At 36.2% G+C, this 72,089-nt stretch overlaps 1 protein-coding gene across 3 annotated transcripts; it reads right to left on the reverse strand.

The window, feature by feature from the left end:
- Positions 1 to 6,365: 6,365 nt before the first annotated feature.
- LOC121042851 (uncharacterized) lies at positions 6,366 to 58,055 on the reverse strand. Of its 3 annotated transcripts, none has more exons than XR_005796488.1 (3): positions 57,188 to 57,385; positions 52,850 to 52,982; positions 6,366 to 6,531 (listed from the first exon to the last, which is right to left on the reverse strand). XR_005796488.1 is itself a non-coding variant. In XM_040494255.1 (3 exons), the coding sequence occupies exons 1-2, from the start codon at positions 57,800 to 57,802 to the stop codon at positions 52,978 to 52,980; spliced, it is 405 nt and encodes a 134-aa protein (XP_040350189.1). In that variant the 5' UTR covers positions 57,803 to 57,829; the 3' UTR covers positions 6,366 to 6,531; positions 52,850 to 52,977. The 3 variants fall into 3 exon arrangements, 2 of the variants coding, with proteins under 2 accessions (XP_040350189.1, XP_040350188.1); XM_040494255.1 differs by lacking the exon at positions 57,188 to 57,385 and adding an exon at positions 57,403 to 57,829; XM_040494254.1 differs by lacking the exons at positions 6,366 to 6,531; positions 57,188 to 57,385 and adding exons at positions 30,194 to 30,301; positions 57,403 to 58,055.
- Positions 58,056 to 72,089: the final 14,034 nt, after the last annotated feature.

Here is a 72,089-nt window from a genome sequence, read left to right on the forward strand (position 1 = left end):
GAAAACTCTTAAAACGATGCATGAATGACAAGAATGATCTTGGATGTACTGTAGATTTCTCTTAGCAGTATTTTGATTTAAGTATAAATTAATCATAAACATGAAGATTATATTTCTCCAAAAATAAAAATGCCTAAAATCTCAGATGATATTTTCTTGGCAAAATGCATTTAGGATTTCATTACCTAAGACTTCTGAAATGTCAGATGACATGCTTAGAACAGGATATTCACACAAGACCTACACCTATGAAATGAAATAAATGGAGGCAATTTGTTGGGTATTACAGGCTAAGGAGTTCTGTTGCTTTTATACCCTTGATATTACAGTAAAAGTAAATTTGATACTTACGAGTCTATTTCAAGGCCCAAACCACAAAAATCTTACTACTCCCCTCATTCATTGTATAGGCTTCTTTGCTCAATAATTAAACAAACTCCCCTTCACCTCTTGCCTCTCTATTGATCATTCCTTTCAGATGGGCTTAGCTGGACATGGCTTTTCCATAGGTTCTCTCTGTCCTTTGAAGTGCAGAAGCTTTTTCTCTACATATCACCTATTTCAGAGTTTCCAAGAGACTCTTAGCTCATGACTACTCCAACTTCATATAAACAAATAAATAAATCTGTTCCCTTGAAGTTCTTGCTAATTGACTATACATTATTTACATTTATTTTTTTTATTTTAGAGAGAGAGCAAGAGAGTGCAAGCAGGAAAGAGGGGCAGAGGGAGAGAGAGAATCTTAAGCAGGCTCCATGCTCAGTATGGAGCCCCAAGCAGAGCTTGATCCCAAGACCCTGGGATCATGACCTGAGCTGAAATCAAGAGTCAAATGCTCAACTGACTGAGCCACCCAGGCACCCCTACATTCTTTATATGTTTTGACCTTATCTTTTATTATCCTCCTGGTTACTTTCCTTCAATGTAATCTTTGCCACCTACTCAAATAATTTATTTCCTGTTATTCTGAGTAATGTCATCATCTACCACACAATTCACTCAAACCTGAATGAAAATAATCTTTGAACCTATCTTCTCCTTTACTCCACTCATTATCCTTCTCATGGACCCACACAGAAATGCTCAGAAATGTCTCCCTCTACTGTGAGACAACAGTTTTCTATCTTTCCTACAAATCTCTTCAATTGCATAAATCCCAATTCACAGGTCTTTCTACTCTCCCCCCCCCACCGATTAGCCACTACTTCCTTCTTTCTCCTCTACATCTATGATCCATCACTTCAAAACTCCTTTCATGATACTATTCTTTCAAACATCTCAGTTTTGAATAAAATCAACTAGGGTCGATATTGCTGTTTAGTAAATCACCCAAATGGACATTAAACCAATAGTTGAGTTCTCCCTTTCCTTCCCTAAGTGCTAATGAGAAGCAATTGAATCATATGGCAATATTAACCACTCGTTCTTCAAGCCATGCCTCCCTTACAACCACAACCCCTAATCTATTTTCTCAACAAACAAAAAACAATTCATCAGCAAGGCTGTCCCTCAATTTTTAGAGAAGGGACAGAGAAAAAGACCAGATGATCTTTTTTTTATACTTTCCATCCTTAGATTTGAAATCCCTTCTCCTCCACAGAGAAGTGAGGAATGACATTTTTTATTACCCACCAACTTCCTCAGAAGCCTGTAAGCCCTAAAAGATGGACAAGACTCTCTTGTTCTTTGTAAATTTAGAGCCCAGCACGATTAACACATAGTAGGAGTTCAAAGAATACTCACTGAATGCATGTCAAAATGATTGGGTAATGATCAGGGAATTTCTGACAAACATATTTGTAACTTCAAACCTGCAGCTAATTGCTTCAGTTTCACGCTTGTCATACGTGGAGACCAGGCTTTTGTTTCAGCAAACTATCCCAAGCCATTTTCATGTGTCTTTGGTTTTACTATAACTCAAAATACACTCTGCCAAGTATACTGCTCCATAGATTTTAAATACAAGATTCTTTAGGGGAAATGTAATCCTAATGTTTATGATTCATTTACACTTAAATCATCAAAACATCACTTAAGAATCCCACTTGGATATCTAATTTTGTGCTTCCCTAACTGGATAACTGTTTATATGTTTAAGACAAAATTACTATTTGCCCTTAATTTTTAGATAATTGTCTCAATTATACACTTTGTATCTTGTATGTAGGCAAGCCATAATCAAACGCAAATCAAATACACTCTGAATTCAGGATACTTCAGTCTTTATACTTGGGGATAAAGTTTTGTCTAAGAGAATTAAAACAAGAAATGAGAAGTTAAAAAGTGTTCTTTTAAATAAATCATCTGGTTAATACATAATCCATATAAGTCATCCTTAATACAGAAAAATCTTTTGATCTCTTCAGTCGTATTCACTATCCCTAATCATTTTAAAATAAATCAACTGTCAGTCTCAAGAAAAAACAGAGTCTAGTATCAAAAATAGAAATTTAAGTTGAGATGCTAAAAGTTAAGACCTTGATGGTGAACGAGAGGAAGAAATTAACTTTTCTGAGAATTTAGTTTTTCTTGTCTTTAAGTACTTTCCATGACACTCTGACCTCGTGTCTTTCCTTTCTCCTTTTCACTGACTCTGCTCTAACTTACTGGCCTTGACAGTTCAAATTCATTTTTCTCAGGAATTACACCTATATTCTATTTTGTCTCCTTGAAGCTCTTCCCCCATATTAAGTCACATGGCTCATCTCAATTTTCTATTCCAAAATTGCAAACGTTACTGATGAAAAAAGAAAAGATAATACTATGTATAGCATTTACTCTGATTAAAAGGTAGAGCTATCAATTCTGCTTCAATGTATGGTTTCAAATATTCAAAGGCTTGGGATTAGAGAAAGCAAATGTAATTATTTTTGTTGTTTTGACAGAGAAACAAAAAAGGTAGATATTTGGACTCCTGGCTATGTAGATAAAGGAATGTTCTGATATGGATACACTAAATGTAAATAAAAACTGACTTCTTGCTAATTATATTCAATAATACAAACTGTGGTTTTACCAAAATAGTATTTTCACATTTTAGAGTATAAGCAAAAACTATTATTCACTTCTGAAATCACTATCTTTTTCTTCTTTTTAATGTTTATCTATTTTTGAGAGACAGAGACAGAGGTAGAGCATGAGTGGGGGAGGAGCAGAGAGAGAGGGAGACGCAGAATCTGAAGCAGACTCCAGGCTCTGAGCACACAGCCCAACATGGGGATTGAACCGTGAGATCATGACCTTAGCTGAAGTTGAGCTTAACCAACTGACCCACCCAGGTGCCCCAATCTCATCTTTTTCTAAATCCCATTAAGATGATGCTAGAAACTGATTCGGGATGGGGTAGGGAGGATATACAGGCTATTTTAAGCTTTTTTTCTTAAAAACTTACCCAATCCTTATTATCCAACTTTCAGTAGCATCGAAATAAACATACAAAATAACAATACCCATCACTCTTGAACATTTACTAGGTTCCATGGACTTTGTGTGCTAAGTGCTTTATGTATACTTACTATTTAATCCTCACATCAAACAAGAAAACTAAGACTCAGAGAGTTTAACTAACTTGCTCAAGGTTATCCTGATGTGTTCTGAGGGAGACTAATTCCCTTACCATTCTACAGTAATGAAGAATTCAGCCATCATGAGTACTCCCTTGGGTGTCAGCGCTGCATCTCCATACACAAAGCATGGTGCTAATGTGGCCCAATCTTTACACACTAATCTGAGTATGAATATTTTTTGAAAAGAATTAAGAAAATATTGATAAAAGATATTTCTGTTGGTGTTAGTTCAAGAAATAAAGGAATAAAATGACATTTGGATTTTTAGCATAAATTTGCAGAACTTTTCCTAAGCAACAGGTATTGAATACAATAAAGACATATGACATAAAGACAAGTGCTATGAAATGTTCTCAACTAGGGGCAGAGAAGATTCATCAGTTCATTTGAGACTCTTATTGAGTACTTATGTCATCTTTGACTGTAGGTGAGACTGTGACTGGCACAGAGACAAACTCACTGTTGAATGCGTAAATAAGAGAAACACACTTCTCAGAGTCTGTGGTCTAACACATACAAACACATGATTAAGAGGCAATACGCAAAGACCTATGGGGGACATGAGAGGGAGCTGCTAAATCTGAGACGTCCCCTAACTTCAGTAAAATGTAAGATAAAGTTGGTTGTCTGTAAATGGAGTTTATAACTCTAAAATATTCTAATTGGATCCTACTAGGCACTTATGGAAATGCCTGTTATGTGTTCTTTCTCTTTCTACTCACTCCTTCCTTACTATTTAAAGAGAAAATAAGATTTAAATATGTCACAGGTTTACAAGTCAAAATTTAGGATTAATGAAGATTATTTACACCAAACTTACCTAAAAACAAATATACCACATTTTTTGGGTGTGTGAAACTTGTAGTGGATAAAGAACAATAAATCTGTTTTCCTGTTTAAAGATCCTAATTAAAAGAGCACTGGGCTATGCTGATTTGTGTATGTGTGTGATTCTGGTTTGTTTAAACATTGGTTTCTCTGGCTTTGTAAGAAAGCATTCTCTTTATGTACTTTCATACTCATTTACTCAACTGTCAACAAATATTTACTTATCACCTATCGTGTGCCAGGAAAAAACATGATGGAATCTATAGTTTTATATACAAAGTAAAATAAAGATACTCTTTGGCCAGTTTAACATACAAGGACATGGTTTGAAATAAGTCTTGGAGGATTTACTGCCTGTACAAGAAAGATTAACCCAGGAAGACGATATTTAGGAAAAAAAGTGAATACACAATTGAATACGGCCTTTTTCTAATTAAATGATGATTCTTAAAAATTTATATCCTTAATACACTGCATTGAGCTACACAAGATACTATAGATACCAACATGGGAGGTAGTTCTGGGCTTATGATATATGCAGGGCAGAAGATATTAGAAGTTAAAAGTGCCCTGTTGTAAGTTTTGTTTGGGCAAATACATAGAATTTGAAACATTTCACACAAACAGAAAAGACAGCCAAATAAATGATTTTGACTGAGATAACCTCAGAAGATATAAAATAAAAAAATACATCCAGCATAAAGTATTACGGGAGAAAAAGAAATAAAATTAAGTATAGAAATAGAAAACAGAAAGTATTATACAAAAATAAGTCCTATGTAACTCAAGTAGTAATAAGAAATGGGAAAAGTTCATTATCAATACATAGATATGCTGACTAAATTAAAAACAATCCAGTAACGTTACAAAAGGATAAAAAATTTTGGAAAGATGTGTCTGTCCTCAAACTCCACCCCCCACAATAAGACTGTAATAAAATCAAAGACCCCATATTTTTGGTGTTTGATCACCACAGACAGCTTTCAAGGGTCCAGCTTTTCCTTTACTCCTTTGCCACACATTTGTGCAACAAAACCCCAAACTCCCATCCCAGCTCCATTCACTAACCATAATAAAAACCCAAAGCTACTAGTATCCCTCTTTGTTTCACTCCCAGCTGAATTGGAATTCTCTTTTGGGAATTCTTTTGCTGCTTACTACATGAGTAATAACCTTTGCTTTCTATGTTTTTGGTACCTATATGTCATTCCTCCCATTATGCATAAAGGTCTGAGTGGAGGGAGTGGACAGCAGCTGCCCAGCATCCAGCAGGGGATTCTGGGTACTCAAGTCAAACAGAGGCCTTCCCGACACTATCTAAAATTTCAACTTACTCCACACAATCCTGTTTCTCCTCCAATTGAGCATCCTTATCATTGGACATACAATAGACTTTTACTTGTGGTTTTTTCTTAATCTCTTATATGTCTTTCCTAATAATGTAGAAGCTTCTGACAAGCAAGATTATCACTTAATCTAGGGCCTAAATCTGTCACTAAATCTAGGGCCTAAACAGTGCCTCACAGCAGAAATTCAGTATTTGTTGAATGCAATAATGAAAAATATATACCAGATCAATATAAACCAAAAGAAAGCCTTGGAAGCAATGTAATGCAATTTTATGATGTAATTAAACATCACAAAATATATGATCTTTATGACAATTTTAAAATATAGGTTAAATAAATACATTTTTGGAAAATACTAGCACAATAAAAAATAGAAAACCTGAGTAGACCAATAATAAAGAATTCAAAACAGAAAACAAAAATCTGTCCTTTTTCCCCACTTCAAGCACCTTCAACTTGAAATGGTTTTATAGGTGAATTCCTCCAAATTCTAAAGGAATAATTTTTATATCATACAAGATATTTCAAAAAAATAACAATAAAGAGGGAAGGTTTCCAGGCTTATGTTATTAGAATATTTTAATCTCATAATGAAATCAGTTGAAGGCAATAGAAAAGGAAATCATATTCCAATAACATTTATTCACATAAATGCAAATTTTCTAAATAAATACTATATCAGGTAATTGAATCCTTCTATAATGTGCTCAGGTAGAATTTAAACCAGAAATGCCAGAGTTCTTCAATAGCAGCATATTTGCAATGAGGTCATTCACTTTATTCATGAACTATAAGAAAAAAGTAACAGATTCAAGGAGAAAAAAAGGAAAATTGAATATTCAATTATGTTAATACTCTAGAAAAATATCTAAAAGGCAATTTCCTTAAAATAATAAAATAAAGTTGCCAATTTTATAGCAAACATTGTATTTAATAGGGAAATTTCAGAAGCACTCTTTTTAACTCTGGAAGTAAGTCAAGGATGATTATTATACCCATGACTGAGCAATATAACCCTAGGAGTCATGGCAAAGTAATCAAACAAGAAAAAAACATCAGGAAAGGATAATATTGATATTTGCATATGCTATAATTTACATAGAAGATCCTAAAGAATCAATAAACAAACTATTGGAAATATATTGGAATTATAAGATATATATAACATATATATATAACATATATATTACCAGCCATACATATATATATTTGTACATCAATATGCTATATATATCACCAATATTGGAAATATAAGATATATATAACATATATATTAACAGCCATATATATATGATATATATATCACTAATATTTCTCTACTTCACAATAAGTCGAAAATGTTAATAGAAAATACAGATGAAGTTTATAACAGCAAAAAAATAGACTCTCATAAATAGCCAATTCTATTAACGGACAAAAAGGATGCCTTTTTAAATGGAAGGATATACCATGCTCATGCAAAGTTCACCCTATTATTACAGAGTTGTCAGTTCTCTCCAAATAAATCTATATTACTTATAAATGCAATTTCAACTGAAATCCAAGAAGAATTTTTGGAGGAGACTTACTAACTGATTCTAAAATTTTATGACAGAATAAATGTATGGTAATATCTAGGACAATTTATGAAAGAGTAAGACCTTACACTGCTCTATCATTTCCATTAGTTCCATCTATTATGGTGCTGGTTTACACTTTTGGACCTATCTTTTACTTATTTATCTTATCTTATCTTATCTTATCTTATCTTATCTTATCTTATATCTTATTTTAGAGAAAGAAAGCACAAGTGAGGGAGAGGGGCAGAGGAAGAAAGAGAATCCTAAGCAGACTCCACACTCAGCACAGAGTCTGACATGGGGCTTGATCCCCTGGGATCATGACCTGTGCCAAAATCACAAGAGCCACCCATGTGCCCCCGCCCCTGGACCTAGGTTTTATTTCCATTACTACACTACTCAAAATTCAACCATCTACTTAAATTCTCTTTTTACATTCCCAGGATTAGGTGTAGAAGAGGCAAGAGACAGTCTATGCTTAGCTGTCTCTCTGATCCTCCCTGTTACAAAACTGTTATAAATATTAATCCATTCATGTATCTATATAGCTTTCATTCTGTAATGTGGTTTGTCACTCTCAAGCCTTTTCTTCTTTAATAAAGTATAAAATTTGTAAATATTCTCAGATATTTTTAAAGATAGATAATATAAACTAAGTGGATCCAACTGGATAAGATCCTTGATTCCACCTATGAATCAGATAAACGAATGCTAAATTTATAATAAACATTCAGAGAAATAAGTAAAATCTTCTCTGAACATGATTTTCTCCTGAGATTCTGAAAGCACAGCACAGTGTCTCACTCTTGTAGCCTGAGTTTCCTGTGTGCCATCTGAAGTGCCTGCCATACGGCAAAGAGAAAGATCCTTTAAGCAAACAAAACTCCCTATCACAAAATGTCTGCCTAGTTCTTTCCTTATCTTTTCACTTCCCATATTTCACTTTATCTCACAGACATAAATACAATGCTGCGGATAGTTCCTGAATCTAATCTGTAAAATGAAAGAGTTTTATTATGTTATTTCAAGCTTCTATAATTCCATATAACTGCATTTAGACAGCACATGAAAATCATGATACTCAGATTGATACTCGATCTTTGTAGCATGGTTTGTTTTTTGTTTTGTTTTGTTTTTTAATTTATTTTTTCAACATTTATTTATTTTTGGGACAGAGAGAGACAGAGCATGAACGGGGGAGGGGCAGAGAGAGAGGGGGACACAGAATCGGAAACAGGCTCCAGGCTCCGAGCCATCAGCCCAGGGCCTGACGCGGGGCTCGAACTCACGGACCGCGAGATGGTGACCTGGCCGAAGTCGGTCGCTTAACCGACAGTGCCACCCAGGCGCCCCTGTAGCATGGTTTTTAGCTTTATATTTAATCATAAAAATCATAAAAATAATTTTGTTACTATAAATTTATATCTGCTAACTCTTCTTGTCTTCATATTTTGTCTCCATCCAAATAAATTTCAAAAGCGTTTTGCAATATCTTTGTTACAGGACCAGAATATCAAGATGCACACACTATTTAGTGATTGGCAAAGTATTTTAGCTCAGCATTAATCTGTAAATGTGCCTGCCATGTATTACATAATGTAGCAGCTTCAATATAGCTTTTAAACATTTAATTCAGGTATATAAGAAAGACTTCCATTCTCCATTATTTCTTCCATTCTCTTAATAGTCTACCACTCAGACTACCTTTATTCAAATTGTTATCACTTCTTTCTGTTCTTTCTGGTTCTTAAAGCTGTTTAAAGCAGCTTCCCATTTAAACACATAGTCCCTGGGGCGCCTGGGTGGCGCAGTCGGTTAAGCGTCCGACTTCAGCCAGGTCACGATCTCGCGGTCCATGAGTTCGAGCCCCGCGTCAGGCTCTGGGCTGATGGCTCAGAGCCTGGAGCCTGTTTCCGATTCTGTGTCTCCCTCTCTCTCTGCCCCTCCCCCATTCATGCTCTGTCTCTCTCTGTCCCAAAAATAAATAAAAACGTTGAAAAAAAAAATTTTTAAATAAATAAATAAATAAATAAATAAATATAAAAAGCAATTGTTAATGAAAGAAAATTAAATACAAAGGAATGACAAAGAACTAAAAATTATCTGATTTCTCTATCTACTGTGTTAAATTTGTATGTACCTTCTTTAATGTATCAAAATAGCACCAGAGCTTTTTCTTTCCACTTTGTCCCAAAACATTTCTAAAGAGACAAATATAAATGTAAAATCAACAGTCATAATATTACTCTTATACCCTTAATTATAAGAAAGTGAAAGCTCTATGTCTATTTAATAATATTTTATTACTTCTTTTCCCTCTTAAGCCTTGACCTACTTTTACCATTTATTTTTAGCTAGCCATTTTTGTGGTTCTGATATATTTATATACTTTCCTACTTTTTCATTCTGGTACATATTTACAAACAGTAATAAATTATAATGATACGAAAGGATAACTAACAAATTAATGATACCCACACTTTGAGGAAATTTATACAAAATTATTTTTCTGTAATACAAATGTTAGTATACAAAAAATATAATTAAATTTTGGTTTCACTATGAAGTATATGAAAATCTTAAATATCGTTTTTGAAATAAAAATATGTCATGAGTTGAAAAGGAAGAAAAATTTCTACTCAGTGAAAAAAGCCAATTAGTGAAGTTCAAATAAATAAATCATAGTTTTTAAAGAATAGGGCTCACAGTAACAATGTAAATAGAATTCTACATGTTAATTGTACTTTCTTGTTCATACATTTGAACTCATTAATTTTAGATATCTTGACATGTTATAATTCTTGATGATGTGAATCTTCTAAGCTAGACCAAACAGTAAAGATGTTGAGTGGGGGAAAGGGGGTTCTGTATTTCTTGGAGAAATCCATTTTAAGGTGATTTAAAGTATGGTTTTCCAACTGTCTTGTCCTTATGGCATTTATAATAAATGAAACATCTCCTTAAGTTAGAATAAGAATCTAGTATTGTAATCCACTCTACCTGCTTGAGGGAACCTTGTAAGTCTACATTCTCTAAACAGCAATCAAAAAAAGATGCCATTTATTCAATTGGTAAGTGTCTACATAATATTTAACATCAGAATGTTTGCAATGTGTGTATATTTTAAAACCTGGGGTAATGAAGATATATATATATGAAAATAACCAAAGTCAAAATTTTGTTTCATTTAATCTTTTCTATCATAACTGTACACATAAGATATTCATTATAAGCAGATAAATGAAAACTACTATATATTTTTCCAAAAAGTTAGAAAACAAATGGAAGAAGAAAAATATATATAAAGATAGAAACAAGAATGTAACTAGGAATAAACAGGAACTACACAGCGGATATATATTTTTTAAAAATCTCAATGTTTATTTATTTGCGGGGGGGGGGGGGGGAAACAAAGCACAAACAGGGGAGGGGCAGAGAGAGAGGGACACACAGAATCTGAAGCAGGCTCCAGGCTCTGTGCTGACAGCACAGAGTTCAATGCGGGACTTGAACTCATGAACCATGAGATTATGACCTGAGTCGAAGTTGGATGCTTAACCAACTGAGCCATCCAGGTGCCCCTAAAAACCTTTCTTAAATATTGAGAAAATATTCAATATTATAATCAGAATATGTTTTTCTGAATTAATCTATAAATTTAATACTAATAAAATCTCAAAGTGTATTTTTTCTAAATCTGACAAGCTTATGTTAAAATGTATATTAAAAATAATTGTAATTATTTCTAAAAATAGGTGGGGAATGCTGAAAAAATAACATAGGATGGGGGACCCATTCTGCTCAATAATAACATTCATTATAAATCTATAGTATTTTTCATGCCTTGGTACCGGACATAGTTTAATTAGAACAGATCCATTAATACACCCATTTGTATGGTTGAAAATACTAGAAGCTAAAGGTGCTGCTTCAAACATGTGACAGTTGAAAGATGAATTTAATATCCTTTCTTTGTTTTCTGAATTGCTTAACTGAGTGTGCACAATTTTAAAAATAGTGTATGTGTGTAATTTTATACATTTATATATTCATATATCATATGTATATATGTATCTATATGTTATATGTATAAACACATTTTCTAATAAATGTATAAAAACTAAGAATATGTATGTCTGCCTCCATACTAATACGGTATATACATATAAATACGCATATATATGTGTGTACCCATATGTATGTGCACATATGCATATATGCACATACATACAACTACACGTGTGTGTCTAAGAAGAATAAATAAAAATGCATTAACATATATTAAATATGTTGTTTTGTGGTAATATTTCTAGTTTGGGATTTTTGTCCTTGGTTTTGGTTTTGCCTCAAGAAAATTGCACATAAGAATAATAATATAATCTTAAATTCAGGATTTGAATAGGAAAAACTTCCAGGAGGAATAGTACTTTATCCTTTTTCATTTCACTGAAATTACAGCAAAAATGGTGTGAGAAAAGTTTATCAAAAAATTATCAATGAGAAAACTCTATATAAACTTTAGAAATACATAGTAGTATTTAGACACTATAATTAATTTAATCAATAGATTGAATAGTTTTAAAGCATAATTTAAAATTTTAAGTAGATTTAAGATACAATTATTGCAATGATGAGGTATTTTAGAATTATGAAGCAAATAACAATTAAAGAATTTTGATGATGATTTATCTAACTAGCACATCTAACAAAAGGATTCTGATGGGACAATAATGTAATGATAATCCTTTTTAGATGGAGACACTCCACCACAAAATGAGATATTAATAAAATTGAGATGAAAATATAAGCAAATAGATTGACAGCGCTGATATAAAAATACAAATAGGCAAAGAACCTACCCTAATTTCATGCAGTTTAACTTTCAAACAGGATTTAGACCATTGGTCTCCAAGATCATTTACTCTTGGAAAAGCAAAGCTTTCTGTTTTAAGAGAAGGAAGCTTATTTTAAAGACAGGGAGAGAGTCCTCTTACACTACACGTTAATGACTTCAGTATAAACGAATCCATAATATATGGATTGAGTTTCCTTCCCAAAGCATATGGCTTATAAGTTAAAGGAAAAGTCCTTCAGGCCACATGTTTTATCAAACCTAGAACAAACTAAAATAGTTTTAAGATGTAAAAAAATACTCAGACTGTAGCCAAGACTACCCATCCCTGAATTAAACAAAACACCATAACCATAAAATTCTATTTATATTATTCAGAAGAAAATAGCATGAGAAAATCCAACAATTACTAGAAGGCAAAATACACTTCTTCATGAAATTTTGATGTTACCTACTCTCTCTTCCAAAAACTGAAGAAAAAATTTCATCGTCTCACAGAATTTAGGCACACTAAAAGGAATCACTCTGCAACATGATATTCCAATATGAAATATAGTGATAATTTGGCCCTCTGCTTCATTAAGATGCCTTTTTTTTATTAATACTTATTCCTTTTTCTCCCTATCCTATACTTATACCACCACTTACACACACACACACACACACACACACACACACACACACACACACATTTTTTGCTTCTTCAGGATATGTTCAAGTATTTCAATGATTTAGATGCTGTGGCGATTTTGTAATGGGTTAACTAGCTGAGCTTATCTACATACCTCAGACTTCCTATATCTATATGTTTCTTTAGAGGGTTCACAAAAGAGGTTCTTGTGGGAGGGTCTGAAGAAGGTTGGAAGTAAAGCAGAATTCGTTTTGTTGATTATCTTCTGGCTCATCTATCTCACGGACATTTGTGAGGGATGAGGTCTGCAACTCTCCCACCCTCCTCTGTATTGTCCTTCAGCATTTCCAACTCCTGGGACAGGACTCTGTGTTCAGCTCTATGCTAAAGAGCCCTGGTTTTTATAGGAGACCCACACCATCCAAGTCAGAGGCAATAAAAACTGGGTTTCAGTCCAAACTCATGGGCTTTTTCTTGTTCTCCCCCACTGTGTGTTTGTGTTTCCATCTTGTTCTTGCTCTCCTATACTTTATACCCACCTTTCCTTCCTTAGGACTCCAAGATACATCATCATATGTGAAAATAAAAGCTGTACAGAAGCTGTTTAACTAGCTGCCACAATTATGTGAGGTCAAACCCACAAAGCAAAATGGTTAACATACACACACATACACACACACACACACACACACACACACACACACACACACCCCACATGCGCATATACCCCCTCCTAGTTCTTCTACTTCTCTAATACAATCTTGACTGCTACAGACACTGAGAACTTAAGTTTCACTAAAGGCAGACAAGCAGTTATTTGGGAACCAGAAAGACCTGCAAAGTGTGCTACCATTTACACAGCTATATATACTGATTTTCAAGTTTAGCTCTGAAAATGTGTAAGCAACAAGTATTTCTTCAGATGCAGATGTCTATTAGAAGTTCTTGATGGGGCGCCTGGGTGGCTCAGTTGGTTGGGCATCCGACTTTGGCTCAGGTCATGATCTCACCGTTCGAGGGTTCAGGCCTTGCGTCAGGCTCTGTGCTCACAGCTCAGGGCCTGGAGCCTGCTAGGGATTCTGTGTCTCCCTTTCTCTCTGGTCCTCCCCGCTCATGCTCTGTCTCTCTCTGTCTCAAAAATAAAACATTTTTAAAAATTTACAAAAAAGAAGTTCTTGAAAATTCTAGTCAGTATTCTTTTAAAGTGACAGACACCTACCTTAAGCTAGGTTAGGTCAAGAGGGAATCTACTGAGTGGTGGAGGCAAATAATAGGAAAGCTAAGAAAACTGGAAACAGGACTTGAGATACTATCTGAACTTTCACTGATCTCTAAATTGACCCTCTCTCTGTTCTAGCTTATGTCTCTCAAACTAACCTTTTTAAACGTTTTAGAAGATTTTCAGGCTTTATATGCATACATGTAACCCCAGAAAAGAGAAGGGCTCTTTCAGATTCTCTTTAAAAATCTTGGTGGAAGCGGTGGGCTGGGGGCAGACATCAGGTCTGACGGCTGCCCCATCCACCAACACAAGTTATTCAAGACAGCACAGGGGAAGTGCCCCACAGTCCCGCACCACTCCAGGGACTATCCAAAATGACCAAACGGAAGAATTCCCCTCAAAAAAACCTCCAGGAAATAACGACAGCTAACAAACTGATCAAAAATGATTTAAACAATATAACAGAAAGTGAATTTAGAATAATAGTCATAAAATTAATTGTTGGGCTTGAAAACAGTATAAAGGACAGCAGAGAATCTATTGCTACAGAGATCAAGGGACTAAGGAACAGTCAGGAGGAGCTAAAACATGCTATTAATGAGCTACAAAATAGAATGGAGACGACCACAGCTCAGATTGAAGAGGCAGAGGAAAGAATAGGTGAACTAGAAGATAAAATTATGGAAAAAGAAGAAGCTGAGAAAAAGAGAGATTAAAAAATCCAGGAGTATGAGGGGAAAATTAGAGAACTAAGTGATGCACTAGAGAGAAATCTATGCATGATTGGTATTCCAGAGGAGGAAGAGAGAGGGAAAGGTGCTGAAGGTATACTTGAAGAAATAATAGCTGGGAACTTCCCTGATCTGGGGAAGGAAAAAGGCATTGAAATCCAAGAGGCACAGAGAACTCCCTTCAAACGTAACTTGAATCGATCTTCTGCACGACATCTCATAGTGAGACTGGCAAAATACAAGGATAAAGAGAAAATTATGAAAGCAGCTAGGGATAAATGTGCTCTAACATATAAAGGGAGACCGATAAGACTCGTGACGGATCTCTCTACTGAAACTTGGCAGCCCAGAAAGGAATGGCAGGAAATCTTCAATGTGGTGAACAGAAAAAATATGCAGCCAGGAATCCTCTATCCAGCAAATCTGTCATGTAGAACAGAAGGAGAGATAAAGGTCTTCCCAAACAAAAATTGAAGGAATTCATTACCACTAACCCAGCCCTACAAGAGATCCTAAGGGGGATCCTGTGAGACAAAGTACCAGAGACATCGCTACAAGCATGAAACCTATGGACATCACAATGACTCTAAACCCATATCTTTCTAAAATAACACTGAATGTAAATGAACTAAACGCACCAACCAAAAGACACAGAGTATCAGAATGGATAAAAAAAAACAAGACCCATCTATTTGCTGTCTACAAGAGACTCATTTTAAACCTGAGGACACTTTCAGATTGAAAGTGATGGGATGGAGAACTATTTATCATGCTACTGGAAGTCAAAAGAGAGCTGGAGTAGCCATACTTATATCAGACAAACTAAACTTTAAATTAAAGGCTGTAACAAGAGATAAAGAAGGGCATTATATAATAATTACAGGGTCTATCCATCAAGAAGAACTAACAATTATAAATGTTTATGAGCCGAATACCGGAGCGCCCAAATATATAAAACAATTACTCACAAACATAAGCAACCTTATTGACAAGAATGTGGTAATTGCAGGGGACTTTAATACCCCACTTACAATAATGGATAGATCATCTAGACACATGATCAATAAAGAAACAAGGGCCCTTAATGATACATTGGATCAGATGGACTTGACAGATATATTTAGAACTCTGCATCCCAAAGCAACAGAATATACTTTCTTCTCAAGTGCACATGGAGCATTCTCCAAGATAGATCACATACTGGGTCACAAAACAGCCCTTCATAAGTATTCAAGAATTGAGATCATACCATGCATACTTTTGGACCACAATGCGATGAAGCTTGGTATCAACCACAGGAAAAAGTCTGGAAAACCTCCAAAAGCATGGAGGTTAAAGAACACCCCACTAAAGAATGAATGGGTCAACCAGGCAATTAGAGAAGAAATTAAAAATATATGGAAACAAATGAAAATGAAAATGCAACAATCCAAACGCTATGGGATGCAGCAAAGGCAGTCCTGAGAGGAAAATACATTGCAATCCAGGCCTATCTCAAGAAACAAGAAAAATCCCAAGGACAAAATCTAACAGCATACCTAAAGGAAACAGAAGCAGAGCAGCAAAGACACCTTAAACCCAGCAGAAGAAGAGAAATAATAAAGATCAGAGCAGAAATAAACAATGTAGAATCCAAAAAAAAAAAAAACCTGTAGAGCAGATCAATGAAACCAAGAGTTGGTTTTTTTAAATAAATAAACAAAATTGATAAACCTCTAGCCAGGCTTCTCAAAAAGAAAAGGGAGAGGACCCAAATAGATAAAATCATGAATGAAAATGGAATGATTACAACCAATCCCTCAGAAATACAAGCAATTATCAGGGAATACTATGAAAAATTATATGCCAACAAACTGGACAATCTGGAAGAAATGGACAAATTCCTAAACACCCACACGCTTCCAAAACTCAAACAGGAGGAAATAGAAGGTTGAACAGACCCATAACCAGCGAAGAAATTGAATCAGTTATCAAAAATCTCCCAACAAATAAGAGTCCAGAACCAGATGGCTTCCCTGGGGAATTCTACCAGACATTTAAAGCAGAGATAATACCTATCCTTCTCAAGCTATTCCAAAAAAAATAGAAAGGGAAGGAAAACTTCCAGACTCATTCTATGAAGCCAGTATTACTTAGATTCCTAAACCAGAGACTTAGTAAAAAAAGAGAACTACAGGTCAATATCCCTGATGAATATGGATGCAAAAATTCTCAATAAGATACTAGCAAATCAAATTCAACAGCATATAAAAAGAATTATTCACCATGATCAAGTGGGATTCACTCCTGGGATGCAGGGCTGGTTCAATATTTGCAAATCAATCAACGTGATACATCAATCACATTAATAAAAGAAGAGATAAGAATCATACGATCCTGTCAATCGATGCAGAAAAAGCATTTGACAAAATTCAGCAAACTTTCTTAATAAAAACCCTCGAGAAAGTCGGGATAGAAGGAACATACTTAAACATCATAAAAGCCATTTATGAAAAGCCCACAGCTAATATCATTCTCAATGGGGAAATCTGAGAGCTTTCCCCCTGAGATCAGGAACATAACAGGGATGTCCACTCTCACCGCTGTTGTTTAACATAGTGTTGGAAGTTCTAGCATCAGCAGTCAGACAACAAAACGAAATCAAAGGCATCAAAATTGGCAAAGATGAAGTCAAGCTTTCACTTTTTGCAGATGACATGATAATATACATGGAAAACCCGACAGACTCCACCAAAAGTCTGCTAGAACTGATACATGAATTCAGCAAAGTTGCAGGATACAAAATCAATGTACAGAAATCAGTTGCATTCTTATACGCTAACAATGAAGCAACAGAAAGACAAATAAAGAAACTGATCCCATTCACAATTGCACCAAGAAGCATAAAATACCTACGAATAAATCTAACCAAAGATGTACAAGATCTGTATGCTGAAAACTATAGAAAGCTTATGAAGGTAGTTGAAGAAGATATAAAGAAATGGAAAGACATTCCCTGCTCATGGATTGGAAGAATAAATATTGTCAAATGTCAATACTACCCAAAGCTATCTACACATTCAATGCAATCCCAATCAAAATTGCACCAGCATTCTTCTCAAAGCTAGAACAAGCAATCCTAAAATTCATATGGAACCACAAAAGGCCCTGAATAGCCAAACTACTTTTGAAGAAGAAGACCAAAGCAGGAGGCATCACAATCCCAGACTTTAGCCTCTACTACAAAGCTGTCATCATCAAGACAGCATGGTATTGGCACAAAAACAGAGAGACCAATGAAATAGAATAGAAACCCCAGAACTAGACCCACAAACGTATGGCCAACTAATCTTTGACAAAGCAGGAAAGAACATCCAATGGAAAAAAGACAGTCTCTTTAACAAATGGTGCTGGGAGAACTGGACAGCAACATGCAGAAGAATGAAACTAGACCACTTTCTCACACCATTCACAAAAATAAACTCAAAATGGATAAAGGACCTGAATGTGAGACAGGAAGCCATCCAAACCCTAGAGAGAAAGCAGGAAAAGACCTCTCTGACCTCAGCCATAACAACCTCTTACTCGACACATCCCCAAAGGCAAGGGAATTAAAAGCAAAAATGAATTACGGGGACCTTATGAAGATAAAAAGCTTCTGCACAGCAAAGGAAACAACCAACAAAACTAAAAGGCAACCAACGGAATGGGAAAAGATATTTGCAAATGACATATCAGACAAAGGGCTAGTATCTAAAATCTATAAAGAGCTCACCAAACTCCACACCTGAAAAACAAATAACCCAGTGAAGAAATGGGCAGAAAACATGAATAGACACTTCTCTAAAGAAGACATCCAGATGGCCAACAGGCACATGAAAAGATGTTCAACGTCGCTCCTTATCAGGGAAATACAAATCAAAACCACACTCAGATATCACCTCACGCCAGTCAGAGTGGCCAAAATGAACAAATCAGGAGACTATAGATGCTGGAGAGGATGTGGAGAAACGGGAACCCTCTTGCACTGTTGGTGGGAATGCAAATTGGTGCAGCCGCTCTGGAAAGCAGTGTGGAGGTTCCTCAAAAAATTAAAAATAGACCTACCCTATGACCCAGCAATAGCACTGCTAGGAATTTACCCAAGGGATACAGGAGTACTGGTGCATAGGGGCACTTGTACCCCAATGTTCATAGCAGCACTCTCAACAATAGCCAAATTGTGGAAAAAGTCTAAATGTCCATCAACTGAGGAATGGATAAAGAAATTGTGGTTTATATACACAATGGAGTACTACGTGGCAATGAGAAAGAATGCAATATGGCCCTTTGTAGCAACGTGGATGGGACTGGAGAGTGTGATGCTAAGTGAAATAAGCCATACAGAGAAAGACAGATACCATATGTTTTCACTCTTATGTGGATCCTGAGAAGCTTAACAGAAACCCATGGGGCAGGGGAAGGAAAAAAAAAATGAGATTAGAGAGGGAGAGAGCCAAAGCATAAGAGACTCTTAAAAACTGAGAACAAACTGAGGGTTAATGGGGGAGTGGGAGGGAGGGAAGGGTAGGTGATGGGCATTTAAGAGGGCATCTTTTGGGATGAGCACTGGGTGTTGTATGGAAACCAATTTGACAATAAATTCAATATATTAAAAAATAAAAATTAAAAAAAATAAAAATCTTGGTGGAGGCCTCCAATCAGCTCCTATGATTAATACTCAAGCAGGAAGAGGAGAGAAACTAAGTACTACTTGGCAGAAATCAGTAGAATTACAGGATTCAGGAAAGGGATGTATTTCTTCAAGGTATGGCTATCAGAAGAAGAAGGGAAAAGGTACAGAATTCAAAAATAAAACTACAGATATCCATGACACTGGGTTGGTATTAATCATAATGTGTAAGCTTAATCTACTTCCCCTCACATATAGGAATTATTAAAAATGCCTTATACAGAATGGCACAATTATTCATGATAATGCAAATATTTTAAAAAGGGTAATAGCTAGTGAATTAATGTCACTTTGACAAAGTTATGCTCTTAGTCTCTGTTGACAGATCCATCTTATACAACATATTTATCAATCATTTGAATGAGGCCAAAGATATGTACTTATTAAATTTAACAAGAATCTGGGAGGAAGAGGAAACCTGCTTGATGGACTGAATACAGATCTAAGGGCACATCAACATATGTTGTAGTAATAGAAACAGACATTAATATAACAGGATTCTTTCCATACCTGTGTTTTTTAACTTTATACACTGTAAATTAAGAAATAATTTTTTTATAATTTAGTTTCCACATATATTTTCATAAATTCATGGGAGGTGGTAAACAGCCAAATACATTTTCTCTTCATCTATATTGGTTGCATATGCTTTTTAATACACTGTATATAATATATACTACATATGTGAGTATATATACTATTTACACACATATATTTGCAGTTACATTTCAGACTTAATTTTTTTTTAATTTTTTAAAGTTTATTTATTTTTGAGAGAGACAGAGACAGAGACAGAGCAGGAGTGGGGGAAGCACAGAGAGAGAAGGAGACACAGAATCCGAAGCAGGCTCCAGGCTCCAAGCTGTCAGCACACAGCCCAACGCAGGGCTTGAACTCATAAACTGTGAGATCATGACATGAGCCGAAGTTGGACACCCAACCGACTGAGCCACCCATGTGCCCCTCAGACTTCGTTTCTAATCCTATGCTTGATCCACTAGTCCAGTAATCACATTGATTATAATTTGATAACTAAACTCCAGCTAAAAAGTTCATCTGTGACTTTCTCAAATGGCCTTTTTAGAGTATTTATGACTTAATCTGGAAAACATATATATATATATATATATATATAATGTATGTATAATAAGTGTGATTATAATCTCAACTATGTTGAGAGATACGAGTGAAAACATTAAGAATCTGTGATATAAAGATGATAAACAACCATTAGAAGGAGAAATCATTTGTCCTCCTGATATATCCTCTAGTTTATGATTCTTACACCCCAAAGCATTACCTCATTACCATCTACTCACAAGTTTCAATTCCTACCTCTGACATTGTTCAGTGAGGCAATGGGAACAGGCCTGGACTTTCCAGATCCTGTGAAACTATTATAAAATTGAATCTTGTCTGCAGACATATATTTCAGAGCACAAATCTCACTGGGAAAAGACATAAATTCAGAGTAGATCTTTGGCAGAATTTAAAGAAAAGTCTGGATGAATAGAAGATCAAAGAGTACATTTAAAGTAACAGATCTTGAAAATAAACATGAAATTAAATATTACAATGGAGCATCAAAGATACAGTCACAGAATGATAATGGCATCATTAGAAAAAGCAAAATGTAGACAACGTAATAAGAATTAAGTTCTAATGAAGGAATGAAAGACCTGAATGCCAGTAAAACTAGCCATCGTTATTAATTGATAGAGTTAAGAAGAAAGATAACATGAGATTGTGGAAAGACAAAATCTGCTCCTGAAGTTTCCTACTGTGTTCTTCATTAAATTTGAATGTGATTCATTCATGGCTCACTGATCCATTTGTGCATAAGCATTTAATGTGTATCCGTTAGTTACACAGAACCATGCAAGAAACTTGGTGAGAAGCAAAAGAAATATAAAACATAGTCCACATATCCTACAACATCCTACAATCTTGGCATATGCATGAAATAATAATGTAAGATATTATTAATGTAAATGTAAAGAGGAGAAAAACAGACAATAGATACTGTAGGAGTCCAAAGAAAGACCATCACTGTGAACTTGAGCAGTTAGGTAATTAGGTAAACGTGTTTGATTTTGTGGTCAAACTTTATACAGGAAGACCTCCAAAATGAAAAAAAAATACTGTTTATTTACTGAGCAGGAATGTTCCATGTCTCCTTTCTTCTTTACACCCTCTATTCAGTCAATCAAAAAGCCCTGCTGAGTTTATACTATGAACATACCCACCCCCACTTGTCTCCACACCTTTGGTCATCTGCTAATCCATGTCACCATCTTATTTTGTCTAAATCAGTGAACTAGTTTCCTAAGTGTTTATTCTTCCATTTAAAACTGAGTTCATGATGGAGTATCCAGGTGAATATGGCCTATGGTCAAAAGGGATACGGAATCAAAGGCATCGATTTAAAATATCATCATAAAGCGACAATCTATATAGCCAGGGTCAGCAAATTAAGGCCAAAATTGTTTTCATAAATGAAACTTTACTGGAACCAAACCACACCCATGTATTTGCACACTGTCTACAGCTGTTTTCCTACTACAACACTAGAAATGAACAGTTACTGTAAAGATCAGGTGATCTGGCTTATCAGTTGCAAATATCTTCTCCCATTCAGTAGGTTGCCTTTTTTGTTGTTGTGATGTTTTCCTTCACTGTAAAAGCTTTTTTATGTTGATGTAGTCCCAACAGTTCATTTCTGCTTGCGTTTCCCCTTGCCTGAGGAGACATATCTAGAAAAATGTTGCTATGGTTGATGTCAAAGAAATTACTGCTGTGCTCTCACTAAGATTTTTATTGGTTTCAGGTCTCACATTTAGGTCTTTAATTCATTTTCAGTTTACTTTTGTGAAAGGTGTTAGAAAGTGGCCCAGTTTCATTCTTTTGCATGTAGCTATCCAGTTTTCCCAGCACCATTTATTAAAGAGACTGTATTTTTCCCATAGTATATTTCTGCCTACTTTATCATAAACTAATTGACCATATAAGCAATGGGTTTATTTCTGGGCTTTCTATTCTATTCCATTGATCTATGGGTCTATTTCTGTACCAGTACCATACTGTTTTGATTACTACAGCTTTATAGTATATCTTGAAATCTGAAAATGTGATACCTCCAGCTTTGTCCTTCTTTCTTAAGATTGTTTTGGCTATTTGGGGTCTTTTGTGGCTCCATACAAATTTTAATATTATTTGTTCTAGTTCTGTGGAAAAGGCTGTTGGTATTTTGATAAGGATTTCACTGAATCTGTAGACTGCTTTGGGTAGTATGAACATTTTAACAATACTATTTTTTCCAATCCATGAGCATGAAATATCTTTCCATTTGTTTGTCATCTTCAATTTCTTTCATCAGTGTTTGTAAATGGAATTGTTTTCCTAATTCTGCAAACCAAAAGTGTTTACTATCTGGTCCTTAACCAAAACCTTCTTATTTCCAATCTATAATAATGGACTAACTTTAAGAAAGATGGTTTTAATCTTGGGTATAAATAAATAAGTCACATTTATATATATATATATATATGTGTGTGTATATATATATATACACACATATATACGTGTATATGTATATACACGTGTACGTATATATGTATACATGTATATATGTGTATATATATATATACATATATACGTGTACGTGTATATACATGTGTACGTATATATGTGTATATGTGTGTGTGTATATATATATATATATATATAGGGGTTAATGTACCAAGATTTACACATATGTGTACATGTGTGTTTTACATGTGTGTATACACACACACATCTATAACTTATTTATGCAAATGTTATAAGTATTTGCAACTATCTAATGAACAGTAGGAGAGAGAGAAAGGAAGAAAACTAAAACACTGATAATCTTTTACCAAAGATGTGGAAATCTAAAAGTCATAGGGTATTATCATTGTTATTATGCTCCTTAAGGAAAAGCAAATTATATTTTTCTCTATTTAAAAAATTGATAGTTGCAAAAATAAAAGTAACAAATTAGATCTGAAGTGCCCCTAATTACAATCATGTTCATAATTTTCATCTACTTCAGAGTATAGGTAAGCAAGGCCTTTGGAAGCATAAGAAATCCATGAAGTTATCTTCTTGTCTAAGTTTTATATGCTGGATGGCTATGTACAAGATAAAGCTAGTAGTTGACTTCCATGGAATGCCTACTGCCATTAAATCTATCATGATAGAAAATGAAGCCTAGCAATCAGCCTTTGAAAAACATCAGGTGTACCAAAATCGCCTAGATAAGGAAAAATGGGAAGTTGAAACAGTAGCATGTTTGGGAATATCGAAAATAGTCATTACTTTCCTTGGGACTTTCGGATATGACTATTATGCACATATTCAAGTACGATGGAGAGAGGCATTCAATCATGTGTCAGAGATGGAAGTGATCAGGATGCTGGCTGAGAGTGCCAGATGTGCAAGTGGAGCTAGGGTGTGCCAAAAAGGTGAGTTTATTGGCAAATGTAACAAAATTTTGCAAATAAGGGTAGGAACACATTATCAGAGATGATAGATTCATGTACTAAAACCTGTAAGATGATTGATCCCTCTTTCTCTTCACTGGTTTCTCATTTTTGCCTAATTTCATAAAGCACTTTCTCCAAAAGGGAGAATGTAGATGTGGATTATGGAGTAAAACTGTGCTCTCTTCTACTTAGTTACAGCTTGAAAAATCCTGAGATCTTAATCTATTCTTTGGTGAAGACAAATACCTCTGATAGGTTGTGGTCAGTGGTGGGAAGTGGATGTGATGTATTATTTTATGAGGAGAGTGACAGAAGCACTAAATACACACACACAAAAATCAGGAGCTACTTTGGCTACCAAATATTTCCTTTCCTGCCATTACCTATGGCCAATTTAGTAATTTGCTAGATATAAAAATTAATATGTTTGTGATGGTAATAAACATCTGATGGAACTTTTCCTATTGTCCCAAAATTTGGTTAAGACCCAAATGAGACTAAATGTGCAAATACTCCACGTTTTGTTTCTATACATCTTCCAATGATTAGAACCAGCCAGTTCCCTTCAGGGCCTCCTGAGAGGTTCCAATTCAGAAATCTTGGCCAAAGCCTACCCTTCTTCCAGTTTCATGTCCAAGTTAACTTAAGGGTGAGACTAGGTAAGACTAGAAAGTATCAACTAAACAGTGGATAGAAAGTATCACTTTTCAGGGGCGTGCAGTGTTCAGCAAGAGGGCTACATCCACTGCACACCCTATGTGGATGCTACCCTTCCTGGACTTCTAGGATGTAAGATTCCCAAAAGAATTTCTTCTAATGATAGAGGGTGCCTAACATGAGGAGACACTAGAGTTTAGATCTCTGGACATCTGCTTAGCCAGCAAAAAGAAAAGCCAGCATACCAAAGAACTGTAAATATTTTAGATAAGACATTTTCTCTAAAACAGCCTAGCTAATTCCTTATAAAATGTAAAATCAGTTTCTGTTTTGATAAATTTCAAGTGTGAGTTCTTAGGCCAATTTTCCCCATATAGATAGTTAGGTACAGCTATTGCTCTTGACCATTGCTACACTCTTTATCGCCATGTCAATTAATCTACAGAAATTTATTTGCAGCCTTTATTAATGTTTTCTTGCCCTTTAACTCTGAAAACAGAGATAGGTCTTAAGATAAGCTATGCAAGCTCAGAGTAGTACCTACAGCTTAACATCAAAATGAAAACCAGAGCTGTCAGAACAGATTTTCCTTTCATGGTGGTAAAATATGCATGCTCTGAAATCTGTTTTCTTTGTATAGTGAAGACTTAAGATCATTTTAGTTGGCCTAGTTTCTACTCTACTATAAAGGAGAGAAAAGTTAATATTTTTCTATATGCTGTTGACAAGATTCTTTATTGCTTTATAATCAGAGTTGATTTAGTAGATTGGTACTCTCTCAATACAGTTAATCTGCATACTGTCCAAATGAATGCCTCATATCTAGGCAAATAATCCAAGCCATCATTTTGGAGAACGTTCCCAAATACTGATTTAAAAAAAGAGAAACCCTTAAATGAGTTCATTTCCTTACCAAGGAGGCATATTTTGCGAAAAGTTTACCATAGAGGGTTCTCAAATTGTTGCATCAATGATTTTGACTTTCTAGAATTTTAATGGCTGTAGTATGTGTTTGGAAACATCCACCTAAAAAATACAAACTAAAAAAAAAAAAAAAAAAAGCTACAATGATTTCTGCTAGTGCTAGGATGTAGAACTTTGAGGTCTCCAGTGCCCATTTTTGCCAGTGGTCAGCGGGTACAGAGCTGTATGGTGAATAATTAAAACACCCAACTAGGGAGCTCTATTCTGAAGAGGGTGGTTTTTCTATTGAAAACCTGGTTAAAATTCTCAGTTTTCATTAGAAGGTATCATCTGTCTCTTGTGCAAGGCAAAATTTTGGATCTGCCCTTTCATTGGCAGCACAGAATATCTGTACTCCAGATATTACCAGAGAGCAAACCTAAATCTTTTTTGGCCCCCAATGCTAATAAAAATATTCACTGAAATAAATTTTATTGGTTTTGAGTTGCCTGGGGCCTTATAATTCATCTTTTTCTCTTGGCATATTTTTTCAGATTAGATAAAAATATCAGAGAGCTTCATACACATTTTATCATACAATCATCCTCTTAGATTAAGGCATATATGCTAAGGTGAATAATCATCCCCCAAAGATCACTACATCCTAATTACTGAATGTTACTTTACATGGCAAAAGGGATTTACAAATCTTGTGATGGGGAGGGGTGCCTGGATAGCTCAGTTGGTTAAGCGTCTGACTTTGGCTAAGGTCCTGATCTCATGGCTCATGGGTTTGAGGACTACGTTGGGCTCTGTGCTGCCATCTCAGAGCCTGAAGCCTGCTTTGGATTCTGTGTCTCCCCCTCTCTCTCTGCCCCTCCCCCACTCATACTCTGTTTCTCTCTCTCTCTCAAAAATAAAAACATTAAAAAAAATTTTTTTAAGTTTTAAAAAATAAATCTTGTGATGGGGAAATTGTTCTGAGTCCAAGGTAACCATGATAGTCCTTATAAAACAGAGGCAGAAGGGTCAGATGCAAAGGAGATTTAATTACAGAAGCAGATGCTGAAGTGACATGGCCAGGAACCAAAGAATGAGGGTAAACTCTAGAAGCTGAAAATGTAAAAAAAAAAAAAAAAAACAAAACAAAAACAAAAAAAAAAAACAAAACACTTTCCCCAACAGCTTCCAGAATCCCAGCTCTGCTAACACTTTGATCTTGGTATTGTTAGACCCATTTCGGAGCTCTGACCTCCAGAATTATTCCATAATAAACTTGTATTGTTTTAAGTCACTAAGTGTAATTTGTTACAGCACCAGTAAGAAATATAGCAAGCTACAAGAAAATAGTATATAAAATCTCATATGGTTTTCATTGTATTAATATTGTTGACTATGTAACTCCACCACTTTTTAACTTTTTAGAGTTACTTGAGAAAAAAATTTTTCAGGTAGTCAGTACACAAATAACTTGTCTTCTCTTGAGCTACTAAAATCTATGGATTATGTCCCTGATTATTTCTTCTCATGAGGTTTTCACTACTAAGAAACTCCAATCCAATCTATTATAATGAACACTAATTTTATCCCTGGCTCGGCTTTACTTTCCTGTTTTTCCTTACTCTTTTTCTTATTTATCTGTTATATCTCCTTGATTATATATATAAGCCATTTCAAATCATTTTTAATGAGTATAAGTAAAAAATTAAACAAGTGCTTATAAATCTTTTATTAAGGAAGATCTTCATGCTTAATTGAAGTTCTCCCCATTGTATACTAATCTCATTAAAAATTTTGCTTGTAAAGAGGAAATCTGGAAAGAAGCCATTTTGGGGGCAGGGAGGAAGAGCTTAAGCTTTCTCATTTTCAACTCAGACTAGCAAATAACATCTTTAATTTCTAACTTTTAAAAATTCATTTATAAAAACCATTACACAGCATCCATTTTAGAACAACTGTATTCCTTTTCTATATATTATACATTTATCATTTTCATGTGTCTTCATATGTGATAATGACAAGCTAATATTGGCCGAGTCCAAATAGGAATTTGATTAAGATTGGTAACTGTGTTTAAAAAAAAAAAAAATGTTCTTTGACTTTTGACAAGAGCTGCTCACTCTTTGATTAAACCTTTGTAACACTGGCCTCCCATGTTTGAAGGGCTCTTGTGTAAGGATGAAGAGCTGGCTTTCTCTGCTCTTTACCCAGTGACTCATGACATTGAAACAACCTAACTTTGTCCTCATTGTGATAGAAATGTTCTCATTTAACAGCTGTCACAGACCACAGCCCATTCAATGAGCTCCACTTAGCTGTAACTCTGCAAATATATTTCCTATAGTTGGTGGTGATATTGGGGAATTAACCTTTCATGCCTCTTTCCATTTGATCCTACCTGTTGACATTTGTATGCCAAAAAAAGAATACGTCAGTGGCATGAGAAAGAATAGATATGAAGTTCCAAAGTGCTTGTCTGCCAAGTAGACAGGTTTAACTGAGGAAGGTGACTGGGAAAAGTTTAAAGATCATGCCAGACATTGGGATATATGTTTAGAAACAGGAAAAAAAAAAAAACTGACTAGTAGGAAAAGCTGGTGGGAACAAAGTCTCTGGGAAGTAAGCAGATGATGGCAGGTGACAAAGTGGACCACAAAGAGGTGAATAGAGGAAGACAATATGCAGAAATGCATGCAGCACTCAACATGAAAACTGGGCAGCCAGTCAAAGAAACATCAGCCTTGACTGGTCAAAAGCACATTTTGATTTGACTTCACATCTTGTTGTTGAGCAAGAATTCCTTGACCATGTGGGAAAGTAGGGAAGGTCAATACCCAAAACACTCACAGAGACTTAGAGAAAGAATAAGAGTGACAGAAAAATGGGAAATTTAAATACTGCATGGCCACATAACAGAATGTTAACTCTGGGTAATGAATATCTGGGTTGTTTTTTTAATAGAAGGAATAGGGGTAAAATGCTTTAAATCTACCCGCATTACAATGACAGGAGCTTATATGCATCTTGCTCATTTATTTTCTAGCTTTCTGTAATTACATTTCATCTCTTTTTGTTTAATGATTGTTTTCCTCAATAGGCTATAAGCTCCAAAGGGGCTGAAATTACATCTATTTTTTCAGTATTCACTATGCAGCAGCAAGTCCAAGGCTCATCACACAGATGGCATTGCCTAGATATTTACCAAATAAATTAATTAATATATGAATAACAAAACTCAATTTACATGGATACTTACTGGTGTATAGCTGATTTGTAAAACTATGACCACCCAAAACTAGATCTGGTTTCTATGTCAACAAATCATCAGTATATTTGAAATATCTAAATAAGCATTTCTGTGTTTAACTAAATATTTATTATTTTCTAGGCATTATATTTAAAAACTAGGACTTAGCAATACTTTCAATCTGTTTTAGCTCTAGAGGAATGAAAACAACCATAAATACAACTAGAATACTGTTTTGGCTTTGGGTTCTTGTTTTTTTGTATGGAAACCACTAAAAATACTACACATTTAAAAGATGGAAAATTTAAATTCGTTTTAGTATTTAACAATAGGTTCAGTCTTCCCTCCAATTCGTTGTCAATCTCTGTATTCATGTAAGAGGATGTTTGAACCTATTTGTCACCCTATCTGTTTACATTCAGATAGCACTGGTAATCCAATGACTCAATTTAGACACTGCCATATTTTAAGGAGACAGTGATATATATATTCTCCAGAGCTCAAACAACCTCAGTATGCCTAATGTCTAATTTCTTTTTCTGGAAGAGAATCTAAACATAACCTGTTTCGTGGTGTTTTAGGAGACAGCACGTTCTTGTTCATCAATGATACCAGTAACATATCAGGAAAAACATGTGCCTGGGCATAAAGGTCTCTGAGCTCATAGGGTCCTGCTGAATCCTTTTCTTTTCATTGACAATCCATATAGTTCCTGTTGCAAGAGGTGGATTTTGTGGATGAACATCTATCTTCAAACCCAGGAGTAATCAATGGCATGAATAAATATAATTATACCCCCATATGGAACAGTTACTGAAATTAGAGAAAAAGAGTAGCCATATAGGCACTGGCAACTCTATAGTTTCTTTTTGGCAATCCTAAACTGAAGCTCTCATTATAATTTACTTTCAAAACCATGAAACTAGACTTCAACTCATTAAAGGCTGCATGAGGAACTTATTTTCAGAAATCTACAATTGATTACAATCCATACATCCTTACTTATTTATTTTTTATAGCTATTGTCTGAATTTTTTAATTAAAAATTTAATTTAAATTTTTTTAATGTTTTATTTATTTTTGAGAGAGATAGACATAGCGCAAGCAGGGGAGGGACAGAGAGAGAGAGAGGGAGACACAGAATCCAAAGCAGGCTCCAGGCTCTGAGCTGTCAGCACAAAGCCTGATGCAGGGCTCTAACTCATGAACCCTGAGATCATGAGCTGAGCTGAAGTCAGATGCTCAACCAACTGAGCCACCCAGGCAGGTGCCCCAACACTCAATACATCTTTAAAAGAGTCTTACCAAAGTCAAGATTCCTCTGCATAGATTATTACTTTTCTGTGTGGTAGGAACAAATGGAGAGGAGCCTACAAGAAAACATGTTCTTTCCTAAGGAAGCATGCCCTTGGGGACAATAACAAATCAAAACTTCAAATTTAGAAGGTATCTGTTTTATTAGATGAAAGTGCCTGCTGGAAACTGATCTCCACTTCATTTATTCTTGCTTTTACTCATTTTTTTCCCTGATAGGTTATACCTATAAACAACAAAAAGATAAAAATATATAGACTGAAGAAACAACAACATAAAAAAAAAAATTGTGTAGATCGGTGTACTGCTGCTAAATCTACTTATAAATGCTCTAGAAATACATAAATATGAGATTAACCTCAGGCAAGTGTTAGTATTGTTTTGTTCTACTGCCTAGAATACATAGGAAGTTTAAACCAAAGGCTAAGATACATTGTACTACCTTCTTGTCCTCCACTCAGCTTTGTGTTGGAAGAAAGGTTTTGTTGTTAGAGGCCAAAGCAGAAGCACAGAATTCCAGAAAACTTCTCCTGAGACTTGTTGAAAGCAGACTACTCTGCAGGAGCCTCAGATCCTAAGTCAGACTACAGAATTGGGTTCCAGACTCACCAACTGGCAGCTGCTAAAGTAAGCCAGTTATTTAACTTTTCTAAGATTTACCTCAAAATGAGGACCTATTTGTCACATAAGTGTTAAAGATGATTAGTATGTGACTAAGCATCAAAAAAATTAGCCAGTATTATGATAAATGTTACAGATTTCCTATGAATGAGAGTGTGTGTTTTAAAATTTGGCAGCAACGTGTAAAGGAAGAAATATGTATATAAATGATTATTTTATTTTGTTTTGTTTTAATACACTTTAAATTTTATAGCTGTTTTAGGTTCACAGCAAAACCAAGGGCAAGGTACAGAGTTGTCATATACTCACTGTCCCTACACGTGTACATCCTCTGCTATTATCAACATTCCCACCAAAGAGGTACAGTTGTTACAACTGATGACTCTACACTGTCATATCATTATCACCAAAGTACATAGTTTATGTTAGGGTTCACTTTTGGTGTTGCACATTTTATGGATTTAGATATAAATTATTTCCAAAAATGCCAAATAGTCCATTCTGACTATATTTAATAATTCAGTAATTATTAACAAAACAAATCTTATTTCATCAAAACTATAGTTAACTGGGATGTAACAAAAAAAAGCACTAAAAGGTAAATCTTTGTCTGCAAGGATTTTACTATTTTAATGGAGTAAAAAGTGACACCATAACACAAAATTCTTACCCAAGTGCTTTTTTGAGTGTCTACCTATATAAGGCAGTATCTTAGGACCACTGTTATAGGGGAAGAGACAGGGAGATAAAAATGATTTAGTTGTGTATTTTGTTCCGTAAGCTTTTTATTCTTCTAAGCTTTAAGTTATAAAATAAATAATACATCTAAATAATTACAATTAAAAGATAAAAGTGATAAAACGATGTAATTGAGAATTGTTAGAATATGAAGAGTTGTTGAAACTCACAGAGAGGAGAGATTTTTATTCCAGCTAATCTGATATTGTTTAATGAGGTAGTTGGTTTATTAACAGGTTTTAAACAAAGGCTGAACCTTTATTCAGGCAAGACAAGATATAAGCAGATTTACAAAGTCAGGGAACATGGGAAAGGGCCGTTTATTCATTCAGCATACATTTATTCAGTGCCTACCAGGAGCCAGCCACTATTGTTGGTGCTGGAGATACAGCAGTAAGGAAACAGACAAAAATCCTATCCTTGAGGAACTTACTCTTTATTGTAGGAAAGCAAAGTTTTCAGTTTGGCAGAAGCAAAGCAAACAGAAAATTGATCAGTCAATCAAAAAACACTAGGGAAGGAGGCAGATAATGTTTGAGAAGATAAAACAGGGCCAGGGCAGGGACCCCTGATTGGCTTAGTCAGTTGAGAGACGGACTCTTGGTGTCAGCTCAGGTCATGTTCTTGTGGTTTGTGAGTTAGAACCCCACATTGGGCTCTGTGCTTATGGTGTGGAGCCTGCTTGGGATTCTGTCTCCCTCTTTCTCTGCCCCTCCCCTGTTCATTCTCTCTCTCATTTTTTCTCTCTCTCAAATAAATAAAAACTTTAAAAAAGGGGGGGGTGGGGAGAAAGAAAACAGGGCCAGGACATAGAAAGTTCTGAAGGTTAAGCCAGAAAGTCAGACTTTTGTTGTTTAGATGAAGGTAAATTATTAAAGTTTACTAAGCAGCAAAATATCCTAATCAGATCTGTACTTTAGGAAGATTAATTAGGTAGCTAATTAGTAAGATAAAGCCAAGAAGAGAGAAGTGGATAGACTCTGCAGCAGTTCTACAAAGAAATAACATAGATAAGCAGGTCAAGGGAAAGATAGGTCAGGTTCTAGAAGAGGAAATACAAGTTTTTAGAAGTGAAATTAAGCTATAAGGACACAAAAAATTAAGTGAAGGCAGTGCCTGGCCTGTGCTTCATAATGTAGTTCTGTATAGGAGAGAATAAATTTGTGGTATCCACCTTTTCCTCTGATAGATTAATTCTCTTCAAAGCACTCAATTAACTTGATCTTTACAATTTACAAGCCTTTCCTTTTGCTGAAAACAGTTGACTACTGAGGTAGAAATGCATTGGCTTCAGATAATCAGATGGACCTCCCATCATTAAATGTCCCTATTCTGGAAGGAACACTGAGGAACTGGGATAAAGGGGCCTTTTTGTTCCAGTTTAATTCTATTGTCTTCCTTGCTATTCATCTGTTTAGCAAATGAGGAGAGAAATTAATGACAGTGATGAATGAAAAGCTGAGGGAAATGTGTAGGCATTGTAAACTGAAGCCAATCCACAATTGTCTCCAAAATGAGTTTGATGCTTATTTTCCCAATCTTTAGATTCCTGCCTTTATTCTTTTTCTTTATTTTTCCATTATTCTCAAAAGCATGTACAAAGTGAGTTCGTGGTCGCCTTGCAAGAAGAGAAATAAAGACATGTCTACATGTTAAATTCCCAGCTCCAATCTACAGGAACTAATACTTTTTAAAATATTACCAATAGAATGCATTACAAGAGAGAGAAATACAAGTATCTCAAGTTGCCAGAATAAAACACAGAAGATTACAGAGAAGGTTTTTGAGGACATGAGAAAACTGAAAAGGAGAAAATACATACATACAAAAAGTACACACACACCCCCCCCACACACACACACAAAATACTCCACTGAGGAATACTGAGAAAAAAAGGATTTAATTGGTGCCTAGGTATTTTTTAATATGATCCTTGCCTACCCTGCCAACCACACATCCACCTTTTTTTTTCCCCTCCTTTGACAGACTTGTTTTATCAGAATAAAGAAATATAAAGTACAAGATCTCAAGTCATGGGTTCATTGGAGCAAATTCAATTTCACCATTTATGTTCTATTTCGTTAAGTATTTTACTTAAACTTTCTGAGCCTCAATTTTTGCATCTGTAAACAGGACTAACAGTCGTATCTACCTCTAGGTTCTAGTGTGTATTCAGTGAGATCATACAGGTAAATGCTTACAGTGTCAAGTAATTAATAAGCAATTAGTAAATGTTGTCATTGCTTATTTTGTCACTGTCGTTATTATTAACTCTTAGATGAAGGAAGCCACATAAATAAAGGGCCCAATGCCTCGGACATACAGTGCAGTTAAAATCCCAACGTGTGCAAGAATGTCTTCAAAGTGTAAACTCACTTTAAAACCCAGGCATCCTGGGTCACTACTATCACTTCTAAGAACTCAGTGAGATACTTACAACTCCAAAACTTAAAATAGCTCTGAAGTGTTGGCAAAGATATCCTTGTTGTGAAGGTACAATAAGTGCCCTTTGTGAATTTCACTCCCCAAGTGTTAACTGACATACAGCATGCAACACTTGACAGTCTCATTCAAAAGCAGTTTAAAAGAAAGTGCCTGAAATACAGAGAATTTGGCTGCTCATTATAGACACCACTTTGGCAAACATCATGTTGAGGCATCAAAGCTTTTCAAACACTGGAGGACCTAACTCAGACTCAGATAAGCAAAGCTGATAAACAAATTGTCTCTGATTCCAGGGTATAACTGTTTAATATAATTGTTCTTACCAACTGAAACTATAGGCGTAGTATAACTTAACCTAAATTTTCCCAACAGAAAACTATTTTTTAAATGTCTATGTGGTTTCTTTTACTCCTGACTTTTTTGAAGTAGCAAGCATGAGGGTGGCAAATCTTCCCCTGCAGATCCTAACCCTTCCCTCATGTGAAACCCCCTCTTTCACAGATTCTACATTGCTTTAGGATCCCTTAACTCCCCAGCCTGTTTAAGAAGTTTCCATCTGTAATACTGTGACGAGACAAGGGCTGTCACTTCTCCATGAAACTGTCCATCTTCTGTCTACACTACTAAAAGGGAAACAAACTTTAAAAGAAATCTAGGGGCGCCTGGGTGGCTCAGTCGGTTAAGCGTCCGACTTTGGCTCAGGTCATGATCTCGTGGTCCGTGGGTTCGAGACCCGCGTCGGGCTCTGTGCTGACAGCTCAGAGCCTGGAGCCTGTTTCAGATTCTGTGTCTCCCTCTTTCTCTGACCCTCCCCTGTTCATGCTCTCTCTCTGTCTCAAAAATAAATAAATGTTAAAAAAAATTTTTTTAAAGAAATCTAGATATAAGAAATGCCCTATAGTTGTTTGTACATAATGCAAATGTTGGATACATCAGTTGTGATACATAGTTTTGATATAAAGAGCTACAGAATGTGGATCATTTCATGAATTGGTATGCTGCACCTTCCCCTTTATAAGAGCTTAATGTTACATGTATCAAAAGCATAAATGTTGTGCCAGAACAGAGATAGTTGCACAGGCTATCAGTCAAACTATTCATTACCTACAGCTGTTTTTTTTTACAGAACTCCCTCCAAGAAGGTCTTTCCTCCTTTTATAAATAATTCAGTTACCTTTAGTTTCACAAACTTCTTGAGCAAATTAATATAGAAAAATTTTCATGAGCATTGACTGTATACTGGCAACACTATGCTGGACCTTGAGACAAAATTATGAAACTATGAATAGACTGTTTCATGCTGTATAATAGATGCTATCATAAAGATTAATTAGAGTAGAGGTTGAATTAAGGGAGTAACAGGAACCCAATTCCAATTCCTGGAGGGGAGGGAGCACTTCCCTCTACCACCACCAAAAGTTCTCTGGATGCCAACTGGGTATTGTACAATTCAAGTCAATTCTAACACTAACACCCAGAGGTAGCATCAGAATCCACAGGTTAAGGGCTCAGTTCTACAAGTCTGCTCCCCACCCCAACTCTGGATGCAAGTTACAAGTCTGTCTATAAATCAGAGGTTCCAATAAGATGCATTTACAAAAGACATCCCCTTTAGGTTCCACTAATTTGTTAGAGTAGCTCATAGATCTCAGGAAATGCATTTACTCATTAGATTACCAGTTTATTATAAATGGATATAATGACAGGAACAGCCAGATGGAAGAGATGCAAAGGTCAAGATACACGGAAAGGGTGCGGAGCTTCCATGCCCTCTTCAGGTGTGTCACTCTCCCAAGCACACCCTGGAAGCTCTTGGAACCCTGTCCTTTTGGGGTTTTATGGAGGCTCCATTATATCAGCATGACTCACGAAGTCACTGACCACTGGCAATTGAACACAATCTCCAGCACCTTTCCCCTCCCCAGAGGTTGGGATGTGGGGGAAGAGGAGGCTGAAACTTTGAACGCTGTAATCACATGGTTAATTCTCCTGACAACCATATCCCTACCCTTAAGTCACCCAAGGGCTTTACAAAAATAATTTCATAAGCCTAACAAAAAACACCTTCATTGCTCATATTACAGGAAATTCAAGGGGTTTTACAAGCCATGAGCCAGGAACCATGAACAAAAACCAAATATATATTTCCTACAAATCACAATATCACAGGGAGCATAGAACTGCTTACTGAGGGATAGAAAAAGTACTGGGAAGACTTCCTATAGGAATGAAATCTGAAGTATTGATTATCCTGGCTATAGTATAAGTAGAACCATGGTTGATATTAGAGATGATATGAGAAAGAATAGGGAAGAAGGCACAGCCTCAGGCAGAGAAAAGCAAGACCAGGAAACAGAGAAGGCAAGAATTTATGCAAACCAACTCTGAGCAATATCATCTTGGTGGAGAGCAAATTATAAAGCATGGAGTTCAGATGTGAGGCAGGCAGTTGAGTGAGATGCAATCTTGAAGGGTCTTAGAGTCAAGGCTGAGGACTTTGGGTTTTATTACAATCATAGTGGGATGCTGTATTAGTCTCCTACTGCTGCTGTAACAAATTATCAAGAATTTAGTGGCTTAAATAAGGTAACATAAATTTATTATTTTATAGTTCTCAAGTCAGAGGTCCAAAATGGGTTACTAGTGTTGTGTTCCATCTGGAGGCTGTAGGAAAGAACCCATCTCCTTTTCTTCTCCAGCGTCTAGAGGTTACCCATATTCACATTTCCTAGCACATGGCCCTCTTACCACTTCAATGTCACATCTCCTCTCCCTTTCACTCTTCTACCTCCCTCTTTCACTTTTATAAAGTGATAACATTGGGCCCACAATGATAATCTCGGCATCTCAAGGTCTTCCATTTAATCACACCTGTAAAGTCTCTTTTGTCATGTGAGGTAATATATTCGTAAGATCCTGAGATAAGTATGTGGACATCTTTGGAAGGCCATTTTCTGCCTACACAGAAGCTATTTCAGGTTTTAAGCAAAAGATCTAACACAAAGTTAACTAAGAATCAAGGATATTTCATGAGTTTCTGTATTTTAGCAACATCAGGTAACCGTGCTAATATTTTTTTCTTAGGTATCTTACTTTACTGTCTTATACCCAGTATTTCTCCTTTCTTCTCTCTTCCACACTCAGGGAAAAAATGTGTGTGTGTGTGTGTGTGCGTGTGTGTGTGTGTGTGTGTGTGTGTGTAAGTGTAATTTATAACACCATTTAGCAAGGCAGCAGGGAATATATGAATATGAGGGCCTCTACATCTAAAAGAATTGCATATGTTTAATAAATACATTTGGGTTTGTAGCCAGAAATCAAAACCACATGGCAATCAACATTTTGGGGCCCTGAGAAGTCAAGGGCAGCCCATGCAGCAAAGACAGGCTGATCTGGAGATAAGCCCTGGCTTTGCCACTTCACAGGTCTGTGTTCCTTGGACAAACTGCCTGAGTTTTATGTGACCTATATTCCTCATCTACTAAAGGGGCACAAAAATGCCTTCCCAGTAAGTTCTAGCATCAGCAATCAGACAACAAAAGGAAATCAAAGGCATCAAAATTGGCAAAGATGAAGTCAAGCTTTCACTTTTTGCAGATGACATGATATTATACATGGAAAATCCGATAGACTCCACCAAAAGTCTGCTAGAACTGATACATGAATTCAGCAAAGTTGCAGGATACAAAATCAATATACAGAAATCAGTTGCATTCTTATACGCTAACAATGAAGCAACAGAAAGACAAATAAAGAAACTGATCCCATTCACAATTGCACCAAGAAGCATAAAATACCTACGAATAAATCTAACCAAAGATGTACAAGATCTGTATGCTGAAAACTATAGAAAGCTTATGAAGGTAGTTGAAGAAGATATAAAGAAATGGAAAGACATTCCCTGCTCATGGATTGGAAGAATAAATATTGTCAAATGTCAATACTACCCAAAGCTATCTACACATTCAATGCAATCCCAATCAAAATTGCACCAGCATTCTTCTCAAAGCTAGAACAAGCAATCCTAAAATTCACATGGAACCACAAAAGGCCCTGAATAGCCAAAGTACTTTTGAAGAAGAAGACCAAAGCAGGAGGCATCACAATCCCAGACTTTAGCCTCTACAAAGCTGTAATCATCAAGACAGCATGGTATTGGCACAAAAACAGACACATAGACCAATGGAATAGAATAGAAACCCCAGAACTAGACCCACAAACATATGGCCAACTCATCTTTGACAAAGCAGGAAAGAACATCCAATGGAAAAAAGACAGTCTCTTTAACAAATGGTGCTGGGAGAAATGGACAGCAACATGCAGAAGAATGAAACTAGACCACTTTCTCACACCATTCACAAAAATAAATTCAAAATGGATAAAGGACCTGAATGTGAGACAGGAAACCATCCAAACCCTAGAGGAGAAAGCAGGAAAAGACCTCTCTGACCTCAGCCATAACAACCTCTTACTCGACACATCCCCAAAGGCAAGGGAATTAAAAGCAAAAATGAATTACTGGGACCTTATGAAGATAAAAAGCTTCTGCACAGCAAAGGAAACAACCAACAAAACTAAAAGGCAACCAACGGAATGGGAAAAGATATTTGCAAATGACATATCGGACAAAGGGCTAGTATCCAAAATCTATAAAGAGCTCACCAAACTCCACACCTGAAAAACAAATAACCCAGTGAAGAAATGGGCAGAAAACATGAATAGACACTTCTCTAAAGAAGACATCCAGATGGCCAACAGGCACATGAAAAGATGTTCAGCGTCGCTCCTTATCAGGGAAATACAAATCAAAACCACACTCAGGTATCACCTCACGCCAGTCAGAGTGGCCAAAATGAACAAATCAGGAGACTATAGATGCTGGAGAGGATGTGGAGAAACGGGAACCCTCTTGCACTGTTGGTGGGAATGCAAATTGGTGCAGCCGCTCTGGAAAGCAGTGTGGAGGTTCCTCAGAAAATTAAAAATAGACCTACCCTATGACCCAGCAATAGCACTGCTAGGAATTTACCCAAGGGATACAGGAGTACTGGTGCATAGGGGCACTTGTACCCCAATGTTTATAGCAGCACTCTCAACAATAGCCAAATTGTGGAAAGAGCCTAAATGTCCATCAACTGAGGAATGGATAAAGAAATTGTGGTTTATATACACAATGGAGTACTACGTGGCAATGAGAAAGAATGAAATATGGCCCTTTGTAGCAACGTGGATGGGACTGGAGAGTGTGATGCTAAGTGAAATAAGCCATACAGAGAAAGACAGATACCATATGGTTTCACTCTTATGTGGATCTTGAGAAACTTAACAGGAACCCATGGGGGAGGGGAAGAAAAAAAAAAAGAGGTTAGAGTGGGAGAGAGCCAAAGCATAAGAGACTGTTAAAAACTGAGAACAAACTGAGGGTTGATGGGGAGTGGGAGAGAGGGGAGGGTGGGTGATGGGTATTGAGGAGGGCACCTTTTGGGATGAGCACTGGGTGTTGTATGGAAACCAATTTGACAATAAATTTCATATATTGAAAAAAAAATGCCTTACCAGTAGCTTTATTATAAGAGCTAAATAATATAATACTGGCAGTAACATTTTGATATTTATGGCATTAGGCATTTATAATGGACAGGGTACCATACACCTACACAAATGTTCTACAGCACTTTACTTCTCAAATACAGAAATTAAGCATCACTCATATAAGCTAAATATTGCAAGGTATAAAAAAATACTAGATAGAATCTCTCATATTTAGTCTAACCTGACAAAACAGTATTTAAAAAAAGGTCAATATAACTGTTCTTATAATTATTTATCTATTCAGACACACACAAAAATTGTGATATATTTTCATTGCATACTTTATAAAGACATCTCCAAATCAACATCTCTCTTTGTAGGAACCACAGCAGGCCTGGAACTCTCCATTGCATTTCCATGGGCGCAAGCTGGCAGCCTTAACCTTTTTCTTTGTTATCATTACTCACAACTACTGAAGAACAGAAGCCAGTTAGATTTGTGCTCCTAGGGTTTCAAAGTAATTTCCAATCTTTTTTTTCCCCCTCTAAATTATAGTCACCTTGAGGATGTGAGTGCTCAAAATATTGAGAAATCTAAAAAAGGTTAAAATCACATTTTCTTTGAAATACTGAAATGGTCCTCAAACCTCTTCAATATTCAGTCCATTAGAAGATATATATACAGAGAGACAGATATTTATATATCTATAAATATGCTAGGACAAGAAAAGGAAGGCTCCAATTAATGCTATGTGTTTGTGGATGCTCATCTTAGCCACCATCAGGGCACAGATATAAACTAAATACCCTTCAGCTGACAGACATTCTACAGAAAACAATTTTGGCCTGAAGTCTGAAAGACTTCATTTTAATCCTACAGCTAGAAGGGCATGTACAAATACACTTACTCCAATTGCCTCAAGTTGTTGATTTATTCACTCAGATAATATTTATCCAGGCCATACCATGCGCTGGGCACTTTCCTAGCACCAGGAATAAAATGAACAAAGGAGACAGTGGACATGAAGCTAAGAAGGTATGTGTACAGAAAGCACAGTTGCATGGAGACATTTGTGACATATATGAAGACTGTTCTCTTTTTTTAAAGGCATTTTATTCTAAGGTTATGAAATAATTAGCTTTTGGAAAATAATTCTAAGAGAAAGGTAAAACATTTGTAGAAATGAGTAACAATTCAATAAATATTGTTTCTCTTTTGCTTTTATGCAAAAAAAATCCCAATGATTCTGTGTTCAATTACATATTCACATGTAACTTTTTTTTTATAACATTTAATTTTTGGCATTAACTCTTTAATCCATTCCATTTAAATGAATTCTGTTCAATGAGGGAAAAAGCCCAAGACTGCACTAATCAATAATCTATAAATTAATAGTGATTCTAGTCCTTTTTTAAAAATCACTGTCGACTCTGTTTTAGCTTTTCTTATTACTGTATTATACCCGTTGAGTCAAGTACCATCCAAATTATTCCAGATATATCAATATTTTAACAAATTTTCACTTGTTGAGATGAAATCTGCCTTTTTGCTCGATTTTCCTATATTTTATTAGCTTTTGGAAGATGTGTTGGATTCCCTAAGAGATTTTCAATTTTGATTACATGAATGCAGACCTTAGAATCAAATGCGTGATGTTTCTTATAACCGATTGTTTTTCGCTTATGTAGGACCTACTGAGCAGGATTTGTGGGGAAATGACTGACATCAAGGCCAATACAAGGTATTAACAAGATGAGCCTGAAACACCTTATAGTGCCAGAAAGTAGGAGGAAGTGGTAAAAAAAAATAAATAAATAAAAGTAAATTTTAAAAAGATGGGTATATCAAAAGGACACAGGAGACAGAATGAAGATGTTCCCACTGGCCAAATCTGAGACAATTTGAACATCAAATTAATTAAGCTCAGTAATTATAAACCATTGAAAAATAGGAATTATGAATTCCTACCAATAATAACCAGATAAGTAAATAAATGGAGGAAAAGGCAAGGCTTTCCTTACAGGAGAATGACGAATGTTCTTTGAAGGATATGAGGGGACCAGTGGGGGTATAAAAATCATTATTTTGCAACCATTACAATAAAGATTGAACAGGAAAGAAATGTCAATGGAAGCTAAATCCAGAGGAATGTTTTGCTGAGAAGGATATGTGCATGGTCTTAAAATGTCTTCCCATAGCCTGCTTTGTAGTTATTAGAATTTAATCATGAGGGAAAATCATACAAACTCAAAGTAAGGAACGTTCTTTTGTTAAAAAGGGGGTTCAGATAGAACTGCATTCCTCAAAAATGTCAATATCATAAAAGACAAGGAAAAGCTGTGGAAATGTTACAGGTTAAAAGAAGCTAAAGAGCCATGGCAACTAAATGCACTATCTGATCCCAGGTGGGATCCCATACTAGAAAATACAGACACAATGCCACATACAGGACAGTATTAGGTCAACTGACAAAATAGGAATAGAAATACTAGTTTCAATTAACCTATTTCCTCAACATTAATTTTACTCAAGTTGAAAAGTCTGTTGTGGTTATGTAAGAGAATATTCTTCCTCTTGGGAAATATCCACTAAACTAATATGGTTAGAGGCCCATGATGGAAGCACACTTAAATGACTCGGAAAAACAAATTATGTAGGACACAGGTACACGGATGGAAAGAGAGATTTAAAGAATAAATGATAAAGAGAATGCTGTAAAAGATTAGCATTTCATAAATTGGAACAAGTATATACAGACATTCCTTGTACTTATTTTTGAAATTTTTCATAAGTTTTAAATTATTCCAAATAAAAATTTTAAATAATAAAAAATAAATGTAAAATAGTGAAACAATAGGGGAAAATGTCAAAAAAAACTTTCCTCTGAACCATCTTATCAAGGTGGATTTTCCCATTATTTTCTGTTGCTTCACCTAGCTAATTCCTTTTTGTAGTAATTTTGTAGTTTGAATTATTTATTTGTTCATTATTTGCTGATTCTCTCCCTAGGAAACAATCCTTGAGCACAGGGATAATGTTTATTATTGTTTACCACCATCTCCAGCACCTCCCTTAGTGGGTAGCATAATGTAGGTACCAAATAAATATTCTTTCATTAGATGGGGGGAAAACTATTGGTTTTTATATATTTATCTTAATTTCTAGGTACTTTATCTTTTGTTTCTAACTTTTCATAATGAGGTACGTGATACCTCCACAATGGGAGGTTGAGTGGAGTAGTGAATGCATCTATTAAATTTACTTATATAAGAATCTGTGAAGAGTATTATTAGAGAATTATTATTAAAAGAATGTGATATCTAGGGGTGCCTGGGTGGCTCAGTTGGGTGAGTGTCTGACTTCGGCTCGGGTCATGATCTCGAGATCCATGAGTTCGAACCCTGCATCAGGCTCTGTGCTGACAGCTCAGAGCCTGGAGCCTGCTTCAGATTCTGTGTCTCCCCCTCTCTCTGACCCTCCCCAAGTTACGCTCTCTCTTTCTCTTTCTTTCTCTCTCTGTCAAAAATAAATAAACATTAAAAAGAATGTGATATCTATATTCAAAGGACTTAAAATTTAGTCAAGAATAAAGCAAATTATTTTATCTCTAGAATTCAAAACTTTGGCCCAAAGATTACACAATATTTACTAATCTCAATAAATGAAAACACTGAAGTAAAGTAAAACTTGTATAAACACTTCTGGCTTAGTATCTGTATCCATGTATGTGGATTTTGGAGCACTGTCATGTAATGAATCAATTATATAGCTAAGAAGCTGAAAAATTCTCATTTTCAGAATAAATATTGAAATTATGACAGCCCTTTAAACACTGAAGTGGAATAGTAAATTTGAAACTTTCAAAAGAGAAATATACCATTGAAAAATACCACACTACTCAAGCTATGTTAATAATGACCTCACCTAATTAACAGAAAGTGACTTAAGTATGTGAATATTTTTGGTTATTCATCAATTACTTCTGTCCTTCAAATCTCACAAAATATTCATGAATAGGTACAAAAAATGAAATACATTTTCAGAGTTGTTTTATTTAGCAAAAAATATACAATGTATAGCCCCCTAATTCTGATTTTAAAGTTCTAAACAAAAGTGTAAGAAAAACTTGCTAAGCATAAAATAGCCAACCTTTTAAATACTGAAACTAATTTAGGGCAAAAAATTATATAAAAATTAAGTTCTTTCCAACTTTCAATCTGACAGAAAACCAACTATATACTTGGGCAAAATTGCCAAAAACAATTATTTAGTCTTGCTGATTCTGCCAGAAAGGGCTCCTTTGAAATGAAGTGTTGACAGTTAAAGTGGTGACCCTGGTGGCAAGCAAAGAGTGACTGACGGCAGCTCTGCTAGTCTGAGGTTATGGCCTTGTTTGAGGCAAGTGATGTACTGGTAAACCAGCCAGAGACTCAGTGGAGAGTATTAGGATGGGAGACAGATAGGGGCTTGAATAATCAAAATTATCACCACTGAACAATATGAAAATGAAAGCAAGAAAACTATTACACATACAATAGCAGCAAAAAATAATAAAATATTTAGGAATATATTTAACAAAAAAAATACAGATTTGTAAATTGAGAACTGTAACACATTGTTGAAAGAAATTAAGGAAGTCCAAATAATTAGAAAGAAATTCCACTGTTTGTGGATTAGAAGACAGAATATTGTAAAGATTTCAAATCTCCCCAAACTGATCTATAGATTCATCATAATTCTCATTAAAATCCCGCAATCTTTTATGTAGAAGTTTACATGCTGATTTTTAAATTTATATGGAAATGCAAAGGACTTAGAATAGTTAAAACAATTTTGAAAAAGAATAAATTTGGACATTCAGTTATAATGATTAAAATAACGTAATAATGGTATAATGATAGGCAGATAGATCAACAAAACAAAATTGATAGTTCAGAAATAAACCCTTACATTTATGTCCAACTGGTTTTCTACAACAGTGCCACAAAGTCAGTTCAATGGAGAAAGCATAGTCTTTAAAAAAAAAAAAAAAAAAAATGGTGCTAGAACATTTGGGACAACTGGAAATGCATTTGCAAATAATAAGATAGAAACAAAACTAAATTTAGACCCTATATCATAACCATATAAAAAAGTAAATCAAAATAGTTCAGAGACTGAAATGTAAGAACTAAAGCTAAAAACCTTCTAAAAGAAAATATGAAAGAAAATCTTCATAATCTTAAATTAGACAGTGTTTTTAGACATGACAGCAGAAACACAATCCATTTTAAAAATCTCTGACAAACTTGGGGGTTCCTGGGTGGATTAACTGGTTGTGTCCAACTCCTGATTTCTGTCCTGGTCATGATCTCACGATTTTTGAGATCAAGCCCGGCAGCTCGCTGACAGCACCCAGCCTGCTTGGGATTCTCTCTCCCTCTCTCTCTACCCCTACACACTCTCTCAAAAAAAAAAAAAAAAAAAATTTTTTTAATTTAAAAAAAATAAAAAATAAAATCTCTGACAACTGGACTTCATTAAAAACTTTTGTTTTTCTAAAGATACTATTAAGTGACTGAAAAGACAAGCCACAGATTGAAATAAACTATTTAAAACTATATATCTGATAGAAAATGTGTACCAAGAAAATATAAAGAAAACATACAATTTAATATTTTTTAAAAACATCCAATTAAAAATTAGCAAAAGACTTGAGTAGACAGCTCACCAGGATAATACATTACCCGGTAATAAGCACATGAAAGATGTTTAATATCATTAGTTGTTAAAGAAATAGAAATTAAAACCACAATGACAAAAAACAACACGCATACCAAATAACTATAATTAAAAGACATACAATACCAAGTGTTGTCAAAGATGTAAAGAAATTGGAACCCTCCATATATGCTAGTGAGAATGGAAAAAAAGTACTGTCTCTTTGGAAAACAGTCTGGCACTTTCTGAAAATGTTAACTATAAACTTATTACATGAACAAGCAAATCCACTCCTAGAAATCTACCTAAAAGAAATTAAAATTTACACCCATACAGACTTCTATGAGAATGTTCATAGTAGTCTTATTGATCACAGCCAAAAGCTGGAAACAGCTAAAATGCCTATCAACTGATCAATGGATAAACAAAATGTGGTATATCCACAAAATACTATTTCACTGGGATACTAATTCAGCAGTAAAATGGAATGATCCCACTAGGATTGAGCTGAAATGGTCTTTTGAGAATTTAGGGACAGTGACAGAAAAGTTCTAAAACTGGATGGTGGCTATGGTTGCACAGCTACATAAATTTACAAAAAAATATTCAATTGTACCTTTATAATGGGTAAATTTTATACATAGATTACATCTCAATTAAGTTGTTGAAAAAAATAATCTGCTATGCAATATATTAACAAAGTGAGAAAAATATCCTGAAATAATTGTTTAATAAAATCTAACATGCCCCCTGCATGTGTCCATCACCCCCATATACTTTCATTTAATATAGTGGCCCTTCCCCATTAAATTATATCATGAAGCAACCACTTTGTCAGGATAGGGTTATTACAACAAAAGAGTTACTATAAAGAGTAAGTTTACCCTTAACAATTCATTTCTAAAATATCTGGAAGGGATAATAGCTTTCAGAATGTTCTCCCAAAAGGGAATTATACTCTGCACACTCAACCTCACCCTCTACCCTTGGGGCTGAACCATGGGGTGGGGGTAGTGGTAAGATAAAGTAACCAGTAAAATTTTGAGGAATCTAAATGCATAGGAATCTTTGGCTCCTGTATTTGGATAAAGCCCAAAATGTAGACAAAATCTCTGGATTCCTCATAGTCAAAAAGTGAACAGGGCAAAACTATCTGGAGGGAGAATCTGGGCAGAAGGTCTCTGAGATTTCTGTCAAGTTTCCTATAGCTCTAGAGTAGCAGGAAAGCAGCCAATTTTGACCTGTGCACTACAGGGAGGTACAGAAGCAGCTGGGAGAGACCAACTCCAAGGGATCTTGGAATTCAAAGAGTCAATGACTCAAAACTTTATTATAACATAAGTTCCCCAGCACATAGATAATTCTGGGAATGAGGGGGGTAAGGGCACCGAAACTCTGAATATCTCAGATTACATGTATTCCTTAAGGCACAATGGGAGCATGAAACAAACAAGTTTGCTTACAGAAAAAAAGTAACATGAAATTATATTTATTCCACACAAAATCTGTGTCTGTTATCAACTATGACATAGTGTTTCTCAACCTTTTTTATATTATCACCCCCTAACAAGCCTTCATAGAAATTTTTTTCTTTATTATCCTCTTCGTAATTTTTTTAAATGTTTATTTATTTTAGAGAGACAGACAGACAGAGACACAAAACGTGAGCAGGGGAGGGGCAGAGAAAGAGGGAGACACAGAACCCAAAGCAGGCTCCAGGCTCTGAGCTGTCAGCACAGAGCCTGACGTGGGGCTTTAACTCAGGAGCCAGGAGATCATGACCTGAGCTGAAGTCAGATGCTTAACCGACTGAGTCACCCAGGTGCCCCTCTTACTCATAAAATTTTAACACTACAAATATAACACATATTATATATATGCTGCATTTGTGTATGTGCTGTACATATAAAAAGAGTAAGATTTCTTTTTGCTTCCTCCAAGAATCTATTTTTGCCCCCTTGGTAGCAATACAGCTGTTGTTAAGAAAGCATGCTATAAAATTCCATTTAATGGGACACAGAAAAGAAACAGGTTAAATAAGTGATGATGTTAACTTACAACTAGCACTTTACCAAATACCTTCCTACACAGGATTTCATTTGGCTCCTTCTGTAAACCTGTAAAGTACTATTATCCTAATTTTCACAGACAATTAAATGACTACTCTGATAATAAGCAGTTGAGCAAAAACTGGGACCCAGAAGTTCCAGCTCTAATTATGCTCTTTCTCTTTGACCCCTCGCATCAGGAAACATTCCTTTTCGGAATGGTAGCAACTCTCTCCTTTAAACCATGTAACTATAATAAGATAAATCAGTAGAAAATATAGTAGAGGGAATCACTCTATATGAGAGGGAAACTAGCCAAAAGATTATTGGCCTGTTTATCTCTAATTACTAAGATTTTATATAATAGCTGAAGAGATAGTAAGTTATGCAAAATTCAACATAAAAAAGTAATGTGCAGACCATTAGGAATTTGCAATAACTTTGTTCATGCTACAACTACCCTTATCATATGTAACTCTAGATAAGTGCACTGGCATTTTAAATAGTGAGAGGCTAACATAAAAACACATGCAAAAGATTCATTCAAAAATTATTAAAGGGTATTAAATATGCATTTATAAACACAAAGAAAAAAGATTAACATGTACTCACCATATATTAACATATATTCAAAATCAAAACTTTGTTTTTAATTGTTATTAATGAGCTACAGCCTGCCCCAAAGAACTGATTTCAAACCTAAATCCATAATTTATTTATCAGCTATAAAATTATGGAGTAAAATTTGTAAATACTATTATAACTATATGTACAATTCACATGTAGACTCCAGGCATATATACCAAGTATCTTATAATATATTTAATTTAAATATGCCATACAAAATTCTTATGTCAGAATTATTTATAAAGGAATCGTGGCTGTATTGTTTCCATAATCTTACTAGGATCACAAAAGGATGCTTGCTCCAAGGACTACAATTACAAGTTTATAACTGGCGTCTGAGGAGCTTTTCTTGGCAGTGACCATGTGAAATAGCAACTCTCTTTTTTTTTTTCCTGTCTTTTCCCACTGTACATATTTGCCTTATCTTCTGGAAGAATATTTCATATTTTAGAAAACAAGATTGAGAAGCAAACAGCAAATGATCTGAAACAAATCTCCACATACAATCTGGATGTTTGTGCCACAAAGTAAGGAAGAATACACAAGGTTCCTACTCCAGCACTCCAAAACCTCTAGATACAGATTGGGGTGAATATAATCTTAATAATCATGGGTTACTGGATTAATGCCTTGGATTGATCCTATACTTCGGGTCCAAAATGAGAAAATCATGAGAGCAAAGAGTTGGTAAAAGACCATCCTGAAAGAAAGGCAACAAGGTCTCTGCAGAAAGAAGAGTTTTACATGTTTGTAGAATGGAAAGAATTCGAATATGGTATTAAGTCCTCTTTGGGTTTTGCAGGAATATTCTTTCTTCATGGACATCATTTGAAAGGTTTTAGCTTGCTTCAATTACTATGCTATTCCTGGTTCTAAATGGCATAATAAATACCATGAAAGAATAATATAATCAATAGATAAATGATAAGGATTAAAATAACTCAAGTAGTAACAAGTAGTGAATAAAAGCATATGGGTCATGTTAGACCCGTTTTAAGAATGTTTGAATTATTATGTATACAAAATTGACACACCAAAACACTTTATATCCTAACTCCTTTTACACTAAAAAGGGATAGGCTATCATGACCCTTCAAATTCAGGAAATTCAGATAGAAGTGCAGTTTTAAAAAGTATTTAAAACTCACTTGATTTTTAAAACAATATTTTTCTTTCATATCCTGAAAAAAACATTTAGATTGGATGGATGTCTGTGACTCAACTCTTTCCAAAAATGTATGGTGAAATGCACAAATGTACTGAATATAAGGTGACAGTGTTGAAATATAGCAGTAAGTCAACTTGAAGCAAGTACAATGTTTTGACATGCTACATTATTCCTAGATGAAGATATCAATTTATCTATATACATGTATACTTTGTATATGTATATAAACATTGATAATTTTGACTGAATTGATAAATTAATTTAAGTCAAATGGCATGATATTCCAGTCAAATAAAGTTTTCTTAAATGTAAAATTGTTTATTGAATGCAGCTCTCAGCACAAAGCCTCAAAAATGTCTGAATCAAATGTAGGAAATCAATTTAATGATTTTAATGCAGTCTGTACTCAATTTTTACCCTGCCAAAATGACTGTATCTATTGAGTAGAAGAGCCGACTAGATTTATAAAGCAAGAAAGAAAGGAAAAGCTAATGAACAGATTATAAGAATCACAGAAAAATTACTGATAATTAAGTGAAATATCTCAAAATGTTAAATATTAATCATATCAATATAAAAAATAATAAATATAAAGTAGTGAGTAAAAGTATAAAATGATAAAAAATATGAAAATACCATACTCAGGTAAAAATGTCACTGGTGAGTGGTTTAGTGAACTCTGGAAAGGACTTGATATTAAATGTTTTAGATTTTGTAGGCCATGAAGGGTGACACGAATTCTTTGTTTTGTTTTGTTTTTTTCAACTCTTTAAAAATGTGAAAACCATTCTTGGTCCAAGGCAAGGGCCAGGTCTTATTTTCATATCCTCACATGGTGGCTTGCTAAATATAGACAGATGAACTGAAAGATGGGCTTAATTATCCACTTATCTGAATTACGAAACTGTCAAATACAAGAGTAGCTTTGCAAAAGATGAAAAAGAAGAACAGTTCCCAGAATTGTCTTTCAAATATGCATGATTGCATGAATTGATTTTTCAATTCCACGTTTTTGTTAGACCAGTATGTCATCAAACACAAATCTTCACGTTATTACTGTGAATAATTATTATTGTCCAGAGTGCCAATGTACTTTGAAAAGGGAGCTAATAAAACTCCAAGGTAAGGCTGTCTCTGAGAATTACATGAACTGAGTGATAGATATGGCTTCAACTTGAGCCATATATTGAGCACACTCTCATTCTTTCCTCCATCCCCTCCATGGACCACCAATAAGGGGGATAGCTTAAACTACCTGTCTAGAAAGCAACTCACCAGGCAGAAGATTGGGAAAAATATGCAAACCTGAAAATCGAGCATCTTTCTCCAGCTATAAAAAGAGATGAATAGAAAGTGGAAGGGAACTGACAGTGCAATTTGTATTGCCTTACCTATTACCTGGGTGCTTACTGGGGGAAAGAGATGATACCACAAAAATTGCCCTGCCAGGAAATTGGGAAGAGGGCTCGGAATCTAAAAGACGAGCAACCACTCCTTGACTAGAGTTTCTTAACAGAGGAATGTGTAGATTTTTCTGGGGCAGATCACAAGTGATAGGTGCAAAGGCATGCCTAGACTGGAAAAGGCAAGGACCAGCCACAGTTTTCTTTGAAGTTAAATTTGGTATAGAAGAAAATCCTAAAATTTATGTGGGCTTATAAGAGGTTATAAATATTAAGTAGACAAATGACAATCCATCAGCCCCCAACAGGGACCTTGGCGTTAACTATGTGGAAGAGTCTCTGGATTAGAGGTCAAAGGACCACCATGCCATAAAATTATTATTAAGAGACCCAGCTGGGCCCTCCAGCTATGCAGTGTAACACACTATAGTGCCAGCATGTGCTGTGAGGGCAGTAACAACTGGTCACCAAACCCACTGGGATCACTAACAGCTGGAGCCAGTATAAAAACTCTCCTGGACTACTTGGGTTACTTCTTAGTACTGACGAGTGGGCAATCATACACACAGACATCCCTATCCCCCTTCCACTAACACCCTATTGTTCTCTGTTATCATAAGAAATTAGAACCAGGAAGAAGGAACAGGAAAACCCTTGAAGGGAAACGGGATGTGTAAAGTTTTCAAGTGAGCTATAACACCTAAATGTGTTTGAAGAAACTTCAGTGTCAGTCTACTGGTCTAGCTAGGTAAGGCAGCAGGTTTCTTTTTCAGCAAAGTTTGTATAGGTATAAAATGGAAGTTTCATTTTTGTTTTGCTAACTATTGTGAATTATCACAACCATAAAGCATCGTATCAGATATACTGAAAAATAAAATGATCTTTTCCTCAAATTGAGTAAAGTTAGAATACAGAAGCTTCAAAATTCCATAAGAAAATATAGACATTTAGAAATGCAGAAACCTAAAGGTAATTAAGAAACATGAATAGAAAATGGGAAAATGATTATTTAAAAATGGCAGTGAAGGGGGGCTTAGGTAGCTTAGTAGTTAAGCAGCCAACTCTTGATTTCAATTCAGGTCATGATCTCACAATTCATGAGTTCAAGCCCTAGGTCAACAGATCAGAAGCCTGCTTGAGATTCTGTCTCCCTCTATCTCTGCCCCTTCCCAGCTCATGCACATACATACACACATACACATACACACACACACACACACACACACACACACACACACACACACTCTCTCTCTCTCTCTCTCTCTCTCTGTCTCTCAAAATAAATAAATAAACTTTAAAAAAATGGCAGCGAAAAAAAAAAAAACCTCAATCTAAGTTTGCCTCTGAATCTCGCACAGAATAAATTCTAGTTTATTCTTAAAAAATTAATATCTAGGTTCCTGAGACCATATCAATTTTCCCCTCATACCAAACCTGCAGGTACTGTAAGTACTGAAATGTATGAAATCTTCATAAATATTTTAAACCAACAAAGGATTAATAACCTAAACAAACATTAAACAACAAACATTGAGCTGTATTTACCATAAAATATATAGGCTATATGGTTGACAATAGTTCAAACGTTTCAGCTGTCAGATGAGGACAGCCCAAAACAAATCCAAAATGATAATAAAAATAGGCTATAACTAAGAATATATCTAGAAGTTTATGGATTGCTTCTAGAAGAGACAATCAGGATTATGATACCACAATAAACATGTTTAACAGTCGAAAGAACTGAGAGTCTTTGGTCTGGAAAAACTAAGATGTTGTATAGACAGGACATCTGACATGTCTTCCAATAACTAACAGGCTGTTTCATGAGCATATGGAAGAGAAATCAGGTTTATCCTACATGACTTCATATGCATTTGACAACAGAATTTATTATAGTCAGTGGTAGGTATAGAGGCCATATTATATTGTGGGTATATTATTTATCAAATAATAAGGTCCTAACAATAAAACTGCTCAATAAAGCTGTGTTGTGTGGTAAGGAGCTCCCCATTACTCCAAGTACTTACAAAAGAGGTGGTACTCAAATGCAACAACTGAGAAAATTCACACACAGATATAGAGGGTAAGGTTAGATGGCCCTAGACCTCTTTCAATTTTACAAGTCCTTGATTGTATTTATTTTATAGCTTTCCACAGATAAAATAATGAACATGAGATGTCTGAAAATGTTTCTCAAGCCATTTCCTTTAGTCTAAAATTTTAAGAATTTTAGATAAATTCACCTTTCTGAATTTTACGGCTAAATTTCTTTATTCCTGTTACAGAGAAGATAACCAAAGGTGAAATTACAGGGCAATTAATGATCTGAAGGGTTTCAATAAGCAAGGAGTCTCAAACTCAAAGGCCTTCAGGCATCAGGTAGGTACTGCAAATTATTGCTGTGGGCAAGTAATTCTACCTTCTACTTGAAACATATTACCCTCTTGAATGCTCTTGTTTTTCCAATGTTGGTAAAAGACATGGTATCTTACCTAAGTTAATGCTAGTTGGTGTCAAATAAATACCAAGGTAACAGTTCAGTGCATTTGTGCTCAGGGGGTGTCTTTTTGCACTCAGGGTCTTTCTGTCCTGTGGCTCTGAAGATCTAGGACATTCCAATTCAGCCTTCAAAAGAAGGAAAAGGGAGAGTAGAGATTATTAAACAAGTTTAAGAATTTATTTAAAAGATCAACAATAATATTGATTTGTTTAAAACATTCTTCCTAAGAACATACAATCTGTCTCATGGTTAGACTTCAGAACATTATCCTCCAAACATGAGTATCTGCTTAGGGATAATTTTAGATTCTACTGAGGATGAAAAAATACATAATAAACCAGAACATATTGCTTCCCACTTTAATTTTATGCTGGAGGTATTGGAAAGATAGAAAAAACCAAATGAAATAGAAATAAAGAGTCTGCACAGTGTCCGTGGGCGATTTGACTTTGGCAGGGCTCCTTGGGTCCAGTTCACTAGCTCTTGCTTGTTTGTTTTACCAATGGAGAAAATATCTGGTTTATCGCTGAACATTTTTCACAAGTTAAATGTGACATTTTCTTTTTCCTCTAATGCTGTCTCATCATATTGTTTCTGAACCAGTGGTATCCCTAAAGCTTTTTCCAAAAATGGAAGCTGTGAAACTAATTATTTTAAAAATCAGCCATGTCCTTACTTTGTCACCCAGATGTCTAGCCTTGTGCATTGCACTGAGCTTAGTACTAATCCTATCCTCATTAAGCATTCAAGTTTGGCCAGAATTGGTCTGAACACATAGTTTAGCTACTCTAAAATGTCTAACAAGAGTCTTGTTTTCTTAAACAAACAAACAAACAAACAAACAAAAACAGGCTGGAGCTTTCCAATCACAAGTAAAGAAACTTGCATCTCAAATCAGTTTCTAGGGGCGCCTGGGTGGCTCAGTCGGTTGGGCACCCGACTTCGGCTCAGGTCGTGATCTCGCGGTCTGTGAGTTTGAGGCCCGCATTGGGCTCTGTGCTGACAGCTCAGAGCCTGGAGCCTGCTTCAGCTTCTGTGTCTCCCTCTCTCTCTGCCCCTCCCCAGCTCATGCTCTGTCTCTCTCTCTGTCTCAAAAATAAATAAAATATTAAAAAAAAAATCAGTTTCTAAACAAGGGAAAAAATGCACTGTATCATCTAACTTTGAAGGACCCAAGCTACTTTTGCTAAAACACCTACCCACTTTTCCATTTTCCTAAATGCTAAAGTTTACCCGGGAATCAAAGCAAGGTGTTAGTACGTTCTAATAAGGAATTTATTGCCTTTCAACATTCATTCAACTAGTGCCAATGTGGCTCTACTGATGTGTCAAGAACTGTTCTTGACAGCTCTGTACCCAATACACACAGTTCTTGCCCCACAGTTTGCATATGAGAAAAAGGGACATTAGCAATTTAGAAACTTGCCAAAATCACAGAGGTAGTAGAGGCTAGAACCAGGATTGCAACCCACCCATTTATTTATTTAACAAATATTTATTGAGCATTGTGTTGTTCCAGGTACTGTCTGGGAACTGTTGATATAGTCCAGTCCTCTGCCCTCATGGAGCTTATATTTTGATAGAGGGTCAGCACAATAATTGAAACAAACAAGAATCACTCCATAGTGATAATTTATTTAAACATAAAACAAGGAGGTGACAGACTGACTACATCTGTGAGAAGAGTACTCATGCTAAGGGAACACCTAAAAGTTTCTCAACTTTGACACGATTGCCACTCTGGGACTGATAATTTTTTGTTGTAGGGGAACATCCTGCTTGCTATAGGATGTTTAACAGTATTGGTAGCCTCTACCCACTAGATGCCAGTAGATCTTCTGTTAGTAGGTCTTGACAGCCAAAATTGCTAAATGTCTTCAGGGTGACAAAAATCACACCTAATTGAGAACCACTGACCTAGGGCAGTTTTTCAGGTAGGATCAGGTTTGGTATGTGTTCAAAAGAAGTTCATATTGAGTAAGGAGGAGAGGGGCAGGAGATGTGGTTATAAAGGTAGGTGAAGTTCCCACCAGGCAAGGACTTTTAGGCTAGGGGAAAGAATTCTGACTTTACTTTAGGCTGCCTCTTACTAGGCTGTTGTTGTTGTTCAATAGTCACTGAGATTTTCTCCCTCTTGATTTTTCAAGACCTCTTCACCCTCAAGCTTTTCCAGCCTCTCCTCAAGTCTCACATTATCCAAGTTCTCTAGGCCTCCCTCATCTGTCCTATCCTGCTTTCTCTTATAGGTTCCTGGGGTTTGGCACTTTGGTTGCACGGACCTTTCTCTTTCTTGGTGTCTTTTCCCTGAAACACAGTTGTCTTGCCATTCCTGGAAGAAATGTTATTCAGGCTTTATGAGCCAGTTCAAATATCTGCCTCTCCAAGTTGTCTTCCTCAACTCCTTTCTGCAGACAATACCGTAGCATACATGGGAGTGCTTTTTGTTCTTCACATCTGAATCAAGTTCTTCTCACTCACTGCAGCTTCCCAAAGGATATGAGCCAAATCTCAGTCATCTTTTATTCTCTATTAACTACCAGTGCCTGACATGTATATAGTTTTGTTTCTCCACCAAAATCTATGTTACTGTTTTGAACCTTCTTCCAAATATAAGAATACTACCTAAGAAAAATTCTTCCTGTCTTTCCATCATCATTGAGAGATACATTCTTCAATTTTTTCTTTAGTAAATATTGACTGGCACATTTTACAAATAAAATGTACAGAATCTTGGCAGTACACACACACACAGACACACACATACACATACATGCATTCAAAGTTAGCTACTTAGAAAATATATCTTTAAAATTATAGTTGTTATAGGCCATTCTTCTGAAAGAGTTATATCGGTTGGATCTAAATCAAGGTTTCAAAAGTAAATGTGAGGACCCAATTGTTAAGGGAGCTCAGTATACTCCGGTTGTGACTAATACACTTAAAACTTCTCTCACATCACACTACAAGCATCAGGACCTGTCCCACCCTGCAAGGATTAGGATCCAATGATGTGGAGTAAATAGATCAAGGAGTTTATAACCCACAGGTCTTAAAAAATTTCCTCTCACAAATGCATTATTTTAATAAATGTCTTCAAAGTCGATGGTGCTGATTTTATGATGTGTACTCATACGGTCAAAGAGAAAGCAGCAGTAAAACCTGCCAGTTGATGAGTCAAATTGTAAGCAATGTGCTGCTTTGTAAACTTGGCTGAGTGAAAGCAAAATGTTGAACTAACAAAAACGATGATTATAATAAGATCAACTCCTGCATTTAGATTTGATCCAAATCAGAACAAGATTCTAAGCTCAGCTGGCACTGTGTTTTGCACACAGTAGGCATTTAATAAATATTTACTAAGTGCATGAGTATGCTTTGCCACTCACCTGTTTTCTTAATATTAAACATCTGATACATTTAGTTATAGCCTTTTCACATGATTGAACTTTGTCAAAAACAACAAATCTATAAACAGCAGTCTGAATTAATTCTAGGGGGAAAAAATGCAGCCCAAGTGTGTGGTGAGCTTAGCCTTGCAATGAAACCATTAAAGACACTTCTCAATCCCCCTCTCCTTCATTCTTCTGCTTTAAGATACTGCGTGAACCAAGAACTCACATGGACAAGGCAGAGCTGGATGTGAACCCCTCTTCTGGAGTGTTTGCCAATGGGATAAGAGTCCAAAGGAACCAGAACATTGTTCTCTTAGCTACTACTCATCACAGGCATCATCATAACATAATATTTATTGCAACTGACCCCATGACTACCAGAGAGGTCATTTTTCACAATGATTCCAGCTGCCCTTTTTATCCGCCCCCCCCCCGGCCCCGCCCCCAACAACTGATAAGTTTACCTAAGACAAGGAGGTGGTTCCACTGGGCCTATTTTTGTATTACCACCATGGAAGCATATAATTTAAGATTAAAGTTAAGTCAGGAAATTCCCTGTATCAATCCCTTAAAATAGTAACAGTGGGCTGGAAGAAGTGGCTTCCTGTTTTCTTTTGTTTTCATATTTCTCCTAACCTTACCAGTCGTTTGAGTTGTGTACATTCACTCAAGTAACAGGACACACGTGTGAAAACAGCCTAGCTATCAAAGGTTTCCAAAAGCTTTTAGAAAATTATCACCCTTCCAGAAGGATTATCCAGTGTCCAGATCCAATGTATGTTCTGAACAAAGCAAATGAAACACACTACTGTAGGCTTTAAGAGCATGTATTAGAAACAGTATTTCCTGCAGCCCTAGCTAGTGATAACATTACGTACTTAACTTTTGGTAATAATCCAAATAAGCATTATCTTTAAAGCTGCTTTTACTTAAATCACCTTTGCCCTTCCTTCTTCGTTGTTTTCATCATCCCCTTCCAATTAGACCCCAAGACGGAGGCCGACCGTGGCCTAAACTGGCCCACCATATCTCCCAGCCCAGACCTCTTCTAAAACCTTGCCAATCCCATCAAGATAATGGCGTCCGCGTCCTCTTCCAGGTTAGCCTTTGTGACCGCCTCAGCCAATAACGCAAGTGACGCTGTGCGACTTACGATGGAACTCAAAACGCAATCCTTCTAGGAACGCGCGCTCTCGGAATGCAGCCACTGTGTGGTATGGCAGCAAAGCCCTCGGCGACGACCAGGGCAGCGTGCGCACTGAGCCGCAGCCGCCGGCGGAAGCCTCTCCTCCGGGAAACGCAACAACAAGTAGCAAGATGGTGACCACCGACCGCAGCCGCGGCTCGCGCTCCACAAGGCGCGCCTGAGAGGCCTGCGCAGGCGGAAGGCCAAGCGGCAGAAGGCGGCCCCTGAGGAGATGCAGCCGCACCTCAGGGAGTAGCAGGGACAACTCAGGGAGGAGCGCCCCCAGGAACACTGAAGACGCTGACAGAGAGAGTCGCAGGAGGCCGAGGAACTGCGCTGTGGAGATGGTGGAGACAGCGGGCGCCATGTGCCCCTCCCCCCAACCACACAGTCACCGGCTGCTCGGACTCCCCCCGCCTGACCTAGGGCCCCGGGCGTCCACCAAAGGGGAGAAGCCGACCAGAGCCTGAGGGGGCAGTCCACCACCCCCTGCTCTCCGAGCCCATGTCCTCTCGCGCCTCCCTGCACGAACACAGCCGCCCCCAAGTCCAGGGCAAACCTGCCAGCCCCGCGGAGCCCTCCTGAAGCCCCCGGCATGCATGTCCCAAACGCCAGACCCGGCCACGTCGCCGGCCGCCAGTGACAGGCCGGGCACAGGACCGACCGAGAGGGGCCAACGCCGGCAGGACTCAGCGCACTGACCCCGTCACCCGGCCTCCATCGAGGGGATGACCCCACCGCCCAAGGCTGGGATGCCAGGAACTCTCTGGCCTGGGACTTGAACCCCTGAAGGAGCAGGCACTGAGAGCTGGCCTTCCTGTGGAGGAGCCTTCTGAGCCAAGACTGGCACGTCTTCCCAAAAGTATACCCCACTCAGCCCTCGTCAGATTTATGAAAATTAAAAACAAAACAAAACAAAACTCTAAGCTTCAGCCCTTGCTAAGCCTCAAAGTTGACAGCCAACCCCAATCTGACAGACGTGAGTAACCCATTTTAAAAGTACATCTTTCAGACTAGAGCCATCTCACTGATACCACATGGTGCAGATAGGCCATTCCCGCCGAGCCTAACTAAATGGCAGATTTATAAGCCAAATAAATCACTGTTGCTTTTTTGCGGCCACTAAGTTTGGGGCGGGGGGGGGCTGTTGCCCAACAATAGATAACTTGATACATCCTGCCTCCTGTCTGTATAATCTGTTATCCGTCTACTCCTTGTCACCTGCGTCCTAAATTCAGATTCTCATCACTTGCCTAGAGTATTGCAATAGCTGACTCCTTTCCTTCCCTCTAGTCTCTCCCTGGTTGACTTTCATTTCCACAATTCTCTATCTTGCTAACTTACATCTTGTTTATATTACTTCCCCAAAACACAGAAAAGAATTTGAACCGTGATCTGAGAAGTTCTCAGTTATCTTTCTGCGGTTCTCAATTCTGGCTGTCCATCAGAATTACCCACGGAATTTTTTAAACCAATGCTTGAGCCTCAACTCAGAGAGTCCTATTTAACTGGTATAAGCTGGAAACTAGCCTAACGTTGGTATTTTCTTAAAGGTCTCCACATATTCTAAATGGCAGTCAAAATGAGAACCACTGAAGCCATCGTGGGCAGAAAAGAAGATGCAGGGATAGGTAGGAGGAGAACATGGCCAACACCAATATTCAAGGTATCAGTAAAGGATGGAGATGAAGACTGATCCAGAGTTTCAGAGTAAAGAGGAAAAGCAGAGGATTAAAATATGAAGAAAAGTAAATGATTGGGAGTAGAAATAGAAATGTTAGGAGGACATTGAAGATAGTTCAGAATGTTCATGAATTCCTTATGTTGTTTTATTATAATAGGACGATTAATACAGTTGTGATAGGCAAAGGTAACTCCCAAGTTGAAACAAAACTTACCGATATTCAATAGGACATGATTTCATTTCACATTTTAGCATATTCCCCAATCCTATCATAATTCATGTATTTGTTCAAGAAACATGTATTGAATGCCTACTATTTGCCACACATTTTTCTAGGTATATAACAGTTAACAACACAAGCGTCTTTGCCCTTAAGGAGCTTACATTCAAGTTGGGTGTAGCAGGCAGTTAAAAAATAAACAAGAGTATAATATGTCAAAGATTGGTAAATGATATAAAGAAAAATAAGGGAAAGGGGAAAAGGAACATTAGGGCAGATGGAATGGGGGGAGTATTTTTTTAAGAGGTCAGAAAAAGCTTCACCAGTAAAGTTTCCTTGAGCAGAGACCTGAAAGAAATGGAGTGAGTCATGTGAATGGGTGCCTGTGGAAGTGGTACAAGAACAAAGAGCGAGTGAGAACATCGTTGAGGTTTGTAGGGCACAGCAAGGAAGTTCGTGTGGCCAGTAGAAGATGAAGTCTAAGAGATAAGAGGGGCAAAGAGAAGGGCTTTCAGGAGTGAGGAGGAAAAATTGTGACTGGCAGCAGTTCTTCATCTTAGAGTAGTACCTTGAATCACCCTACCCTTGCCCAGTCTGCACCCTTGGAAATTCTGCTGGAATTTATCTAGGATGAACCAGACAGCAGCAGTTTTTAAATGCCCCCAGTTTATTCAGAACCATTGCTGTAATGATTTAAATGGATTATAGGCCACTGTATTCTATGGATTTGCTCTGAGAGAGATAGAAATTCTGAAGGATTCTAATGAGAGAAGAGGCAAAATCAGTATTTTAACTAGTTCATTCCAGTTGCTCTGTGAAGAATAGACTTTACAGGGCAAGGACCAGTTTAGACCACCTATCTGTTTTTAACATTGTCCATAATGAACATGTGTAGCTTTTGTATTAATAATAGAAATCTCTCATTAAAAAAAAAAATTTTTAAACAGATTGAGAGCTAACTGGGTGATTGGTATTAAGGAGGGCACTTGTTATGGTGAGCACTGGGCATTGTATGTAAGTGATGAATCACTAAATTCTACTCCTGAAACCAATATTACACTGTATATTAACGAACTAGAATTTAAATCAACACTTAAAATAAGCATATCTTTTAATGAGAAACAGAGCATTATATTCTCTATTATTCATCTATTCTTTCAGATGTGTTTCTCAAAGAAAGATTTTCACCATGGCAACAGATTGTGTATTATTTTGCTATAGCTACCATAATAAAGCACCACAAATTGGGAATTGGCTTGAAATTCCCAAATCCAGGTGTCAGCAGGACTATGCTTCTCTGGGACACTGGGTAGAATCCTTCCTTGCCTCTTCCTAGCTTCTGGTGGTGGGCAGCAATCCTTGGCATCCCTTGGCTTCCAGCTGCATCAGTCCACTCTCTGCCTCTGCCATCAAAAGGCCATCATCACATCATCTTCCCTGTGCCTTTGTCCAAATTTTGCTTTTATAAGGATACAAGTTGTATTGAATTAGAGCCCATCCTAATCACTTCATCTTAATTTGGTTAAATCTACAAACACCCTATTTCCAAATAACATCACATTCCTAGGTATTGAAGTTTAGGACTTCAACATATTTTTGGGGGGGACACAATTCAACACATGCAGATGGATTCTCATTAAATCTTTAATAATAAATAGTAGAATTGGAATCGTGTACCAGTTTATCAAGACAAAATTCTACAAAGGAAAAAAAAATAGAGCTATTTCCAAAAGTTGATAAAATTCTTGAATAAAGGATGACTGCCCTGAAAAGGAAAGTGTATGGTATGTTTTTTGATTCTCTAACTTTTGTACTCCAGCAGTCGTTTCTCAGAGAAATGACTGAAAACCTATGAAAAGATTTGGTTGTTCCTGGTGGCTTTCAATCATGGAACATAAATTTTCAGTGCTTTGGTGGGTTGATAGTTAGGGCTGGATCCTTTAGCCTTTATGGTCATATAGCTGCTCCAATTTATGGAAATTAGAGAATCACCCACACCTTTCAAATTGTTTTCACAGTTCCAGAGTAGTGGGAATTAGAATCTTAATTAACATTAATCTGAGGGGGTGCTTAAAACCAGTCTAACCTGCTGAACAACTTCATTTTACCCACTGAAGTCTTTTGTTTTCAGCATTAGAATGAAAATTGTTAGGCTGACAGATGAACTTTATAGGGTGGCTGAACTTTGTTGAATGCTGGCTTTGAGAGCCAACAACAAGCTTCATGAAGAAAAATTCAAGCAACACATAATGCTTAGCCTCAAGATACCCGGAGGCAAAGCAAAGCCTTATCAAAAAGCCACTGGTGACGCAAGTAACCAGGTTGAGCTGAAATTAATGTATTGGCACACGTGCTGTACAAGGAAAATAAGTGAGCATTCTCTCACAGGACAGAGAGCAAAAGATGATGAAGAACAAACACCTACTTCTCGATATATTATCAAACATCATGTTTGGAATTACTCTAAAAGTACACACTGTGAAGTATAAACTGTGTTTGACCCATCTATTATCTGGAAGTGAAATAACTCCAAATTCATTTATTTCCACTAATCAGCTGCTACACATTTTTCTCCAGCTTCTGCCATCTGCTTTTAATTACCAAAACAGTTTGCAATCCAAATTTAAATGATAAAAAGTTAATTATCACAGGCTTTCAGCATACAGGTGTAATCAATAAGAAAAGAAATAAGCAGATTTATTCAGTTTCAAAGAGAAACTTACATGAATCCAGAACATTGCCAAAATTACCTTATTTCTTGGACATTTTGAGAGTTCATAAACGAAATCCACCCCAAGTAAACAGCTATAAAGTAAATTTGGATTAACAATACTAACAAATAGTGTTATTTTGGGAAGGATGGTTGAAATAAAGTTAAAAAGACCCAAACAGATTTCATGGAGAAAAGTATGACTATGAAGAAAAATAGCACTCTCTCCAACAGCAACAATTAAAACTGAACATCTGAAGTTAAATAGCATAAATGTTTCGACACCTGGTAAGTTTACCTTTAAGTCATATTTACATAAGTTTTTTTAAATTTTTTTTGGAAAAGAAAACTAAATGCCTAGTTTTCCTTTTCAAACAACAGAAAATCAAGGTAAGAAAGAAATGAAATTAAGGTTGCTGAGTGTCTACCATGTATTCATATGTCACAAATTCAGTCTTGCAAACAATCCTATGGAGATTATTTCTCCCACTTTAATGATAAGAAAACTGAGCCTCAGAGATAAATTTAAGTTGAAAGTCAAACTTAGGGCACTCTGTAATTGATGGGTACCTTCCACTGCCTGATTAACACATGATGAACAGCAAAAAACTTGATAAAAGAAAGTTTAGCTGTATTTTTTGAAGGACCCCACTGGATTGACAAGTGTTAGTGTTCAAAAAAAATAAACAGTTCATTTTCCAGTACTACATCTCATCAAGGCTCGAGTCCAAACAATTATATATATAAATTTATTTATGTATTTATTTATTTATTTATACTTACATATAAGGTATATACTATTATTTTGATTATAATATATACTTTTATATGTATATTACAAAACATGACAATAATTTATTTAACATTCTGGTGTCTTTCAAGCTTAGCAATGAGCTATATAACTCTTAAGGATACATTTTGGAGAAGACAAAAGAATTGAAAAGGAAAAGAATAGATGGACCCAAATGAAATGGAAATGAGAGAAGTCTGAAGTGGGTTGTCAAAAGGGAGGTATGGAAAAGAAGATGAAAGTAATCAAAGGAAAGGCACAGAGAGAAATGAGAGATGTGACAGATGCCATATGGGCAAAAGACTTTCGAGAAAGAGAAAGAATGCTTACAGAGATATTTTAGGAAGACTTTGTTGTGATGTCAAATACAATCCTTTCCTTGGTCTCCCTATGACATCATCAGTAAAAGCCCTTACTTGTAAAAGCAGTACTGCAGACCACCTCCGCCGATACCCAAATGCCAATATTTTTTCCCTCTCAAGAGCCAACCAGGGGTTGGTTATTTGGCCAAGCATAACATCCCAAAGTGACAGCAGTAGTTGCTGCTTAGCCTCTCACCACAGCCACCATGCAGAGAAGCTTCTGTAAGACAGCCAAAATCCCCTTAGGATTCTCAGTAGGGGAGGCATCAGTTGGAACCCAGAGATGGATCCACTAGAGGTGGCAGATCACTAACACTATCTTATTTACCTGTAATGTGAGAAGGTTTGTTGACTTGAGGAAGAATTTCTATGTACCTGAATAGGATGCACCCCTCTCCACCTTTCTGATACACATCCTTGAAAGGTACATGTAAAATGAACCAGAGGATAACAAAATAAACTTTCCTCAGTCTCACCTACTTTCTTGTCCCTGAGACATGTCCATTACAGCAGTTTATTAAGAAACTTAGATGCTAGGAGAGACAGAAGAGAAGAGAGGGAGAAACAAGCATGCATTGCCTGGTATCATTCTTGTTCATGGAACCTGGCCCTATCCCCTCCAACATGATTGAATGTTGTCCTTTGGTTGGTTACACATTGGGTCAAACACATAAAGGTACCCAATTAATAAGTATGATAGGACTTCTGGCATTTACTAAGTCAACCAACAACTTGAGTGGGACCTTGGAATTCTCTTAACTTGTCAGGAACTTAGGGTCTCATGTCCTTTACCCTGAAATTTGGGTTAAGTAATATCAACATTAATCTCAGATGTTGAATTCAGGGAATAAACAGAGGTAGGCTGAACTAGCTGGGATGAAATAATCAGGGAAAGACTGGTGAAACTAAAGTTATGAAATTTTTTTGTTTAAGGAAGGAAAGGGAAGTGGCTTCCTCCCTACTCTCCCATTCTTAGGATATCTCCTTAAAACATAATAGGCCCAGGAAGAGGCCTAACCTTTCGATTTTAAAATGTAAGGTCACAGGCCTTCTGACCTTTGGAATTGTAAACACCTAGCTCCAAAATGAACACAGGAGTCTTTAAGGAGGTAGCAATCACATATACATCATTCATCTCTTGAGGAGATCAGAGAAGTTAACTGTTCTTTTTTCTACTTTTCTGTGTTAATTGATGTGAAATTCTGTCTGGACTTTGTAGTCACTTTCATACTACCTTAAATGCAAATCTGTTAGTAGTTTTCCAATAATAAGTTGTGCCTTCTCTGTGTTCTATATTGATGCAAAGGAGACTTCTGTTGTTGGTGGCTGCCAGGAAACAGTGATCCATGAACGCAGAAGGCAAAAACAGACAAATAACTTACTGGGATGAGGCTGAACAGTTGGGTAGCTGGTGGTATCATTTAATGTGAACAGCCACAAAAGAAGGGGCAGTTCTTTCACAGAGAGCAGAACTTCAGTATTGGCGGAGTACTTAACTACCAAATTTTTATCTCTTATTTCAGTCTCTTCTAATACATCTTGAATTTCTCCCACATCCAATCAACCAGAAGACCCGATTTTTCATCCTTTCAAAATCTCTTTGAAATCCATCTGATTCTCTCCATTCACAGAGCCATTACATCAGACCATGTGGCCATTACCTCTCCCCTAGCAAATTTAATCAACTTCAATTTTGCTGCCTCTCAAACCACTTCTCCACACAGCTATGAGTCATATTTCTAAAACACAATATCTCTGCTTAAAACTGTGGTATATAAAGATCTCTTTCTTCTTGCTTCTGCTTACTCCACCAGCTTGATTTCTCATGACTCCAAAACTCTTTGCCCATTTCTTCAATGTGTGGTCCCACCATAGTAAATTCCTCAATGTTACTTGACAGCCCTACTCTGGTCTCTAGGGTTTTGCATAGGCTAATTTCTTAAGACCATTCACAGCCATCCCTTCCTTTAGTTACCATCCTCCAAACACTACTCTCTGCTCTTCATTTAGGAGTCAACTAGAATAGATCACCTCCCTCTGAATTTCTTGTCTGACCCTTTCAAGGTATCCCTAATTTCCCCTATAGCACTCTGCTTTGACCTAATCTACTGTTTGTCATAGTATACTGTATTTGGCAATTCGTACTGTCTTTTATATTATAAAGTCTTTGAAAGAATTCTTAATAAATATTTAGTAATCAAGTCAACAGGTTATTGTTCAGGAGTAGGGTTGGTTTGCATACCAGCTTGAACCAGTGCTTTAAATGAGTCACGAGAACCCAACTACATTTCAGTCTTGACTCTGTTTCCTTGCATCTTGACTTCACTGTCAACTGCTTCTGGTGTCACACATGACTGACAACAGCTGAAGGTCTATGTTCTCTCCATCCCAGTGGGAAAGAGTACCTTTCTCTCCCTGAAGTCACAGCAAAATTCTTATTGAATGCCATTAGTTTTGACTGGGACACATGCCCATTGCTGAAGCAATCACTCTGGCCAAGGAAGCTAAGGTGCTCTAACTGGGCTTGAATAACATGCTTATACTCTGAGCCAGAGATGGAATTCACACTAAGAGAGCCACATGGAGTATAGGGGTGGTTCTTGAGAAAATAATAGAGATACTGGTAACAAAAGAAAAAATTAATGCAAACTGGGAAACAAAAACAAAACAAAACTTTCCATTACAGTAAATAAATTACATGGCTGTGTAAATCAATATATTCAGTGGCAGGTTAAGAAATTATAGCTTAAGAAGAAAATCCAGCTACAGACACTTGAAATCTCATTTATATGATGATTTAGCTAACCTTTCCCTATAAGGTAGATTTCTTTGGGAGCTAAACTAAATCCATTTAAGTTTTTAGTTTTCTGCATAATAATGGAAACTTATTTCTGAGTTGCATGCTACACATTCCAAAAAGATTTATGATTATGTAGATTTTCACTTAACCTTTAGTTTGAATATGACATTTTAAATTTGATGATTGGATTTCCTCAATAAGTTGGAAACATGGAAAAAGTTTGTGGAGGAATGACTAATTCTGGGTAATAAAGGCAAGAAATAGCACTTTTACTGTAATTCTAATTCTTTTTTTTAATTTTTTTAAGTTTATTTATTTTGAGAGAAACAGAGCACACAAGCAGGGGAGGGGCAGAGAGAGAGAGAGAGAGAGAGAGAGAGAGAGAGAGAGAGACAGATCCCAAGCAGGCTCTAAATGGCCAGCACAGAGCCTGATGTGGGGCTTGAACTCACAAACTATGAGATCGTGACCTGGGCTGAAGTCAAGAGACAGATGTTTAACCAACTTAGCCACCCAGGTGCCCCTGTAATTGCAATTCTTAATGATTAGTAATAATTTAAACATACATACATAGTTTATTATGTGTGATTCAACTGGGAGATTCAATTGTACTGAAAAGTTAGGTAACATGACAGACCAGGGCAGGAAGGGTAGAAAGAGCTAATTTATATTCAGCAAAAGGTTTGTAGTTATTTAACAACTAAGAAAGGCTTGAAACACACTTTTCCCCCTCTGAAAATTTTAGTACAACTTGGCTGCTCAGAGAAAAATCAGCTTCTCACAACACCTTTTTGTGATGAGAGCAAGCTGCCAAGAAAGCTCCCACCTGATAGAAACAAGTCTGAGGAATGTCTATCTTGAATCAGGTGTTATAATTAGTTTTGACACCACTTTCACAGTAAGACTCCTTAATCCTCCTGAAATTTTATAGAGGGATAAATCAAGCACCTCCTATATTATTTACAGTATTCCAGTGGTGTCTTTAATCTCTCCTGTTCATGCTTCAGGAGATATTTGAGTTAGGGACATGTGGGCTGCCCTAGAAGTATCAGATTTTTTTCATGCTTAAAATAAATGCTTTCCTAAATAGAAAGACTCTGTTCACAGTTTATACAGCTATATGATAAAAAGAGATTCTGTTCCCAGAGGCAGCATGATAAATCAGAAAAAGCATTGAATTTGGAAGTCAGATGCTTTTAGCAGAAGTCCGCAGTCTTTGCTTTAAAGTTTTTGTGACCTTTAAGAGTTTCCTCATCTCCACTGGGGAGAAAAAGTATCTTGTATCTGACAGTTATTATGTGAATCAAAAGGAAACCAATAACATATGCAAAAGAGGTCTACAAACTACACAATCATACAATCTCAGCCTCAATACTTCCCTATGAGAAAATACTTGAAAATCGTAGGAACTGAATATATTACAGTGGAGTCAAGACAGATTTGTGATATGTATATATACATATGTATAACTGCTAGATTGCAGTGCAGTGATAGCTAACATTGATTAAGCACTATTTATATGCAAGCTACTTTGCAAGGCTTCTCCTTCCAAATCTGGCTACAATCCCATGAGTTGGCTAATATTGTTATTTTGTATCTTATAGAAAAACCAAGGCCAAAAAAAGATTAAATAACTTCCGTAACTCCACACAACTAGAAACTGTGGTCCTTTGACTCAACATAGGCCAATTTATTCAAAGTCAATATTCTTAGCTCTACATAACTTCTCCATCCATATAGGTCTATGTGATGGAAGACATGGTCCTGGTATACTCCCTAGTAAAAATAATGTAATTGATTCATGATAAAGAAGCATCATCAACTTATGGGAAAGTAGTTGATCATTTAATAAAGAATTTCAAGAAAATCAACTTCTTTTGGTTTTATCATAGCCTCATAACACCAGAATATTTAAAAGCTGAAATAAGCCAATCACTTTTTAAAGCCTTTTAAATAAGCCTTTTAAAGCTTTTGTTTTAAGTCTTTAAGTCTTAAGCCTTTTTAAGGCTGAATAATATTCCATCATATGTACATATCACATTTTGTATATCCATTCATCTGTTAATGGATAGTTGAATTGTTTCCACTTTTTGGCTGTTGTCAAAAATGCTGCATGAACACTGGTGTACAAATATCTTTGTGAGTTCCTGCTTTAAATTCTTTTGAGGTATATACCCAGAACTGGAACTTCTGAATAATATGGTAATTCTATTTTTAATTTCCTGAGGAACCTCCCTACTGTTTTTCATAAAGGCTGTACCATTTTACATTCCCAACCAACAATGCACAAGAGTTCTGATTTCTCCACATCCTCACCAATAATTACTAATTTTTGTATTTTTATAATAGCATCCTTGAATTTTATAGGTTGTTTTATAATACACATGTATTTTTTTCAACTTCCAGGAGTAAATACCTTCAAACACTATAAAAGAAAATCAAGAATGACACAGTGAGATCTTGTTGAATATGAAAAGGTGGAATTTCATGTCCCTAATTATTGAATTAGTGTCTTTATCTTGAGACTTCCTTATAATGAAAATTGTCAGAAAGCCTTTCTTCTTCCTATATTCTGCATCTCACTTGAGGAGATTGCCCCACTATTAATTGATATACAGCCTCACCTTGATCCTTTCCATTATCCCTTATATCTATTTGATAACTAAGTGTCCTTACATATATTTGTAAAGTCATTTTTCTCTTCTTCATCACCACTGTCATTGTCTGGGTATGGCCCTCATCAATTCTAGTCTGATTTAGAGCATTTTCTTCTTCTCTCTCTGTCCCTCCAATATTATTATTCAAAGAGGCAAATATACCATTGCTTTGCCTCTTGTGCCACCAATATCTTCAGCTAAACTTCTCAAACATAGGGTACTTTGTCACATTTGTATGAAGCATAAAAATCATTCTAAAATGTTGATTTTCTTAAATGAGAAAGAACTTAAATAATAATTTACATATTACAATAAGCACAACTGTATTATGTAATTTTCCTAAATTTTAAGCAAAACCATAGGCTTCAAAAGTTTTTTCCACATTAGGACTTTGGACTATGTGAACTACAGTGCCACAACATCAGAGTTTATTTCTCTCTCTGTCTATAAGGGTACACTGAAGGGGAACCTTGAGAAATACTGATTCACAGGATAAAATATAATCTCCTTAGCATGTCATCTGATGTTCCCTGTGAATTGTCACTTGCCTATATCTCTAGACTCACTTCTTTCACCTTCCTCCATATTGATGCCTTATGTTTCAGAAATGCCATATCATTTGTGGTTTTCAGAACATCACTCTACCATTTCATATGCTATTCTTCTCTCCTAGAAATTTCCCCATCCCATCCCCCTATCCAAACTGTTCTATGTGGTGAACTCCATTTCCACCTTTGTATATCACCCAAATACTTCTTTGAAGCCTCCCCAACAATCTCCTCTACCCTCCGCTCCTTCACAGTGTTACCTAATCTGTCTTTCACCTTAATATGTCAATATTTTGAGAGAGCCTATGATTAAAGGCATAGTTTCTAAAGATAGTCTACATGGATTTGAAACCCAGTACCATTTTCTACCTGTGCGACTTTAAGCAAGTTAACTGACTTTGCTGCACCCAGATGTTCTCTGTAAAATAGGGCCAATACTAGTGCTTACCTTATGGGGTTGTTGTTAGGCTTTTATAGAATAATATATGTACAGGACTCAGAAGACCTCCTGGAAAACAATCAGCATTCACAAAATGTCACCTACTTTTGTCTTAATCATTTTAGCATCCTCACGACCTGCCACAGAGTAGGGGCTTGGAAAATGTTTATTGGAGCAAATTAAATTTCCTTCTTACTAAATACATGCTTTTGGCCTTCAGTTGCTTCTCTTTGGCCAAAAGAAAAGCATTCTTTTTTAAAAAACTGAAAGAAATCTTGGTGACTGAGAAACCCCAAATGTGCTGCTTACATCCCTGGTGTCTCAAATTATTTTGTGTACCCTGCCCTAGAATTGGCCGTGGTGGTAACATGTCACAACAGCTAAATTGAGAAAGGAAAGAAATAAAAACACTGATGGTTTGAGAGGGAGTTCATTTTCCCTTCTGCTATCAGAAAGTGGTCCAAACCTCCGCACAGGACATGAAAAGCAAACCTATACTTGGAGACTCATCTTTCAGAGTTGTGAAAACCCATTAGATATTTGTTGAAAGGAAAACGTTTGTGCATTTGGATGCTAACTCCACGTAGAGGGAGAAGACTGCCAGAATGCTTGTATAATTGCCTGGACTGCTAGGGGTTTTGTGCAGGGTCTTGAGACTGGTGATAGATGAGCCTAAAAGGACTGCTTTAAATAAACCAAACGTCTTGGATTAGTGTCACTGGACTTAGAGCCCCCTGGGAAAGGCCTGTCTCCCGTGATTTCCAGTATACTCCACTTCCAACGAGCTGGAAATGCCACAAGAAAACTGCTGTTCTCACGGTATTTTTGCCTTTTCCATTTCTAGTTTTAGCTAAGAAAAAAAAATGGCATGTGTACATGATAGAAAAATCAGAGCATCCAAATGTTTGATCTTTAAACTAAATAGAATTCACCGTGAGTTTCAAATAAATTCAAATAAAATAACTTTGGGCACGTTCTCATAAATTTCATTTAGGCGGATATATGCCTACAAGTAAGCCAGATTTATTAAACATTGACTATCCTGAAATTGTATTCCATATACATTGATTGAAGGCAAAGTGGCAGAATAACTAAAATTGGTTAATGTCTCTGAATTTTTGTTTAGGGATACTTACTTAAACTACTTCCAAAAATGTGCTATAAATAGGTAAGCATATTTAAGTAAATATTTGGGTGTTTCTCTACAAGAGATTGACTTTTGTCTATTTACAAATTCGTAGAAGGGTTTAATTCCATGTTTTAAATTATGCTTCAGTAAAATGCAGCAAATATTTGAGTCACTAACTATGTGCCAGGCAGAGTGCTAATAGCTGGGGACCTACTTAAGGGCACATTGACATATGCTAGTTGTTTTTAAATATGTGCAGTTACGAATACTGGGGCACCTGGGTGGCTCAGTTGGTTAAGCATCTGACTTTGGCTCAGGTCATGATCTCACAATTCGTGAGTTTGAGCCCTACATCAGGCTCTGTGCTGACAGCTCAGAGCCTGGAGCCTGCTTTGGATTCTGTCTCCCTCTCTCTCTGCCCCTTCCCCACTTGTGCTCTGTTTCCTCTCAAAAATAAATAAACAGTAAAAAAGTAAAATAAAATATAATAAAATAAAGAATATTTAGATAAGGTCACTGAAGATATCTGAAGAAAGAGGAGAAAAAATACAATGCAAATTGTCATAGAACAGTTTAAGAGTGATCTTCAACAGTGTGCTTAATGTGTTTCTATTAGAAGCATAAAACAATGACTAAAACTTGAGTGAAAATTAGTGTTTTTTAATTCTACAAAATCTTGATTTTTGCATACAAGTTAATATTTAAATTTATCTGTAAAAAAAATAGAATGATCACTGTTTAAATATTATTAGTGGGGGGCACCTGGGTAGTTCAGTCGGTTGGGTGTCCGACTTTGGCTCAGGTCATGATCTCTCAGTTTGTGAGTTCGAGCCCGCATCGGGCTCTGTGCTGACAGCTCACAGCCTGGAGCCTGCTTCAGACTCTGTGTCTCCCTCTCTCTCTCTCTCTCTGCTCCTCCTCCGCTTACACACTGTCTCTCTGTCTCAAAAATAAACATTAAAAAAAATTTTTTTTTAATTTTTTCTTAGTGGCAAATGTTCATAAACCAGTTAAGCAGATCATAGTACCAAGGTGGTAGGAAATATTATTCATATATGTACATACTAATAGATGTGTTTAGATTAATCGAATCTGTTAATTTTTACATACATACTATGTACATAATATACATGGGTAAGAGCTCAAAAACATGGAGATGGTCAGATATACTTGGGTCTGAATTTTTGTTCTACCTCTTCATAGCTGTGTGGTCATAACTGCTTAACATCTCTGCATGGCAGAGTCCACATCTATAAAATGAGTGTTATAATAGTAACTACCTGAGAAAGTGATTGAGAGAATGAAGTGAGGATGC

This window comes from Herpailurus yagouaroundi, unplaced genomic scaffold (genome assembly GCF_014898765.1).
Source record: "Herpailurus yagouaroundi ecotype Mexico unplaced genomic scaffold, PumYag 186, whole genome shotgun sequence".
NCBI lineage: Eukaryota > Metazoa > Chordata > Mammalia > Carnivora > Felidae > Herpailurus > Herpailurus yagouaroundi.

Excerpts from the sequence above, each read along its gene's own strand:
- LOC121042851 (XM_040494254.1), bottom strand. The coding sequence starts at position 58,032 with ATGCCGGGGGCTTCAGGAGGGCTCCGCGGGGCTGGCAGGTTTGCCCTG.